General features: G+C 29.1%; 1 protein-coding gene across 1 annotated transcript; it reads right to left on the reverse strand.

The window, feature by feature from the left end:
* Nucleotides 1-518: 518 nt before the first annotated feature.
* LOC126760600 (uncharacterized) lies at nucleotides 519-44,322 on the reverse strand. The gene is made up of 9 exons (XM_050476354.1): nucleotides 44,310-44,322; nucleotides 38,661-38,677; nucleotides 16,880-16,937; nucleotides 4,747-5,878; nucleotides 4,365-4,540; nucleotides 3,598-3,871; nucleotides 3,208-3,505; nucleotides 3,018-3,136; nucleotides 519-2,832 (listed from the first exon to the last, which is right to left on the reverse strand). Exons 4-9 carry the CDS (start codon nucleotides 5,876-5,878, stop codon nucleotides 2,681-2,683), a joined length of 2,151 nt encoding a protein of 716 aa, XP_050332311.1. The 5' UTR covers nucleotides 16,880-16,937; nucleotides 38,661-38,677; nucleotides 44,310-44,322; the 3' UTR covers nucleotides 519-2,680.
* Nucleotides 44,323-72,089: the final 27,767 nt, after the last annotated feature.

The raw sequence follows: 72,089 nt of genomic DNA on the forward strand, positions 1-72,089 counted from the left end.
TTTCATATAATGCTAAAAAATTTCAGAAAATCCTAAAAAATCCTCTTAAAAGCTTTTGAGATGAAAAGCTGCTTTTCAGGTTTCGGAACGCTTCTCAAGATGTAAAAAAACCTTATGGTGATTTTAAATTAAGCTCAAAAAAGTTCAGAAAAGCTGAATACGTTCAAAAGCTTTTGAATTGAAGACCTGCTTTTACGTTTGAAGACAGCCTTTGAAAGCTTTTTTATGAAAAAATGCCTATACAGCTTTTATATATTTTTAAAGCTTTTTCTACATTGAAAGAAATATGTTAGGGTACTTCAAAGCTTTACTTAAGAAAAAGCTTTTTAAGAAACTAATGTAAATAAAAAATATTAAGTGGTTTTAAATTAAGCTCAAAAAGTTCAAAAAATCTGCAACATATTCTTAAAAGCTTTTGAGTTGATGAGCTACTTTTCGGGTTTCAGGCTGCCTCTGAGAGCTTTTTACGTTATACATATATTTTCTTATATATTAAAATAAAAGACATTTCCTTAAAATATTTTTTATAAAGTTTCGCTTTATTTATTTTTCGAAATTATTTTTAAGTATTAGCTTCACCTATTACAGTTTCATCTACGCTTTATAAAATTTAAGTAATCTCTACTATTTTTTGTATATGTATGTCTAGAAGGCAGCTTCATGCCTGTGTGAGTGCGCATGTATTTTTCGTTGTTTGCTTTTTTCATTAAAAATTAAAAAAATTATTGCCTGTTTCTGTTTTCAAACAAAAAATATTTAATCGATTTAAATTTGATGTTTGTTGTTGTTTCTTTTATTAAACTTATTTACAAACTTATAAAAAAGGTTTAAGCAATGCACAAAGAATAATTATTAAGTGATATTGACACCTTCTGAATATATTGTAATTTAAGCTTTTATAGGTTAGGTTTTAAAATTTGCTAAAATTCTTAAAAAAAGTTTTTTTCGACTTTTTTTGCTTGATAAATGCAATATAAATAAGCACAGTTTTTTTATTGTGTAGTTTTTATTTATTTATTTTAGTCATTAAACATAAATTAGTTAAATATTAAATACAATTAAATAAATAAACGCGAGAGTAAAAGTACAAAGTCTGCATAAACATTAAAAATTAAATATTTTTTGTTATTTTTTAGTCAAAGCTGCAATCTCTATAAGTAGGTTCCGAAAAATGTGTATATTTTGATTTTCGGAACCTCATAGAAAGTGCGCCTTGTTGCTAAATAGTTAAGCTTTAGATAAATACTAAAAAAATATTAAAGATAAAGAGATACGCTTTCGTTGGTAGTGTTGAAATATTGCTAACGTGTAAAAAGAAACTGATCTTGGCTGCAAAAAGTACAGCCAAAGCTTTCGTAAAAGCTTTGGCTTACAGAAAAGCTGAGATTTCAAAGAGCTTTCATTGGCATGAATGTTGAAAGTGACATGCGTAATTGAAAATATTTGCCTGGTTTGGAGTATTGCTTGGTACAACTTTTGCTAATAAGAAGCAGAAGCTTTTCACTCCGATGATCATATATAATTAAAAGTTGTATTCTTCAAAGCATTAGATAAACAAATGCAATTGGTCATACATTCAGGGCTTTACTTTATTTTTTTTAATAAAAATTCGAAATTTTAGATAACTTTTGAGCTTTAGAGCTTTCAGAAGCTTTTGTTGATATTTTTATTAACTAAGTCAGGGATAATCAATACTAAAGTTTTTATTAAAAATTTATAGCTCTACTTAATCTCAGTTCAGCTGAGTGCTTTTCAAAGCTCAAATTTTAGTTAGCTTTTTTCGAAAGGGTGTTTATACCTTATACATATATACATTGCGGTAAATGCATATAGTAGAATAAATAATATTTTCGTATTTAAAAAGCTCATCTATTAATTAGCGCAAATAGTTCACACTGCAGCTTAAAAAGCTCAAATAAGCATCATAAGTTCTTCAAAGCATTTAAGAATATATTGCAGTTTTCGAATTTTCGTTGTATAAGTAGCGCATTGCGGTATTTGAAAGCTCCATTCACTTTTTAAGGCTTCTAAAGCACGTTCAATCTTTCAGTTACTCAATCGATAGCTTAAATTTCGTGAAACATATAAAATGAGAGTGCAGTGTATATAAATATGTATGTATGTAGGAATGGAGTATTATAATTAAGACTAACATTTTAAATAAAAGCTCTATTCCACTGAGCTTTTATGCATAAGTACTTCTATATGTTAAAACTAAAACTATGATACGCATATAGTTTATTACTTATTATTGCATAATTCCTTGCGTGCCATTAGGCCTATTCTACCCCTCTAGAGAAGTTGTGAAGCTTATGTAAACTTTCAAGCTTTCCCGCTACCACCAAATTCGGGGAAAAGTGGCTTGCCAGCTTTTCGTTTTAGACTCTTGTTAAGCTTAATATTATGAAATGCATTATTCTTTGTTTAATTTTAAACTTAAATTACTAGCTTGAAACTTTTTTCCAAAAAGCTTTTTGCGAGCTTTTTTTCTAAAAACTTATTTTTCGTAAATTTTTTGTTGTAATATCATTTCTTGCATAACATAAAATTACTTTTTAGATTTAGTCCGATACCCCTGTGTTCCATTTAATTTTTCTTGCTTACTTTAGAGTTTCTTCTGTAAATTTTTTTTCGTAAATTTATGTGTGTGAGTGTGTTTTTGTGTTGCTTAAGATTTTGTTTATGCTACAATCTTATGAGGTTGCATCCATTTTTTCATATAATAACAGAACAACGTCGAAATGTAGAGCAGAATCATCAGCGCACATGTGACGGCCAGCGCCAAAACGGAGGTCTTCGTGGGGCAGGGCTCAATGATGGTGACAGTCTTATCTGTGGTGGAGAAAAGAGAGAGAGCGGCACAAAAAAAGGGGTGCGAGAGGTAGAAAAGCGGGTGAGAGAGTTGAGAGGTAAGGAGAAAACGAGCGGAAAAAGAAATCGCAAATAGGGTGAAAGTGAGGAAGAGAGAAAAATCAGTGTCACATAAAACTTCGCAAGTTTGTGAAAGCACAAATTACCTTTGGCAAAGTCTGTGCTGGGATCTGCCTTGAAGAATTCACGTTTCTCATCGCCAAAGTCCAGGACTAGAATCTCTTGCGAGATATTCATATCATCATCAGCCTCCTTAGTCTCGTTGCTAACGAAAGAGATATAGAACACACAAATAACCTAAAGGGCCCAAAAGAGAAGAAAGCCCGACGCACTCACCCCTCGACAGCGCGACGACGACGTCTTCTACCCAACGATTCGAAGGATTCCATATTCCATTCGCACACAGCCGGTTCGCAAGGACCCAAACAATATTTAACATTGCATTGGAAGATAACACCGTAGCTCTCGGTGAAACGGAAGGCCTCATAGGTCGATTGCAATGCATTGCCGTCAGCGGTGAAACCAGGGAAGATGGTTGGGTCAGTGGGACAGCCATCATCATCAATGATTTTGAAGCTAGTGCGTGCATCCTTAGCCATCGCGACGCAAGAACGCGCAAAGATACCATAGGGAGCTTGAGCAAAATCAAATGGGAGTAAATGGCAAAAATAAACCAATTATTAGTTGACATTCGGCGCGCTTTGCCAAGCAAGTCGTTTCGCTTACTGTCTTCGGGTATTTCAATGCGGAAGTTAAGACGATCACCGATGCGTACGGTCTCCACTTCACGTTGACGTGTGTCCAGTATGCGAATCCTTGGTGGTGGCGCCTCAGGCGATGAGTTGATATGGATCATTTCTGGATCGCGTATGGGCATCATGCCGAAGGTGATGTTCTTCGAACTCATATCATAGGTGCATTTAACTTTGTAGATCTTATCGGCCTTGGTCATGACAACGCTGTGATGCTGGAGTACGACAGTATTCGAATAGACGCCGGTCTAAAATAGAGAAATGATGTGGTCTTGGGGGTTAGATAGGGTTTGAGTAAAACGGGTGGAACAAATTCACAAAAAAATGTTGTTAAGGGTTTAAAAAAATAAAAAAATATACAAAAGTTTTTTTAACACCGAACGATGGAAGACGGAGCGGGCTCACCAACACAAAGCGAAGGTAGAATCAAAACAGATTGAAACTCGCTACACCAACGGGAAACGACGGTAGAATCGAGGCAGAGACATAGGATGGACCTTCAGTCATATGTAGTTACGATGGTCTTATCGAGCAGTCGGCGTGGCGTATTTTCAGAGGACATCACACCAGGAACGGGTCTACCAAGCCGAAGCGAAGATCTGTATGTCGCAAGGCTACGAAAAAATCAATGTCCAGAGCTGGCTTTTGAAACCAGTCTTTCACAAAGACACTTTCTGGATACCGCTTTCACATTATGAGAATTGAATGCATAATAATAAGAAAAGTCTTTATTTAACTTACCACACTTTGCGTATTACAGTCTTGTCCAGCCATGGTCAGATCCAAACGGAACGCATCCGAGTTGATGACGTCGATATTACAAGTCTCCGAACGTCCCAGAGCATAAATACGACCATTAAATGGTTTGTTGGTGCGGACCTGTACAGCGATGCGGGTGTCTTTGCAGTGTACAGAGACTGTGGAGAGCAAAAAAGGAAAAAAACGTGGGAAATGGGTTTAGTAAAACGAGGTTTTGGTAGACTGTGCTTCATATGAGCTCACTAAATCCTCGATGGCAAGAAAGTAAAATCAGATATGATACATTTTCATGAATAGAGGGTTTTGTGGGATCCAAGATTTCGAAACCCGATTCGGAGAACCCTTTATTTGTATTTTTACTCACCATCATAGCAGGTGCCAGTCTTATCGCAGTTGACATCATTTCTGGTGATGTTGGTCAAGTTGGGATCTTCGGTGGTGTCTAGACTGACAGGCAGTGTGTCCAACTTGTCCAAAGTGCCGGGCGGTGAGGTGGTCTTCTCGCAAGCATTTTCAAAGTATTGGCCAATGGGTTCGCCGTGATCGATCAGTGGACGCTCATGGTTCAGATAGGTTGAGGGACCATCGGGCAGTGTCTTATGGTCCAAGTGGAACAAACGGCAGTTGTACTGTGAACCCTGTGGCTGACCGAGATACAAGAATGAGCGACACAGGAACTCTGTTTCGATTTCACAGGCCAAACGGCAAGCAGATTCCGAAGTCACTTGCAATTCCTTGTCGGTATAGTAATGCAGACCAACATATTGAGCCACCTTCTCCTCAGACACACCCACGCGCGCCACGGCAAACGAACGATTATTCTTACAGGCCTGCGCCGGCTTCAAACACAAGTTCTCAAAGTAATCGGTGCCTTGCGCATCGACCAGCTGCACAAATTGACCCGAGCTACGTCTATCCGAATCGCTCAAGACACATTTCATATTATTGTAATCATATTCGACCGAGCGACAAACGAAACGTTTCTCATTTAAGCAAGCCGACAAGCAGGCCTCCTTGGTGCTGGTGTAGATGAGCGCATTATCGAGACCGCGTATAATCTTATTGGGTACACGCTCGAACGCCCACGGCCGATGGCAGACATTCTCGCTGCGCAGCTGCAATTTCACCATGTAATACATGTTGGCGGAGCGCTGTGGCGCCGCAGAGGGATTGTGTGCCGACGAATCGTTCTGCAGTTGACAGTGTGTCTCCTGCGAGGGCGACAATGGATTGACGACAAAACTGAATGCGGCCGCCTGACAATCGGCCTCCTCACGACACCAGCCCTGACACTCGTACAGCGAAAGATTCTTCACGCTGTAGTATGTGGTGCCGGCGAAATCGAAGTCTGTGAGCTTCTCGAAGGCCATGCGCGCCGCACCGGGACTGGGCAGCAGCGCGACGGCTAGGCAGAGGGCGAGCACAAAGCGCAGATTAGCGGACGGCGTTGTCCAGCCGGACATGATTGCTGCGTTTTGACGGTGTATTAATCGCATCTGCAAAGACAAGAAGAATGGGTGTAAGTGTAAATGTGATGCAGTGCGGCGCTGACGTAATATTTATTAATAGAAAAACTAATCTAAAAAATAGGAATTTATGGTAAGGCTCCCCGCTTGTAGCCTTCTTTCAGCTTCAGTGGTGCTGTGATCGTGTAACGTTATGTGAAATTAATTTAGCGGCAATAAAATGTAAATTTGCACTTTGAGAAAATTAGCTGAGACAGCATTGATCTTTTAATATGGTCGCCGTATAAATTTTAAACTTGAATGCACATCGGTCGCGTTGTTATGCTTCAAAGAATACCTATGTTCATTATGCGGTGAGAGTGTGAGGAACTGTTGTAATAAGAAAAAGGCAATGAACTCGTGAAAAAAATAATAAAACGCTAAATTCAATCTCGCAGTTGGTGGGAAATGAAAATACTATAAAAACTAAAAATTCAAGAAAAAAAAATTAATTCAAAAAATTAAATTAAGAAAAATTGGAAAATAAAATCTGTCAATATTTAAATTTATTTTTTTTTATAAAGTTGAAATAAAAATTATATTTCGAAAAAAAATTAATTAAAAAATTAAATTAAGAAAATAAAATCTGTTAATATTTAAATTTAGTTTTTTTTATAAAGTTGGAATAAAAATAAAAATTATATTTGGAAAAAAATTAATTGAAAAATTGGAAATTATAAAATTTTTTAATTCTTTAAGTATAAATAATAAAATTAATTTAAAAATTAGGAAATTAAACATTTTTAATATAATTAATATATTTAATTATTTTATAATTAATTTTTTTTTAATTATAATTACAATTAAGCTTTGGAAATTTTAACAAAAACAGTTTTTTTAGTTTTTGTTTTTTAGTTTTTATATTTCGCTTTTTTTATAACCAAAAAAAATTTTAAAATTTTCTTAACTTTTTTTCTAGTTCTCTTTGTAACGGTTTTTTTTAAATACCTATAATAAAAAATTCTATACCTTACCCTCCTCACTAACATAGCCTTTCTTGCAAATTAATGTCTTTATTTTCTAGCATCGTTTTTTTGCCTGCCTGCTCATCATCATTGTCTTAGACAACGCAGAAGTGGAAAAAAGTCAACGAAAAAGAGCTACAAAATCACAGCCAAGAAATTATCACTGGTGGTCGCTTTTTGTTTCTACGCTTTTATTACGTTTCAGGTCCGTTTGATTGCCAACTTGATTTAGATTTTCCAAACACTGTGCAACTGCGCCTGCTCGCCACGCCACACGCTTTCCGCATTCAATGACAATGTTGCGGTAAAGTCATGCCAAATAACGGCACAAAGAACTCAAAGAACCGCAAACGAAACGGCAAGAAAGTGAGGCCACGACACAACGATGCTTCTCGATTGCCACTGAGGCTGAGGTTATGCACACACACACTCACGCGTACATGTGTGGAAAGAGCTGCTGATTGAGCAGCGGTATAAAGTAACATAGCCAATTGGCTGCAGAGTCTGCAACATTATGTGGCATATTGTAACAATTTGTTTCGGAATTGATGCGAACAGCGAGTGAAACATGAAGCCAGTGTGGTAAATGGGTATGGAATGTGGCTGCCTACGGCAAATTGTACCAACAGTGCGAAGTAATGTCAAGCAGATGCTATATAATCACCGAATGAGGGCGGTTTAGTGCTATACTTGTACAATTGGAAATTAGATACATTTTCGTTAGGCCATTTCCACATTATGGCACGGTTTAAAAGCACAAATTTAAGCTCACAGCTTCGTTAAAAGCTTCAGATTTTTTTCAAAGTACTATGAAATTGTAAGCAAATTGTGATTGATCTTAAGAAAAATAGTTCAGTCAAATTTGCGTACTTCAAAGCTCCGAGCTTTGCAAATCTAAATGGTAAAAAGCTATATAAAAGCTTTGAATGCTTTTTGTATAATCTTTCATAAATTTTCCAGAACTATAGTTGTTCTGTCTCTATTTCTTTCCAAATTTTATAAACCTATGCTATACGACTTTTAGAGCTTTCGAAAAAGTTTTAAAGTGTATGTAGTAATAATAATCCAGCATTAAATTTTAGAGCTTTTTAGTAAAGCTAGAGATAGTTTGTGCTTAAAAAAACTGAGTACGATTCTAGATTTTATTAATATATCCTATAAAAGCTTTCATTCAGAGCTTTCCAAAAATGTTTAAACAGTATAAGGAACTGATCATCTAACAATAAAATTTACAGCTTTTGAGTGAAATTTCGAGTTTAAAGCTTCAAAAACCAAAAGAGTAAGAGAGCTTTTGTATATTATATAACCTTCTGATTGATGTTAAGGTCAACGTAATTTTTGTTTTTAAATGTTGTATAAAAAATTTTTTTACTAAAGATTAAAAACTCGATTTGAAAAGCTCGTTAAAGCACTTTTAAAGAATTACTATTTAATTATGCAATTTTTAAGTGTTTCTTGCACGAAATCATTTCAAAAGCATGAAAGCTCAAATATAAAAGCTTTTGAAAGCTCTTTTTCACACTTTTTTGTAGTGTAGATAATTTTCGAAAATTATATATGTTGGTATTTTTTTATTAATTTCGTTTTGAATAAAATAATAAGAAAGTTTTCGGGAAACAAAATTATAACATTCATTTAAAATTACTTTTAAAAGCTTTTATAGCAAACACACGCAAAGCTTTTACTTATACAATTTCGGTATTTTATTATTCTTAGTTATAATAAATTCCTTTCAATTTTTGAGACCGCTTACAATCACCTTTCCATCGCAAATTCACTGGCATTTTTCCACTTAAATCTTGCTGCCAGGCAAATACCACCGTTAGATTTGGCCTTTACAACGCCCACTCAAGTCATAAACCAGCTATAAAACTACAACGCATAAAAATGCTGCCAGGAAAACGGCAATAGGTGCAATGCTGAGGAAAATCACAAGAAAACCAACGACAACAACAAACGAATTGTAGATTTTATATCTGCAGAAACATCACAGGCTCCATTGCCATCGTAAATTCCAGCTTTAATGACCAAAGTGCAGTGGTAACCCGCAAAGGTGCGTGGGCATGGAAGGACAAGCTGCCAAGTTGGGTGTGTAGTGGTCGCTTAGCAAGAGTGTAGAGTGGTCGTAGAGAGGAAAAGCGGTGAAGAGACAAAAGGAGTAATAAAAATTATTGTGGGTGAGTTCAGCAACGATTTGGAAAGGTCATTTAATTTGCATGTTATATAATATAAGCTCAGAATCGTTTAATTTAATAATTCTTTTTGTGGAAGTAAAATGACTATAAAAATGGTGGTAAGACTTAAAAGTTTGAAAAAGGTACAAAAGAACTTTGTAAGGCTTATTTGCCAATAAAAAATATTCAGAGAGAGTTAGAAAAAATATGTATTATTAGAGCGAAACCGTAAAAAATATTTTTTTTTTTAATTTTTATAAATTTTTTTTTGTCTATTTTATAATTTTTTAACTTTAAAAGTATGTTCAAAACAATTATTGTATTTTATTTATGTTGATAAAAAAATTATATTAATTTGAATTTAAATAAAATTTTTTGCAATACATTTTTTTATATTTTTTTTAATTTACTACTTAAAACTATTTAATAAATATGAATTCGGAAATTTTTTGTGTGCATTTTTTTCTAATTTTATTAATTATGTTATTAATTTGGTTAATTTTTTGAAATTAGTTTTATTTTAATTAATTAGTTTAATATTGTTTAGCTCATGAATTTAAAGAATTTATTATCATTTTTAATTTGTAAGTTGTTTGGAATTAATTTTTTTCTAATTATGTTAATTATATATATTTTTTTGTGCAAATTTTTTTAATTTTATTATTTATTTTAATTTTTTTCGTATGTTTTAAATTTTTAGAAATAATTTTTTTTATTTTTTTTAAGTATTTAAAATTTCTTTGAAATTTTTTTTTAATTTTAATTTAAAAACTATTTTGTTTTTATAATGTTTGACTTCATTAATTTTAATTTATTTTTTTTTATTTTATTTTAATTAATTTTATTTAACTCATGAAGCATTTTTTTAATTTTAATTGGGAAGTTTTTTGGAATAGAAATTTTTTATAATTATGTTAATTAATTTTCTTTTTTTGGATATTTTAAAATTTGGTTTAAAATTAATTTTTTAATGTTTATACATTTCTTATTTAATTTTAATTAATTTGGTATTTTTTTTTATTAACAACATTAAAGTGATCATTTCATAGATTCTGATTCGGATTTTATTAAAATACATTTTTTCTTGTTTTTTATTAGTAGTTTAAAAATTTTTTATATTTCAAATTTTTTGTTAATTTATTTTTATACTTAATTTTAAGTTTTTTAATTATTATTTTTCCTTATAAATTTATTTATTTTATTTTTTTAATTTATTGCTTTAAATTATTACTTTTTTATTGTTTTTTTTTGCAATTTAATTAATTTTTTTATTTGTTTTGTGAAATTTAATTTATAAATAAAATTTAAATATAGTAGTATTTCAATACAATAAATATCATAATTTTTTGGAATAATATTTAATAATTTTAAAATTTTTTAATTTTATTAAGCGTTTTGTAATTTTCTGGGAAATTTTAAATTTTATTTGCTAATTTCTTTCATTTTGTTCCACATCTAAAATTTTAATTTTTCCATTGCATCCACAAATTGCCTCAATGCCGACTGAAGGCCACCACTACAACAATAATAACAAACAAATTTGAATATATAAACTCTGACTTCCTGCCCATCAATCCTTCTTGCCACGGTGAGGTGTTGGCGAATCGCTGTTGCAACACCCGAACTTGCAGAAACAAATGCAATGGCCAGCGACAAATGCGAAATTACTTTAATTCGAGCGTGAAAATGCATGCGGCAGGCAGCATAGCAACGGCTGACCGTTGCCACATGCAGCGTACTGTCGCTTCAGCGCTTCCAAGCACAGCATTTGGCTTGCAAGCAACTGCCGCACGCTTTCATACTGCTACTGCCCCCCACTTAGCTGCTCCTGCTGTGGCCACCTACAAATGCCACATCGCATATTCGTTGCAACCGTGTCACAAGCGTTCATGCCACAGCAATTTGCATTGAATTGTAATTTTCATTAATAACTTTTTTTTTGCTGTTGGCAACAACAACTACAAGACTGTAGTGCATTGCCACTGCTATTAAGCATCATTTATTGTTGTTGTTGCTTCCTTTATAATGTGGTATTGCTGCGCTTTGGAGGCATTTATGTGGCTCGTCCTGTCCGCTTGCTTATTTTTGCCCCTATAATTGTTGGTGTGGCAAGACCAGTTGTTGGTAGAGAAAAAATAATTGCATGTCATAAAAATAGAATTCGAAGGCATTGCAAAATATTGAATTGAATTGCTAGTGCTGCATTATTTTGCACGCAAAGCAAGGCAGCGTAATTTGTTGGGCGGAGCCATAGGAGGCGTTGAAAAGTAAGAAGACCGAATGATAGTAGTTTGTTGAATGCAGAATGGTTGTTTTTGGGAAATATTGCGTTCAAAAAATTTTTTAAGCAACATAATATAAAAGAGTATAATGAAAAAAGCGAAAAAAATTAATAAAAAAAATTAAATTTTTTGGACTAAATTAAAAAAAAAATAATATTACAATAAATTTATTCTAAAATATTTTTAAAAAAATTTTTTTAATTCATAAATATTTTTATTCACTTTTTATATACTATTTATTTTCTATTTTAAATTTCTAACAAAATTTAAATATATTTTTAAACTAAAATAAAATTTAAGATTAATTTTTAGGTGCTTCAGGAAAAGAAAATTTCTAAAAAAGTTAAAGGTAATTTTCTTTTGAGTATTTAAATTGGAGTAGGATTATTAAGATACATATATGTACATACATATGTTTGCCTTCAAAAATAAAGTTTCTATGAAAATTATAATTTTTAACTTTTTTAAATCAAATAATTTTTTAAATTTTGAATTAAAGAAAAATATAGTATTATTTGTAAACTTTTTAAGCGCAAATACTTTTAATAAAATTTTATGTAATACATATTTTTTATTAAATTTTTGGGTAAATTTTTTAAATTAATTTTTTTGTTTTTAATTAAAAAAAATGTTTTATATAAATATTTTTTAGCTGAAATATTTTTTAATTTCTTAAAAAAAATTTAATATTAAATTTAATATTAATTATTAAATTTATTTTTAATTTAATATTAAATTTTTTTTTTACTTAAAATTTTCTTAATTTTTAATTGGCATATGTATTTTTCGTAATTTTTTAGTGCAAATACCTTAAAGATAATTTTTTAAAATTTTAAAAAATAATTATTTTGTTAAATTTTTATTTAATTTTTTTAAATTAATTTTTTTAATATTTTTAAAGTAATTTTGGGTTTCTCAAATATTTCTTTATACATTTGTTTATTTTAAAAATTATTAATATCCATATTTTTTAATTAATTAAATATTTAATTTTCTTAATTTATTTTATAAATAAACATAATTTTATTGTAAATAACAAAATTGTGACAAATGTATGTATGTATACGATTTTTTGTAAAATTTTTCAGTGCAAATAATTAAAAAAATAATGTTTATAAATTTTTAAAAATATTCATTTTTTTTAATTTATATTTAAATTTTTTTAAATTTTTAATTTTTAATACTTAATAAAAAAAAATATTTTTAAAGGATTTTTGGGTTTCTCAAATATTTTTTTTTTGTAAAATTTTTTATTTTGAAAATAATTAACGTTCTTAATTTTTTAATTAAGTAAATATTTAATTTTCTAAATTTATTTTATAAACATAATTTCACTACAATTCCATCATTTCATTAAACTTTTATTCGCTTCCACCCAACTCTATCTCTGCTAATTGCCGCTGCTTGCCGCTCATTAATCAGCCGGCGCAGAAAAGCATAAATGATTGATGGGTCTCAAAGCTAATTGGTGGCACATTGTATGCGGCATGGAAGCCATTTTGTGGTGCCACCAACAGCTGCAGCCGACTGCAGGCTTATATTAATAGCTGTAACAGCAGGAAGTTGCTCGTTTTGTGCAACAAAATGTGATTAATTGCAGCAGAATAAATGAAGCAAGAAAGCGGCGGCATATGAAAACTAAAATTTTCCTAATTAATGATGCTTTTGCGCTTCGAATTTCTAGAACTAGGAGAAAATAGTCGTGGCCTTTAATGATGGCCTGAAATGCAGTTTAATTGCTGTCAAAATTTTATTAAACTGGCGGTGGCCGACGTGTGAGCAATGGCTGAAGGCAAAAGAAATAAACTTTGCCTGCAACTAAGTAAAAAAGTAAAAATTTTTTCTATTTTTTTTTAATTCTTTGAAAATTTTTTTCTCAAGTTTTTCAACTTTTTTCATTCCTTTTTTTTTTAATTTCAGCTGTTATTAATTATTATTACACAAAACGCTTTGGCTGCAAGCATTTTCCTGAGGCAATTCATCAAAAACTCAGCCGCGTTTAGAATCACGCTGCAGCTTCAAAAAGCTTTTAGCACAACTATTAAATAGCAGTTGCTATAAAAGTAAGTAAGAATCTAGTAGAGACCGCAAAGTAGCACCTCTGGGCGCAGAAGTTGCTGCAGCAGCCACTTAAAGACGTGATACTTGCTTTCTGCGCCGAAAGCCGCCAGCTGACGAGTTACAACCTCTCAGTTGCTGCTCAACATTGTCTGCAATGCGTGTGGCTGTATGTGTGTGTGGTGCCAGTGTGCATGTTGCAGGCTTCGTAACTGCATCGGCAGGCCGTTATGCGGCCTTATTATGCGTAAATGGCTGTGAGAATGCCAGCTAGTGATTGTCGGACTGTTGAAGTGTGGATCTTTACTGTCTGTAGCAGCAAAAGCAACAATGACTTTATATGCAACATGAAACTCTTCCAGAAAAATGTTGTTGTTGGCATGCAATGTGAGAACTATCTTACGATGACGGAAACTGGTGGAAGTGTTGAGTTGAAATTTGAGTAAAAATTTACAAAAAATATAATTTGTAAGAAAAAGGTTCAGGAAATCATAAAACTTTGATAATTTATAAAATTATTGCATACTTTTGGGTGCTTGATACTCGTTTTTTCCAGACTAACAATTTGTATACATATTTGAAATTTAGTTTTAACTCTTTTACTAAAACAGTTTCCTAAAAATTACTATTATTTGTTTTTTGGAAAAAATTGTTAAAAAGAAGGTAGCGCCTAAAGCCATGCTTTGTTATTTATGCTCGTGAATGAGCCTCGATGCTGAGTTTTAAAAAGTTGAAAGCGTTTTTCGGTCTAAAAATATTTTTAAAGATTTTAAAATTTTCGGGATTTTGAAAAAGAGTTTTCGGGACCCCGAAATTTTTTCCGAAATTTCACACTTTTTACAATTATACTACTATACTTGTAAGAAATTATAAGCGGTTTAGTTTTTAAATTGCAACGCAAGAAGTTAGGTAGATTTTGTCCCACTAATAAAAAGCGCAAAAATCTTTAGTAACATATTCTATAATATGAATATGGTATTTTCGGGTTTTTTAAAAAATGTGTTTATTAAAATTTTTTTTACTATTTTTGACTTTGTTTTTTAGAGATTTTTCAGCACAAATGCTTATTTGAGGTAAAATATTACATATAGATTACGGGATTTTCAGTATTCAGTTTTCGGGATTCGGGATTTATTGTTTATTTTTTCTTTGTAAACATTTGTAGATTGCTGGAAGACATTTTTAAAATTCATATTCACAAAATTTTTTTCGGGATTTAAAATTTCGGGTTTTTGGGATTCGGGATTTATGGTATATTGCTTGTACGCGTTTATAGATCGCTGTGAGCCATTTTAAAAACATTTTTACTCATATTTGACGTAATTGACAGTTTCGGGATCCCGAATCCCGAACACTAATATTTTGTTCAAATGTCCTACAACTGCCACATAAGGGTACTCACTATTTAAAAACTTTCGTGGCATTTTCCTTTCATTTCTAGCGCATTTCACTTCACTTGGGGTATGCGGAATTCGAAAGACTGAAGCGACGAACTCACTTAAGCAAAAATTCATTACAGTTTACTTATCAGCCGCTGTCACTGTATATATTTCTGCAATTTCGATATTTTACGTTAAACAATTATACGCAATTACTTGCTACATTCGCTTAGCGACTAGCCACACTTCTTACCACCTCTCACTCCAGTGCCATGCTTCAGTAAAAATGCACCTTTCACATGTGCAACATTTTTGCACTCGCACAATTTCAGTTAGAATTTACTTGCAATGCAATTGCAAAATTTCTCTATGCATCAGCGCTCACCTGTCACAACGCCATAATGACCAAAACAATGGCACAAAAACAACAACACTATAATTTCTTACATACAATTTACATCCTCTTGACCCACTTTTACGCATAGCTGCATTTGCAACGGCTGTCACCAGCCTTCAGCGCTTGTGTAAGGCAAGCAGCTGTGACTTATCACTCAACACACTCACACGCACAAATACACATATGCACTTATACATCGGAAAATTTGCATAAGTTCCCCACTGGACGCACGTGCCGGCCGCAGCTCATGAGTGCTGGAGTGATGTGCCACTGCTAATGACACTTGTGACACTTGTATGCAACACAACTACCGTGCGTAACAACAATAACAACAAAAGAAATAAATTGCGAACAGAGTGCGCTTGCCGCCACGCTGACATATGGCCACATTAGTTGATGGTCATGCCGCAATGGGCGCTGCAGGCAGGCAGTTAAATATGGCGCATCGTGCCACATGCAACACACGGCTTTTGTCTATGACCAGCGGTTGCGCTTAGCCTATTTTGCACGTCTTTAGCTTGCGCAGCTGTCACTCAAAGCTGCCAGAAATAGCTACAAACTATAGGCGTCCAAAAGAAAATAACAATCTAAGTTGCAATAACAACAAGTTTTAGTCGTAACAACAGTACGCTTAAGTTACAACAACAACTACCACATAAATAGTGGCGTACAAGTGACCCAGTGTGCGCTTTTGGTGCGTCACCACCGCGTTGCAGGCTTCAATTGTCAGCTGCTGGCTATGCCACTAAGCCTACTTGGGTGTTTTTGTTGTAGTGATAGCAAAAATGCCGCTATGCTCGGTTTGCGAGACATTTTTGTCGCATTTTCCATAAGTTTTGGTGTGACTTCTTTTAAATAGTATTCAAACAAGCCGACTGTTGTGGAAATTTTGCGGTCAGGTGATGTGCTGGAATTTTTGGGCAATGTTGCCACATCGTTTGAATAATTAAGTGTGATGCGTATTAATTTCAAGCTGATCAATGAAATCTGAGTGGTATTTGTGTACAGAAAAAAAACTGAAGCCCACTATAATACAGATATTTAACAATCCCGATGTTTCGGGATTCAAAAAACGGTATCCCCAATTATTAGTCTTTTTAACCTTTTTATTTTTTGCACTGATACCGAAATTTGGTAATCCCGATTTTTCGGAATTCGAAAACGGGATCCCGAATTTAATATTTTCAAATACTTTTCAATTATGAAAAATAAAGCTGAGTGGGAGGTTTTGGAATTCGAGTGGTAGTTTCAATTTTATTTTTTGCTACCATTTAATTTTCTTTGCATATTCCATGCCACACTGCCACACTTCCAAAAATTTTAATTATTTTAATTAATTTTTTCTTGTTTTTTTTAGTTTTGCGCCTTTTAATTATACTTTTTTTAACTCTCCAAACTAAATTCAAAACAACTTCTTTCTCTACTTACTAAGTCAAAGCAATCAAGCCTCATTTCATGCTCTAATAAATACAAATACAATTGTAATGCTAATAATTCTTAATGCAATTCAAGTCATGCATGATGGTATGCTTTTTAAGTGGCCAGAGATAAGATCCGAAACGCTTTCTCTCTCGCTCAAATAGTATTAAGTGCATTTGTAATTTGGTAGTAAATTAAATAAAGGCAATTTTGTTTGAAATTTTGTTTTTGTTTTTAATTCTAAGTGACAGCGAGAGTAAAAAAACTTTAACAAAAAGTTGGACTGAAAATTCGTATAACGGTGTATATTTTGCTTACCTTTATTTTATTTTTTAGCGGAGTTGTCACAATGCTGCTGTGACTTTCGGCTTAAGAGCTGCAATGAAAGGAAGAAAAAAATATTTATTAATAAATTATTTAAACAAGAATTATTTATTATTCAATACCGTTAAAAAAATAAAAAAACTGGAAAAAAATACAATACGCTTAAAAAAATATATTTATACAAAAATCATGATTTAAATTTATTAAAAAATATTATATCAAAATTTTTTTAGCAACATTTTTTTGTAACAATTTTTTTTTCAAAAAAAATTTTTTTTAATTTCAGTAAACATATACTATATATAATATTTATATAAATTATGGAAGAACCTTTCAATTGTATTGTAAATCGAAATTATGAGTATACAAATTTGTGATAAAAAATATTTCTTTAAAAAAATTTAAATCGATAATTAAAACTGTTGATTAAAATTTTTCAAAATTTTTCTTCTAAAAAAAATAAAATTTTCTGTTTCAAGTACATTAAAAAATGGTTGATATTTTTTAACGTTTTTCAACTTTTTTTTTGCAATTTTAAAGATTTTGATTAATCTGAATTCTGAAAAAACCACTAAATTAAATAGCTAATTGGTATCAGTACTGGCAATTTATTGGTATTTTTGGTAATTTGAAAAAAATTTAAAAATAAAAAAAATTAAAGTTTTTGGATTTTGAAATACTTATTTCTAAATTTTTTTCTTATAATTTTTTAATTAAAAATTAATTAATTAAAATTTGTGAATTTTAAAATAATTATTTCTTATATTTTATAAATATTTTTTCACTTTAAATTTGTTACTAAAATTTTTTTAAATAAAAAGTTATGAAAAAATTAAGAAATAAGTAATTTGGGATCCAAAAATTTTAATGGAAATTACAAAAACATATTCATATTTAATTTAAAATATTTAGTATAACTCTTCATTATTTTTATGTCTTTGAAATTTTAAATATTTTGCAAAATTAAAAAAAAAACTATTTTCTTTAAATTGTTTCGAAAAGTATAAAAATTAATATTTCAAATATTTCAACAATGTTTACATATACATATGTAATTTTAAATATTTTTTTAATTTAAATTTTAAATTGTTTCGAAAAGTAAAAAGAATTATATTTCAAACATTTTAACAATGTTTATATGTAATTTAAATATCTTTTTGATTTTCAATCTTTTTAACATAGTGAAATAAAAAAAAATACAAACAAAATATTTTCTCAATATTTTTATGTTTTCGAAGTTTGAATATTTTCCAAAATTTAAAAAACACTATTTTGGTTTGGAAAAAGAAATAAATTTTTAAAATAATTTTTAATCAAATCGTCAAAATTTTTCCAACAATATTTATATTTAGTTTAGTTTAGTTATTATAAATTTCAAAATTAAGTTTTAGAAATTTAAATATTTTACAAAATAATAAAAAATAGCTCTTTTCAAAAATTTAATTTTTTTACAAAATAATAAAAAAAATCTCTTTTCAAAAAATATGTTTTTTTTTTTAATTAATAATAAAAAATTAAAATTTTGCTTTAATAAGTTTTTCCAAGAATTTTTTTCATTTAATTTTAAATATTTTTTATAATTTATCATTTATTTTTTTAAAATTGTTTTGATAAATAAAAAAAATAAATTTTTCAAATAATTTTTAATCAAATTATTACACTTTTTCCAGGAATATTCATATTATTAATTTAAAATATTCGTTATAAATATCAAAATTTCTATGTTTTCGAAATTTAAATATTTTACAGAATCAAAAAAAAATATATTTTTTTAAGTTCTATCTTTTTAAATAATAATAGTTTGGAAAGTGAAAACTTAAAATTTTGTTGTAATAATTTTTTCCAAGAATATTTATATTTAATTTCAAATATATTTTAAAATTAAATTTTCATTGCCGTAAGGTGTCCAAAATATAATTGCTTTTATGTTTTCGAAAATAAATATTTAAGTTAAGAAATTTTTTGAAATTGGCTGTTGAGTTGCAAAACAACATTATTTTGAAAAATTTAAATTCTTTATCTTTAAAATTAAAATTTTTTTATTTACTAAATGGTTGTTAAAATTCAAAAACTGTCAACAATATCTCTGGTAAATTTAACTCAAATTGTAAAATTCAAATTAAAATTTAAAAAAATTTCAAAAATAAATAAAAAAAACATATTTCTTTTATTTCATTTAATATTTTCCTCAAGGTGAAATTTTGTGTTTTTTTGTCATAAATATATGTATACGTTTGTAAGCAGAAATATTTTTAATCCTCTCAAATAGTGAATCTGCACTTTGGTTAACTTAAATGTGGCCATGGCAATGTTTCCGCTGACCCCAGGCTGATCTCGCAACAATTCTAGGAGCCGCTTACTTCAGTGCTGCATGAAACTGCACGTAGTACTTGTGCACATAGCTATGCATGCAGCGCTGCCGGCTTTCAACTCCTTGCGCATCTGCGTTGATTTGTGAGTTTATAGCATAGCATTGCTTTTATACGCGCGGCGGTTCATTGAACGCTGGCTTAGAATAAAGGCAGCAACAAATGCCGAAGGTATCACTTGTAACTGCGCAGTTGTTGTAGTGGCATTTGCTGGCAGTTTGTGGCATAAAAAAGGTACTATAAAAATAGAAAAAATTAAAAAAAGAGAAAAAGGTCGCGGCAGCATGGCAAACTGCTGCAAACAGCAGCTAAATATTTTATATTTATTTTTCGCGCTTTTTTTGCAACGCGCGCCTTGCAATTTTATCTGTTTTTCCAAGGAATTTCGTGCGCGGCGAAGGCATAGACACTTCTAGTATATGTGTGTGTGTGTGTGTGTGTGTGGGCAGTGAGCGAGGCCTCACCCACCAACACTGCCATGGCCAGCACTACCCGGAACAATAACAACAACAAAAGTGAAATAGCAACAACAGCGTCTATTTGCGCGCATGCAGCGGTGGCGCGCTTGTGAGGGCCCCTGAATTGCTGCACTCGCCAGCAGCCAAAGTCGACAATGCAACGTCCATTTGCCTGGTATTAGATGAAAATCTGCAGTTGCAAAGGAAAAGCGTTGAGAATGGCAAATATAGTGAACAGAAAAAAAAATCAAACACGCCCTAACACTGCGAGGCCGAGGAAAAAAAAGATAAAAAATATAAAAATAAAATAAAAAAAGAAATTGCTGTTGTTGTCGGTCAGCTGGGTAGCGATTTCTACTAAATTGTTAAGTTTATGGCATTGTTGGGCCGCGCGCTTGCTGTTGGTGGCGGCTGGCAGCGGCCGATAAGATTTGGGGCGTGTTGGCGATGCGCGGTTTTATGGTGAAAATTTTCCACGAAAAAATGCCAAAGTCAAAAGCAACATGGAAAGTGTAGCTGCAGACACAAAGAAGCAAACAAACACATCGACATGTGTATGCACTCGTTTGAGTCAAATAAAAGTGTGATTTAGAACAGGTGAGTTGGCAAGTTCGTTGCTTAAGTCTTTTGTCTTCGGTTGAAGGGGCAATATTTTGACTAGTCACCAGCCAGCGCATAAGAGTATGCAAATATGCGGGAGTGATACGTAATGCGACAGCGTTAGATGATGTGTGATTTGTTTATGTGATGTGGACTACAGTCACAAAGATAGTATAGAAGACGGAGATTACTCGTAGAGAGCATATGTGGTGCCTCTGAAAAATGTTTTTCAAACATTCGGAATGTTTGTTTTGAGATAATTGTTGTAAGTGCAGGAAAAATAAAATATAATAATAATAAGAAAAATAAAATAAATAAGAGTTGCCAATTAATTTCAATCTGAAATATGTAATTAAATCGCAAATTTCAGCTTTTGAATAAAAAATAATGAAAATATCGGAAATATTTAATAAAATATAGAAAAGAAAAATTCCAAGGTTGCCATATGTTTTTACATATTCGAAAAATTTTAAATTTAAAATAAAAATAAAAATCAAAACGAAAGGATTATTGTTGACACTTTCTTTTTTAAATTGGAATAAATATCAAGGTTGCCAATTCTTTCTTTATGAAAAATTAAAAAATAGCATCAAGGTTATGTAAAAAATAAGTACTTAAATCGCAAATTTCAGCTTTTGAATAAAAAATAATGAATATATTGGAAATAGTTATTAAAATTTAGAAAAAAAATTCAAGGTTGCCACATTTTTTTTAAATATACGAAAAACCTTAAATTTAAATAAAAAATATATATAAAAAAAGAAAGTAGCGGGGTTGTTGCCTGTTTTTTTATATTAGAATAAATATCAAGGTTGCCAACTCTTTCTTTATGAAAAATTATATAAAAATTAAAAAAAAAAATAACATCAAGGTGGTCATCTCTTTTATTATTATTGGAAAAGTATCAAATTATAGAAATAGTTATTGTGTATTGGAACAAAATTATAATTAAAAAATAACAATGTGGCAATCTCTTTTTATATTACCTGAAAAATTTACCCTAAACACGAGTTATTAAAATTGTAGCTCGTCATTTTTTTGATTTTAGGTAAAAAATAAAATTTATGCTTGTATAGAGTTGCCAAATATTTTAATTTAGAATTGTTAAATTTCAGAAACTATTTCTTGTACATAGCATGCAAACGATATATTCAAGCAGTACAACACTAAAAATATAAATTTTTGAAACAGGGTTGCCAAACAATTTTGATAAAAAAGTTTTTTATTAAAGTTAATATTCAAGGCATTTTGGGCTACATACAAGTTTCTCGAGCAAAGTAATAATATTTAAAAATTATTGCTCAAGAAATTGTTTAGAAATAAAAATAAAATATAAACATTTTCAATAAAATATAATTTTTTTTTTATTTAAAATTTATTTTTTTAATTTTTCAAAATATTATTTATTGTTATATTATAAAAATCAAAACTTTTGAACAAAAAGTTTAGTTTTTAGAAATTTAATTTAAAAAGTTTAAGTTTGAAATTTTGAAATAAAAATCAGGTAAATAAATTAAAGAATTTGTTTTAAATTTTATAAAAATAAGCAGTTTTTATTTTTGATGTTTTAATTAGTTTTTTTACTTTTTCAAAAGCTTTTTAAAAATATAAATTTTCATATAAAAAATTTTAATTTAAAGAAGAATATTATAAAAATTGTTGACGTTATTCTAAGAAAAGTTTATTTTTCTACTAAAAATGCAATTTTTAAAATTTTGCTAAAAAAATAAAATATTTTCTTTCCACTTCACCAACATGCCTCGGCCGACAGTCGTTCAACTCCTGCTACAATTGCTGCAACCATAAATTTTATTTATGCGCTCGCCGACTCGACTACTTTATGCTTCATTGGTGTCATAAACAACGCTGTGGCTTGTTAAAATATTTCTAACAACAACGGAAACAACAATACAACAACTGCACAAACACAGCAACAGCACATAATGGTAACAATGCTTCCAAATGGAATACTTGCAACAAAAACAAAAAAAAAACAACAACCTCCACAATAATAGTAAATACGCTGTCTAACTGCATTGCTGAGCGCTAGCAAGCCGCTGGGCGAAGAGTCGTCGATACTCTCATATATACATATATATGTATATATGTACATATGTATATACACATACACGTGGGTATATATATAATATGCTATGTGTATTTGTGTATATTGATGCTTAGTTGGGTTTCGTTCGTTGTAAGTTTGCTACATTTATCGCTTTGCAACACCGCATGCGGTTGGTTAGTTATTGCCGCCACAGCGGCGCAGAACAGCACAGCTTCGTTGTTGACCATTGTTTGGGAACTCTAATGCCAGTTTTCCTATTTTTCTCACTTTATTGCAGTGCATTTATTTTTTTGTTGTTGTTTTCGTCTACGTGCGCTAATGTGAGGGCATCTAGCTTTTAAGTTTTTCACTTCTTTAGTGCACGCTTTGCTGCAACATGCCAAAAAAAAGCAAAATAATTAAGGAAACTATTGGAAATCGCTTTCTGTTGACTATAATTTTATAAAACGTTGAAAAAAATTTTAATATTTTTTTAATAATTTTTTATTTAAATTTTTTTTAAATACTTTTTTATTATTATATATATTTTTTTCACAAAATATTTTTAATTAAAATATTTTAAGCTTAAATTATTTTTTATTATTTTTAAAATTATTTTTTTATAAAATTGTTTTTATTACAGTTTTTTTATTAAAATATTTTGAGCCAAAAATGTTTAAATTTTCAATATTTTTAAGTTTTTTAAATTCCAAAATTACTTTTAAAAATAAGAATAAATAAAACAACAATTTTTTTATTAAAAAAAGTTAAAAATAAATTTTTCCTTTAAGAAATTTAAACAGTTTAACTTTCTCAATAGAAAAAAAAAACGATTTTTTCAACCAGACATTATTTTTTTGATGTTATTACTATGATTTTTTTTATATATAACAATAAATTTTGAAAAAAAAAATTAATTACGAAATTAAAATTTCTAAAAAAAAATGTTATACTTTTTTATAATTTCATACAATTTTTTTATGAAAAAAATAAAATATTTAGAAAAAAATATAAAAAAAATATTGAAAACAAAATTTAACAAATATAATAATTAAACAAAAAAAAATAAATTACGAAATGAAAATTTCTAAAAAGAAATGTTAAACTTTTTTATAATTTCATACAATCCTTTTATTAAAAAAATTACATATTTAGAAGAAAAAATATAAAAAAATATTAAAAAAAAACATTGAAAAAAACACATTTAACAAATATAATAATTAAATATTTTATTTAGAACAATTTGTCATAATTTTTTATATTTGTTTAACACGCCACAATTTTTTTCATTAATTTTTGAAACAAAACTATTTTAATTTTTCCAAATTTTTTTATTTTTCTTTAATTAAAAACATATTTTCAAGTCTAAGCTCATGAAAGCAACAAAAAGTTCACTTTTCTATGCCAGCGCAGTAGCTTTTCTCTTGTTAGATATGTATTCCTAACACAACGCTAACTACTAGAGTTGTTGTTGATTTTTTTGTTGTTGTCACTGTGTTGCCTTGTTTCACTTGTGCTATTTGCCACTAAGTCACATCGTGCAGCAAAACACTTTTACCCAACTACGCTTGACATTGTTTATAGTTGCATTGGCGCTACAGACATACAGTGGCAAAAGTACAAGCGATCGAGTTCGGTGCTTAAGTCTTTTGTTTCACATTGTCGGGCAATGTATAAGTGACAAGCTGGGCGTATTGGTGTACAGGACGCCTTTTAGTGGCAATAAATGCAAACTAAACAGTCGCGATAAAACATGTATGGCACGACCAAAGGGCAACAACAACTACAAAACTACCACAATAAGTAGTACCTGCGGTACTTGTTTGGCGGTGGTTTTTTCCTTTTTCAACAACATTTGTGGCTGGCAGATAACAGCACTGCTAGTAGTAGTAGTTGAGGTGTGCAGTTGTTATTGTTAGTGTCATTATTGTTGTTTCGGCGGTGTTTCTGCTGGCGTTGCTGGTAACATGCGCGGGCGTGAAATGCAAATTTTTGCAAACATGCAGGTAGTTGATGGGGTTTGGGTGGCGTATTTTGTGCTTTTTGGCGCATTTGAATTTTTATTGCAGAAAAAGTGTAGATAAAAAGTTACAAAAAAATTACAAAAAAAAAATTAAATTAAAAATTTTTGGTGGCGTTTTTATGCTTTTTGCTTTTGAATTTTTGTTGCAGGAAAAAAATTCGAATTAAATAAATTTTAAAAATTTAAAATAAATTTAAAAAACTTAAAAAATAAATTTAATTATAATTAAATTATAAAATTGATGGCATTTTTGTGCTTTTTACATTTCTGTTTTTATTGCAGAAAAAAATTTTATTAAATAAATTTAAAAAAATTAAAAATTTAAATTAAATTAAAATAATCAATTTGAATAAATTTAAAAAAATTAAAAAGTTGAATTTGAATTAAACTAAAAATTAAAAAGATTTTTTTTTAACAGTAAATTATTGAGTTCACTACTTTGCAAGTCAAGACATATTTTAAAATTTCAATAATTTTCTGAAAAACTTAATTTTTTTAAAGTGAAAAGAAATTTTTCAAAAAAAGAGAAAATGTGAAAAACTATATGAAATTTAAAAATTTGATTTTTTGTTTCGCTATTTTTATATTGATATTTTTTTATGTAAATATTTTTTTTTTAATTTTGGATTTTTTTTGCTTATATATTGCTTAGCAATTTGTAAAATATTATTTTTTCATATTTTATATATGTTTATTTTGTTTAGTAATTTATATGAAATTGTTTAAATTTTTTTATTTATATATCTAAAATTTTCCAATACAAATCGTTCTAAACCAAGAATTAAAGAAAAAAAAACAATATATGTCAGTCCAACATATCAGCAACTAATCTTCCACTTAACGCTTAAGTAATGCTTATCCGGCAGAACGCGCTTTAAAAAGTGGGTTAATACTGACCGGTTTACAATGAGGCGGTGACAGCTGACAAGCGGAAAAGAAGTAAGCGATAAGCAGGTGATGAGCTAAAGCGAAGACAAAACAGCAAACAAGTTGGAAAATATAAGTAGCGCGGGATTAAGTTGCTAAACAAACTTTACTGTGAACGAAAATCAGTCAAGCGAAAGAGTGGAAGAAGAAAAAATAATAAAAATGATTTCTAGGATGCACCTCGGTAAAAAAAAGTGAGGAAGGGAGGAGAAATGATTTAGTTATCGAAAATTTTGAAGTAAAGTGCTACAAATATTGTATTATTTATGAAATAAAAAAAAAATTAAAAAAGAAAAAAATTAAGAAAATTAAAAAGATTAAAATTAAAAAATTAAAAAAAAAAAATATTTTTTTTTTAAGATTTAAAAAGCGAAACCCACAACCGCTTTTAATTTTTAAAATTTCATATAGTTTTTCACATTTTTTTTTTGGCAAATTTGTCTTTACTTCAGTTGAAAAAAAATAAATTTTTCAGAAAATTATTAGAATTTTCAAATATGTCTTGCCTTGCATAGTTGCGAAAAAATTTCAATAATTTACTGTAAAAAAATTAAATAAAATTTATTATTATTATTTTCATTTAATTCAATTTTTTTTAAGATTTTTTTTTTTAATATAAGTAAATTTAATTTTTTTAATTATAAATACTTTTATCATTTTACAGAAACATTAAAATTTTTTTCCAAAATCATATAAGTTTTATATGAAATATTTTTTTTTTCTTATTTAAATGAGTGAAATTTACAATATTTTAATATCTAATGAAGAAGTCAATAAGTCTAAGTCATTAAGCTGCCGTTAATCAATTTTAACGAATATACCATACACACATGCATACATATGTGCCATAAATAATTAAAGCCACAGCAAAACATTTGTTATCATCTGCTTAAAATCTGAAATGAAAGCTTTAAGCTTTGCCACTTTCATTTCCTGTCTCTCAATAAATTAAGCTGCATGCGTCGACGGTTGGAACGGTGTTACCGTTAATGATTTGATTATGTCTGTCTTCTATGCAATCACTCATTCAATCAGTCTAATGAAGCGCTGTTGCTATTGCTTTATTGTTGTTGTTGTCTTTTTTATTTGTTTTCTATTTTTATAGCTTATTTGCCTTAGTTTTCGGTGTCTTATCTTTGCTTCATTTGTATAACATTTCAATGGGTTTTACGTGATTTTGTTTAAGTTATTTGCTGTCGATTTCACAGCAATTTCGAATATTTACTGTTGTTGCTTTTTTTGTGATTTTTTTCATTAATCGCATTAAAGCACTTTAATAATTTTCAGCATATTTTTTCATTTTAATTTTTATATTACAAATGAAAATTATAAAATTATATTAAAAATTAAAATTAAAAAATAAATTAAAATAATTAATTAATTAAAAATTAAAACTTTTATATTAGTTTTTATATTAAAGACAAAAATTTAAAATTAAAAAAAAATTAATTAAATGAAAATTAAAAAAATATTTTTATGTATAAAAAATATATAAAACCTTTTCATATTAAAAACAAAAATTAAATTTAAAATAATTAACTAAACTAATTAATTAAATTAAAATTAAAATAAATATTTTTATGTATAAAAAACATATAAAAGCTTTTCATATTGAAAACAAAAATTAAAATTGAAAAAAAAAAAAATTAATTAATTAATTAAAAATTAAAAAAGTATTTTTAATACAAAACTAATAAAAATTAAAACTAAATAAATAAATTTATTTATTAATTAAAAATTAAAAAATTTAAAATAAAACCTTTTTTATTTAAAAATATGTTAACATATTTTTGTTTTTCATTTTAAATTTTTTAATTAATTTGTTTTTTAAAATTTTTAAATAATTTTTATTTGTTTATATATATTATAATTCTCAAAGTTCAAGCAATAAAAATTATAAAAGTATAATTTTTTCAGATATTTTAAAATTATAAATATTTCTTAAATTTTCTGTTAGAAAATATATGTACATATGTAAATTTAAAAAATTATTTTTAAATATATGTAAGTAAATTTTTTTTGTTTAGGTTCATGTTGTATCTGCTTGCACCGTTATCTGATTAATTATGTGACATCCATATGTAAGTAACTTTTAATTTCTTTTCTAATTTTTGTTTACGTTTACGTTGCTGCACGTGCATAATGCACTAAAAGCTGTGTGGGTAATTACTTAACACTGGAGAAAGTTTTTTTAGAAAATTTTCCTATGAAATATTTTTGAGTAATTAAATGTTGCTTCTTTTTAAACTGCTCAAAATTCAGTTTTTAAATTGAGAAAATACTAAACAATTCAAAGGGAAAGAAATACAAAGGATTTATCGTAAACTATATTTAGTTTTTTTGAATAATTTTTCTAAATTTTCTAAAAATTTTGTTGTTTTTATATTATTTCGGAATTTCCTAAACATTTTTTTTAACTATATATTTTTCTAAAACTACAATTTTTTTATTATAGCAAAATTTTCTTAAAATAATATTTTTAAATTTTATTTAAACTTTTTTTTGAAATTTTTTCAGTAATTAAATGTTATTTTCTTTCTAAATTGCTTTGAATTCAGTTAAAAAATACTAATAAATTAGAAAAATAATGCAATAATAATAATAATTTGTTGTAAATTATATTAAATTTTTTTAAATAGTTTTTTAGAGAGTTTTTCTAAAATTTTAAAAATTATGTTGGATTAATATTATTTCAAAATTTTCTAAACATTTCTGTTTTTTTTTTCTATTTTTAAATTTACCTAAAACAATTATTTTTTACTTTGGTTATAAAAAAAATTTCTTAAAATAATATTTACATTTTTTTTTTAAATTATGTGTTTTTGCATAATTTTTTTAATTTTGTTTTAAAATTTACTATGTTTTTTAATATTATTTCTATTTTTTTATATATTTTTTTTAATTTTTGAAACATAAAATTTTTTAAAAATATTTTAAATTTGAAAACTTGAAGGAAAATATGCCACGTTGTTGAAACAACTCTCTTTCTTAATATATCTACCACACTATCTTTTTTAAAACAGTTGAAATAAAATCGTTGCCTACATTTAGGGTTCCAGTGATTTAAGACTAACATGAGACTGTTTATATTTTCATGTTCATTAATTCTATTTATTGTTCTAAAGGTTTCTCTTGTGTTTAGTTTATGTGCCACTATTTTTGTATTATCTTTGATTATAAATATACAGTGATTGGAGTTTGAAAAAAATAAATCATATAGATAATGCTCCATTCCAATCATATTTCAATCACGGTATATTCCTAATCAAAGAGAATAAGTTATATTTGAAATTTCTGAAACATATCGACGAAGCACGTATAAAAAAAATGCTTGTTAATATACTCCATATTCTTAAACAAAATAAAATTCCCCTTAATGTAGGCAACGTTTTATAGGTTGCAGGAATTTTGTAGGAAAACGTAGCCCACATTTAGGGGTTTTATAAAAAAATATACTGTAAGCCTAAAATGTGATATCTTCATACTACTTGTACTAAAGTATTTTCAATTTTAGACCTCATGCCATAAGAGAAGTTAACTTTTCTCCAAATATTTCATAGTTGTTTTCTGCTTTAGGTTTCTACAAGTGCCGTCATATATCTACCATAGCAAATATTGTATGAAAAATACAACTTCGCGGTAAAAAAACAAAAACACATTCACACATATAAATATATGTGCAGTAATAGGCGTTCTTCCGGTGTTGCTGCCGATGCCAGCAAGAAGCTTCGGCTGGTCACTCAGCGGTGAACAGTTAGAAAATGCTTGCTGGCAATGGGAATAAATAAAGCAGAAGACAGAGGGGGGGTTTAACACCACTACATGGTATCAGAAACTAGAACTGAACGCTCAGAGATTGAATGCTGGTGACAAAGAGGCAAAATAGAAAATAAAAATTGACAGGAAAAGTGGAGAAAATGTAAAAAATTAAAAAAAAAATATTGATTTCATGATTTTTTGTCGTCAATTCTTATTTTTAGCGACACCAGTGCTCATTTCTTTCCATCTCACATACACACATACACACACACACAAGCATTAACAAATAGAACACAACAAACGAGTTAAGAAAAACTGCACGGCAACTTGCTAGTTGGTGTTGACCACTAGTTTTACCACTTTGCCGCTTCACTGGCCACAATGGCCATTGCGAGTCGACAACAAGAACAAAGCGCGCTGCCACAATGCGACTCCATGCCAACTGTGCAATGCCGGACATTGTGAGTGTGTGCAGCTTCTAGTTCCACTTAAGTTGCTGCTAGCTAACTACTTTTCCTTTGTTTCGGCTACTGATTGCATGTGCCACAAACGTTGCAAGTTCACTGCAAACGAGTTGGTATGTGGCAAGTGGGACGGTGGCGTGGTTGTGGGTTTGTCAGAGTGCTTGCAATTGGGTTGCGAATCGATGTACACATACAATTGTACAAGAAAAATTTGAGTTTTCATTGGAAACAAAATTAAGAAAAATTAAAAAAAAAATTGGATAGATATTAAAAAAATTATAAAGATAAAAAATTTATTTGGCGTGAGTGATAAAAGCTCCTGAAATATTGAAAAACAGAAAACAAAGGTTTGAAGTAAAAAAAAATTAAACACACGAATAGAGTTGCCACTTAATATAATTTTTAAAGTTTAATTTTTTTAACGTAAATAGAAAAAAAAGTGGGACGTATAAAAAAAAATAAAATCACGAACAGAGTTGCCACTTAATATTTTTAATATTTATTACAGAATATTTCCGAAAATAGTTGCTATTCCAAAATCAAACATTAAATATATATTCAAAATTGCGAAAAAAATCGGCATAGAGTTGCCAATGACTTTTAAATTTTTTTAAAGTGCTTTTCAACTGAAACGTAAATTAAGTTAGAAAGCTATATAGTGTGGTACATTTAGAAGTATATTTTTGGGTTAAATAAAGATGGAAAGAAAAATAGTGTTGCCATATTGAGCAAATACAAATTATTTTGCATTTAAGCACAATTTTTAACGAAAATATAATATTATAGTAAAAAAGTTTGCGAATGATTAAACGAGAAATAGGGTTGCCATATAAATTTAAAATTTTTTTATTTAAAACAATTTTAGCTTCGATTTCGAAGCTGAATGGTGTAGCACGGGCAAAATATTTAAAACTTTGAATTTGAAGGGAAATTTGCGTACAGGGTGACCATATAAATTTTGAAAAAAAAAATAATATTTGCAAAACAGGGTTATCGCAAACATATGAAAATGTTTAATTTTAAAACAATTTGTAATGAAAAAATAAATTAAATTAAAATACGTTTCCCCTCACTATCTGAGGAATAGGGTTACCAAACAAATTTTTATTTTTTGTTTTTTATTTAGAACAATTTTATAAATCGAAACTGAACAGCGTAGCACAGTGCAATATATTAAAAAAATTTTCAATTTAATTTAAAAAATTTGTGAACAGGGTTGCCATGTATAATATTTGAAAAAAAAATAGCAAAATAAGGTTACCACAAATATCAATTAACAAAACAAGGTTACCATAAAAAGTTAAAAATATTTTATTTTAACATAAAATCAACCAGTAGGGTTGCCATACAAATTTTAAACATAAATCATTAATATAACAATTTTTGATAATTTACAAAAAAAATTTTCAAACAGGATTGCCATATACATTTCGGAAAAAATTTATACATTTTTAATATGACAGCCAGAAATATTTAAAAATACTTAATTAAAAATTAAATTTACGAATAGGGTTGCCATGCATTTTTTTAAAATAAATTAATTTTTTAAGCAAAAATGTGTTGGTACAAATATTTTTTTTATGTCTTAAAATTTGCTAATATTCAAAGGTTTGTATTTTTTAAGCATAATATGATTGCCACAAATATTTTTGATGTGTTTTAGAGCTGAAAAGCTGCATTCCTTGAAAGAAATGAAGTAATATAAAAAAGATTTTTTAAAATTTTTTTTACTGTCATGTAATCTAGAAAACATTATTTTCCCTTTTCTATTTACCATCTTCACTGCCACATCATTAGAATTTATTTTGCGAGTCGCGCTCATGTACCCAACTACCATAAAAGTGTCGGTTAGTGGACACTACAACTGCCAAACTTAATTGTCGGTCGCAACAAGCTACAACAAACAACAACAACGCCACATTATGATATCTCTTACACATATAAATGTCTAAGTGTGCAAACATGGCAACTTGCCGCATGAATTTTATGGCGAATTCGTGACTTTAATATGGCAACTTTTATCAAATAAGCGCACAGCATTTAATTATACACACATATACAAACATACTAACGTGGGATATTGGCAGGAGTGTTGTACAACTACAGAGACAGCTACTAATGGTAGCAAATGTTGCACGAAAAAACGAATGCAAAAATGTTGCACAGCATCTGCTTTGATATATGGCGTTTGCATTATACGTTGTTGTTGTTGCCTTGGTTATTTTATTGCCGCTTGTTGTTGGCAATAAAAAGGGCTTTTTGGCCCTAACGAGCGCACTTTATGTGGCACGCATAAATTTTCTAGCAACACGCTGCTGGGCACACAATTAGACACATAGAGTCAAAAAGACTATTGAACGGGTAGAGGGGCTAGGGACGCGGTGTTAAATGCTGTCGTGTAGTGCCACAAAGGGTAGGGAGACCACGCACGAGCGTGTGCTAGCTAATCGTGCGCTGGCGCCTTTTTATTAATGCCAAATGGCGCACAACAACACAAAGCATAAGTATATACATATGTATGTGTGTGTGTGTGTGCCTCCTTTGTTCGCAAATAAACTATTTAAGCTTCACAGCTGCATGTGCAACAAGTCTCGACTCTTTATTGCGCTGATATATGTGCGTAAATATGGTATGTTGCATGTGGCATAAATGCTATTGGTTGATGCATCATTAGTTAAACTGCTTGTGGCAGTTGTGGCCGTGTGGCTGACGTCCAATGCTGGCAATTAGTGTTTGCTATGCGAGAATTTTACTATTATTATACTGATTATTGGTATTTTTGCTTGCCCCAACATGTGGCATGCAGCGGAAATAATGCAATTTCAGACGCTTGTCGGCTTGGAAATGTCTCGCAAGTGTTGCTGCAATAGCTTATGCTATTTTAAGGTGCTTTTGCTGCCATTTTGCTGCATATTTGTTTGATTTTTTGCTTCTTGAGCTTTTTTATTTAATTCTTTTGAGTTCCCTTCAAATGCCTGCTTGTGGTAAATAGCGCTCTCAATCAATGTCAGCTATTATGCGTGACAAAATCTGCCAGGCCAGTGCAATGGTGTGGCAAATCGATTGGTATTGCATATGCTATTATTGTTGTTGGTGGAAAAAATCATAAAAAAAATGTTAAAGTCTTTTGGCATGCGAATCTATGAGTCAAATGAGTAAGGAACATCGATCTTCAGCATGATAAATCAATGTTGGTTCGTATATGTGAGCTTCTGTTTCACAAGTTCATATCCTCAGCTGCCTTTCTAAGATTAAGAGCTTTTTTGAGCTTTTAACTTCAGTTATTCAGTTCGAGTTCTCTTACTTCCATCCTTAATTTCAATATTCCAGTCAAAGTTGGAAACTTTTAAATGCATGAAAGTTAGCTATTCTCCTTCAGAGCTTTTTTGCTTCTAAAGACTGTTTTTTTCGGTTTTTTTTGCTTCTAAAAAAGTTTTTTTAGTACTTTAGCTTTTATTCTTTGCAACCGGCCGTTAAACTTATTTGAGCTTTATGAAGCTTTTTTGGAGTTTAAGCCATTGTAAATAAAGCTTTTTATACTCACAGCTTTTTCCATAGGTTTTTTAATATTAAACTTCTAATTCGAACCTTGTATTTCAGTAGACTAGCTTTTAAACTTTGACTTAAGCTTTTAAGCTACCAGAGCTTTTATAACAGATCTCTGATTTTGAATATCTAGGCTCACATTATAGCCTCTTCATTTTCAAATCTTCAGCTTCAGTGTGGCGATGACTGAAGCTCAAACGAGCTTTGGAGTCCCTGTCATACGTATATTTTATTTCACACTAATCTACTTTTAGGCGCTTAGCCAGCGGGATCAACTAATATAAGCTTAATTTCTTCAGTTTTGGAACTTTTTTTCAGTTTCTGAGCTCTTTTGTCTCCCCAACGCACCTCTACTAAGATTTTTAGCTACAGTTTCGTTGCTCTTCGGTCATCAGATCTTCTGCGTTCGTTTTTTAGTCGGCTTAATATGACTAGAATGTCCCATACATCTTCTTCATAGATCAAGCTATGTATGGCAGTTAGCATTTGTTTATTTGCCAAGAAGAGGAAGAAGAACAACTAAAATCAGCCAGCGAAACAAGCAACTAAGCAAACAGCAACATTCCGATGTCTTCAGCAGCAAATATTTGCTTAGCAACATTTTGCATTTGCATGCAGAAATTTACATTTTACATTTTTTTGCGGCTGTTATTGTTGTTGTTACTGGTTTTAGAAGCTAGAACAGCATGCACGCTGGTTTTTGTTGTATTATATTGAGGCTTGTTGTTGTTGTCGTTCGCTGGCTACATGTCACAGTGGCAGATAAGTTTGTCATTGCTTGAATGTTGGCAAAACAAGCAACAACAATAACCACAAGAAACAAAAATAACAACAACAAAATTACATCAAAATCAGCACAAAAACAACAATAACAGCTGCAACAACAAAAGTAGCAACAAACAACAACTACTTTTCACATATAACACTAACAGCTGCAACAACAACAATAACAAAAGCATTTTAGCTGTTGCATTTCGAAACGCTGTTGCTCGCTGCATGTTGCAGATGCCTGTAAATGACAGCTGCCACACAGGCACACACTCACATGCGGACGCCTGTATGCATTGAGTGCCAGCGCACTCCTACGTATTGTTGCCACACAGATGATTCATTACCATGCAACAGCGCTTATTTAAATATTTGCTACCTGCCACAGCAGCATGCGTGTGCAACATACAACAGCCACACTACCGGCTACAGCCACAGCCACATATCGCTATGCGCTGAGGTATGCGGAGCCGTTGTTTGCGCAGCTGAGATGCTTGTTGTGATTTTGCATACACACATACACACGTTCGATGTATGCTATTATTTCGATCTACCTCTTTGCATACGCAACTCGCTTTAATTTGCCAATTCCTCCTGTCTGACTTTGTTTTAGTTGTTGTTGCTGTGTTTTGCTTTATTTCTTATGCCTTATGGCGCAGCATTGTCATTAGCTGCAAATTGAGGTGTTAAAGCAGCAATTGTGCGTGTTGCAAGCAACACATGAATGTAAAAATGAAAAATTTCGAACAAGCATGCCTACAGTAGGGAGCATGAACAACAATAGCAATAATAATAGCCTACAAAATTAACAAGCAGCGAGACAGAAAATATCAGCAATTGAAGTGCAATGTTGCAACAAGCTTGAAAGCGTAAAAAATTGCAAGCAACTACAACAATAAGAGTGCAGAGCATAGTTGGTAATTTGTTTTCGATGCGCAGTGCTTAGTACAGAAACTGGTGTATTGCGCAGTGTGTCAAAACGCAGACATCTTGGCTTGAATAGTATAAAAGGCATCATGTGATTGTCAAATGATGTTTAAAAAGAAGAAATATTGGTTTATAAAAGCATTACTAATCGAATATTAGTATTGTAAGCTGACAGGTCTGTGCTAGTGATGTGCTGATGTGATATTTGAATGCAAAAAAACAAGTCGGTAGATCATATGATCATCACGTGATATTAATTTCATAAGAAAAAACATTAAAAAAAGCAATACTTGAGCGTACAATACATTTTAAGTGCGTTTGAGGCGCTAATATGACATTTTAGTACCGAAAAGTAAACCACAAGATCATGTGATGTTCACGTGATATTTAAAACAAATGTACAGTAACATTTAAAAGCTTTAAAAGCACCATATTTAAATATTTTCACAACCTATATTAATAGGATATTCAGATGTGATGTTTCAGCACAAGCAATTAAGCTCGTTGCGATTATCACGTGAGTTTAAAAACAAATTTACAGCAATATTTATAAGTTTTAAAACGCTTTATTTTAATACATTACAAGGAAAATGTAAATATGACGAGCTGCTGTTGCGTTTCAGCTCCAGAAGCTTACTCCGAAGATCATATGATTATCACATGATAGACAACGTAACACAAATGCGCGCTAAATATTATTATTAAAGCAAAATTTTATCATAATAAAATATAAGCGTGCATTTGAGGTGCTGAATGTGAGATTTTAATACGAAATACTATATAAAGCTTGCAGATCATGAGATTATCACATGCTATTAATTGAACTTAAATAACTAAAAAATTGTATTTACAATGTATATTTCAGCTTATTTTGCACAAATCACAACAGTTTCGCTTAGTTTTGGGCGCATTTTCGTAAGGAAAAATATCATATGATGAAACATCAAGTGATCGAAAAATATCACATATGCGAAAAATATAAAAAAATACATGGAAACTGCAATGGTGAATTGATTTTAAGAAATATTTTTATACATGATTTTTAACACACATTGTATAACCTCATGAAACACTGTCAAGACAACGAGTTCGTTGCTTAAGTCTTTTGTTAACTGTGGAACATATTTGCTTGTTGTCATTATTGTTGTTTTTTGTCATTTTCAAGTTGCTACGTCAATTTATTACAATTGTCCTTGTTGCTCGTTAGGCCCATTTACTTTGCTACCGTTTTTACTAGAACTTAAATGCATATGCGCCAAGACAGGCAATCAATCGATGTGCGTTTGACTAGAGAAAATTCAAATTTATGCGCATCTATTGAGGACTGCTGATGCAGTGCAATAAATAGCGAGCAAAAAGACTAAAAAAGTTTTGGAAAGTGCTTCAAGTTCATAATATTTTATAAAATAATAAAAAAATAAAAAAAGTTTAATTAAAAAAATTTTAAAAAATTTTAAATTTACCAAAAATTAAAAAAAAGGTATTGTAAAATATACTCTTATACTGCAAGCCAGATCATTACTTTTAAAGTGAAAAGTGCTTCAAATTCGTGATATATGATTGTAAAAATTGAAGGAATTTTTTTTTCAAATTAAAAAAATAATTTTTTTTTAAATTAATTTTTAATTTAAAAAAATTTTAATTTAGACAAAATATTATAAATATTAAAAACTATTAAAAAATTAAAAAAAAATTATTTTTAAATTTTAGAAAAATTTTAGTTTAAAAAAATTAAGAAACTATTTTTAAATAATTAACAAAATATTTTTTAAAATTTAGAAAAAATATTATAAATATTAAAATATACTCAAATCATTTTTTTTATTTAATTTTTAAAATTTAGTTTTTTTTTGATTTGGATTTGTAAAAATATTATGTCTTAAATTTCAAGTCAAATCATTAATTTAAGATGCGAAAGTGATAAAATTAAAAATATTATTAGCATAAGCAATAAAATGTGGCAAGGGATGGCAGAAGACTTACTCATAAATTGAAGTGCGAGAGAGAGCGGGAAGCAGAAGCAATATTTATAGTTGAAATGACAGCAAACTGTTTCCTCAGTGCTGCAAAATGTAAAATTTCTAAACAAAAAACTACAAAAAAAGTGTTGCAAGTTCGTTCTTGCCACAAAATGTGCGCTTTTCTAATATGCAGATCGCTATCGAACCGCACAATGCATCAATACTGCTGGCGTGCCACCGCTAAGCAACTTGCTGCTCCTCCAGAACAGTCCACTGGACAAGGCCACAGCTTAGCATGCAACTGAGGGCTATGTGGCTGGCAGCAAAAACGTGCAACATGCACATGTCATCAATTGTTACGGCGTGCTGACGAGCTTGGCATGTTACCTGCCAAACCGACTGTCAGACAGTCAGTCAAGCGGACTGCTGTAGCGAACAGTAGCAAAAAACAAAAACAAAAAAGTACACAACAAAAAAAACTAGCGCTTGTGTCATCAATCGATGGCTATGCTGATTAATGTATGACCGCGGAAGTCGCATTCAATCAGCCGCGGACTGGCAGGCATACATAAATAAATTACAACAAACACACATACATACACTTATACAGTTGCAGTTAAATACATGCAAGCGTGTGCGCTGGTAAGCAGTGCCAACTAAGCCACTGCATGCGATTTGTGGTGTTTTTGTGCATTTTTTGGGCTGCCTCATGACACTCATTGTCAAGCAGTCGCAATCTGCTCGTATGACATTTGATTGGTGGCCAACTGCACAAGTGGTAGCAGAAACAGCAGCAGCGGCAGAGCAGCAAGAGCAATAGATCAGCTGTGTCAGAATCGAATTCTCTTGCCGAAGCTTGCTTGTAAATAAGTCACGAACATGAGTGCGAGCGACGGAAGTGATTGGCTGTTCTGACTCTGGCTGCAAGTTCTTGTAAGGGAAAATTATATTTGTTGTTGTGAGCATTATAAAATATATGTTGATTCTCGTTACAAAAAAAAACAAAAATTGAGGTTTAATTTATGAAACCATTTTTATTATTTTTTACATAATTTTTTTTTGACACATTTCTAAAAAAAAATTAAAATCAGTATGGAATTTAAAATATTATAAATTAAAAAAAAAATTGAGATATAATTTATAAAAAAATTTTTATTTTACTTTTGTAACACATTCTTTTTTGACAGACATTTTACAAAAAAATAAAAATAAAATTTTGAGACTTTTGTTTGAAAAACAAGAAAAACTAATTGAAAAATTTAAATTTTCATTTCAAAATTTTAGTTTTTATTTCAAAACCATTTCAAAAATTAATTCAAATTATTTTTTTCTAATTTTCATTTCAAAACCAATTCAAATAAATTTTAAAAATTTTAAATTTTTGTTATTTTTTTTCAGTTTTAAATTTATAAAATTGTAATATTTTCATTGCAAAAATATATATTATTATTCTCATTATTCAAATAAATAACATTTGGAAAATATAAATTTAATTTTTTTTTTAATGGAATTCAAAAAATTAAAGGAAGGTTTAAAATTTGCATTAATTTTTCCGGTATTTGAAAGTTTGAAATATTATTTTAATCATTTAAAGCTTTTAACAAAAATGTTAAGCGTTCAACCCTAAAAAAATTAAAAAATTAGACCGGATTTATTTCAATATAAAAATTGGAAGTTTAAGTTTATTTTCTTTTTAATTTATTCAATATTCATTGGAATAAAAAAATAATTTTTGGCTTATTACAAAAAAAAATTAATTTTAATTAAATATTTTTTTTTTTTAATTTTTAAATTAATTTAAATTAACTAAATTTAATTAATTTTATTTTTGAAAATTGTTTAGAATTCGTAATATTTACCAAAATTTGCAGTTCTTATTACGAAAACATTAAAAATATATATTTTCAAATAGTTATTTAAACTTACTTTGATTTGCAAAGTGCCTGAAAGAAAAAAAAGAAAAAGAAAATATTGTTAAATTAATTATTATTATTTTTTTAGGCTAAATTATGTAAATTAAATTTTCAAAGTAATTTTGTAGTTCGAGATCAAAATTAAAAAAAAAGATGCATAGAGGGTGCCCGCAGCTTTTCGAAACCACATATTGAGCTTACAGAGCTTTAAAAGCTCGAAAGCTTCATGGATTTACGTCAGCATGTGTAGCCAATATTAACTTTTTGCTCTATTATAACATTCCCAAACCAACCAACTCTCATAGAAAAGACCCCGTCATTTGAACTTGGTACAATGACTTTTTGAACGCGTTTGTGCATTAAGGAAACAATGTAAGCCTCAGTTAGATCCTAACAAAGGTGCCATTCATTAGACTTATGGACACGCTGGGTTAACCTGATTAATTATCAGAGTTTTTTGAGAATAATTTCACACATTTTGCGGAAGTAATAACAGAGAACTGGTAAATGTGATAATTTTTCAAGGTCAAACAAGATTATGTACATGAAAGAGTTTATTTGTGTTTAGGGTCAACTTGATGTCAATAAGAGCTCTAGCAGGAAGTAAATGTTCGTTTTGATAACAACAGAAGTTTCATTTGTTTACAGAACTGATTCAGTAAGAAACTTAGTTCGTTTTTTAACCGATTGAAGTACAGAGTTTAATATATCTAATTTGGTATTGACTTGCATTAAGTCTCTAAGAAATACGCTGGTTATTTGTTAATCGTTCTTCCATATTGGCCTTATCATGGAATCAAACCCTACTTAGCCATGTTCACAACCATTTTTACAGCGAAATTCTGTATAAAATAATTAACATCGCTGGACTGATGTTGGCTTCACGAAGTATGAAGATCAGACAGTAAAAGTATAGTAGTCCTTTTTTTAATCTGGGAAAACTCAAAAAAGTGGGTACCAAAGGGTGTGATCTGACGATAATCTGAAGAAGTGAAGAAAGATTTAGGCTCTGGGCTCTAAGAAAATAATAATATTGGAAGAAGAGAATCATACATAAGATCGTATTAGTTTACAAGCAGCGATCTATCCGCTTCTGTTTTCATCTTTAATAGACCAGAATACAAAATGAGTATAAAAGAGCTAAAGTCTAAGAAAAATGGAGTCAAGCTTTTATAAGGTTTGGAACCTAATGAAAGATATGTTAAAAATAACAACATTTCAGCGTGAATTTCTAATGGAGAATGTATAAAAGAGGAAGAATAATCCAAAATCAATGAAAAATCAACTTTGAAGTAAGGAGAACGGATATTTTTGGATTAAAGTAAGAAAAATTTTTATTTTTCGGAGCCGAAAAAGAGTGTTTGATGTTTTGAGGAGACCGCTAAGCCATCTGAATTTCACAATATCTGTTGTACGTACTCGAGGGATCGCGCTGATTAGACACCATACCAGCGCTATTCAATATTCAGGAAGCCAAAAGTCATTTCAAGCAATGTTAAGCGCGGAGAGCGACAAAGCCACTGCCCGCCGCGCATCACAATGCAGCTGTCACTTTAATTATCAAGCAAAGGGACCAAGTTCAGCTCCAGCAAAAAGAGCCGCGCTATCATTGACGCTACGCGGTCGCCTGCAGCTGAGCTGGGTGACTTTAGTAAAATAGTAAATCAAGCTGACTTTGATGGTAGCGGCAAGTTGGAGTGAAATTAAAAGCATATTTCGAATGCGAGCGGGGGCAGAGATGGCGGTAGGCGGCTAGAGGGTACTGCGTGGTCATTTAAAAATAGCAAGCGCGCAATACAAATGCTCCTAACATAATAAATAAAGAGACAGCAAGCGCATGCCGACAGCTTTTGTTGGTAGACACATTTGTATGTATATATGAGTGTGTGTGTGTTTGTGCCACATGTAATCATATGAAGCTTGCAACAAACCAAATATTGCAGCCTGGCTAAGAATTGCTGCTTAGTTATTGTAATAAATGTGCGCAAATTTATTGTGTGCTCGAGGAGCTGTCGCTTAGTTGCTGCAACAATGCGGCATGCTGCTGCTGCTTCTTTTAAGCGAACTTCTGCTTTTGCTGCTTCATAAGTACAGGTATTTGCCGCACTTTAATAGCTTTGCATTTGCTTTCTAGTTTTTTACTTTATTGCTAGCCCTAGAGTGCTTTTAGTAATATTTATTTTCTTTATTGGTATTTGCTTTTATTGTACTCCGCTGCTTTGAAAGACCTTTGAGCCACTGGCCATTATTGAAGGTGGAATTCCTTTGAGTCTGCAAATAATAGGCAGCTGAACAGTGCCAGAGGCGTTGCATATCAACCATGATTTATAGAAAATCATTTGGATTGAGACATCGAGTGCTTTATTATAGTAAATATACTGAGGTATTAGCGGTAATGAAAGTTTATAAGTGGACTTCGAGGAGCCTTACACTCAAGCGCAAAAGTGTGCTTTCAAAATAATTTAGAAAAAATTTAAAAACTTTGAATTTTTCTTAAATATAAAAATTTTGTAAATTGTTTTATTTTTATTTTAATTTTTAACCCTTGGACTACCATTTTATTTAATTTAAAAAAATATGATGAAAAGAAGGCCAAAATAAATTTTTTTATTTTTTTAACCCTTATATTACCAGTTTGTTTAATATTTATACAAAAAATTAAAAAGACACAAGGAATTTATTTTAAAATTTTGTCAAAATATAGAAAGTTTCGAAATTTCAAAAATTTCATAAATTGGTTAACCTTTAGACTACGAGTTTGTTTAGTTTTAATCAAAAATGTTCTGAAGAGAAATGTGTTAAAAACTTTAAAAATTTTGTAATTTGTTTTTTAATTCAAATTTTTAACCCTTAAACTACCATTGTAATTAATTTTTATAAAAATATGCTGAAAAGAATGCATAAAAGGTTTAAAAGTACGGATATTACTTAAGTTGTTTTCTAAAAATAGCAACTTTCTAAAATTACAAAATTTAATTTTTTAACCCTTATATTATTAGCTTATTTAATATTTATAAAAATAATACTAAAAGGCACAAGGTATTTATTTTAAAATTTTGTCAAATTACAGAAATTTTCGAAATTTGAAAAACGTAATAAATTGTTTAACCCTGAGACTACCATTTTATTTAATTTTTATAAGAAATAAGCAGAATATAATGCCAAAAAAGTGTAAATGCACGTATGTTACATAAATTTTTTTCAAAAAATAGCAATTTTCTAAATTTAAAAAATTTAATTTTTTAACCCTTACTTTAGCAGTTTATTTAATATTTATAAAAAATATTGAAAGGCGCAAAGAATTTATTTTAAATTTTTGTTTAAATATAAAAATTTTCGAAATTTCAAAAATTTTGTAAATTGTTTAACCCTTAGACGAGCATTTTAATGCATTTTTATAAAAATTTGTTGTAAGGAATGACAAAAAGGTTTACATTAACATTTTTAACCCTTAAGCTACCATTTTATTTCAAATTTTTTTATTTTTAAATTTTATTAAAAATATTGTTTCAAAATTTTATATTTAAGGAAGTTACTAAAAACTTAGTCTAAAAACATAAATTTTCTAATTAATAAACTTTTATTATTTTTTAATAACCCTTATACTACCTATTTATGTCATAAACAAATATTGTGAAAATAATGTCAAACAAGTTTAAGCAGTTATTATACAATTTTCTAATTTTTATAAAATTTTGTTAATTTATTTAACCTTTAGACTGCCATGTTACAAAAATTTTGTAAAAAATATTGTGAAAGCAATGTATAAAAAAAATTAACTAATTATAGGACTTTCAAAACCCCTAACTTTTGCACAGATTTCTAAATATGAAATATATTTTTCAAGATGTGGTAAACATCAGTGCATTTAAGGGTTAAAATATATACAAAAATGCTATATCAGGTATTAGGTCATTTTACCGAAGTACCAGAAGAGTGAACCAGAGTTCTAGAGATCGATAACCAATATACTTTCAAAGAAAATGTCTATTATATTCTCTGTAAAAATTAGACGTTTGCTATGAGTTTGGACTGCAGTACTGTGCAAATTCTAAAGTGAAAATCCATAAAAGTAGGTTTCTAATATTAAAACTTCGCTAATTTTACACGAAAAATTGAGTGTTTCAAGCGCCGTATATATCAATGAATGGCAGAGTAATAAAGATAAGGTGTAAATTTGGGATGATAATGAAAGAGCATGGAGCTATAGATTCTACATCTCCGAAATTGTTTGGCGGATCAACCCCAAATTTTCGTATAATATTTTTAAATATATTTGTATTCGATATATAGGCGATTAATGCTTTGAAATTCATAAGTGGCTATAGCCCCTTAAGTACTTTGCATAACAAGTATTTGAGACCTATCAATCCAAGCACCGCTGGGCTGTAAAAGCCGTCACAATCATAACTTCTTTGGAGAAAGATGAACAGAAGACCGTCAAATTCCATTCTAATGTAATTATTATGTTTTCTAATACTTCCTACAAGCACCTAAATGCATAATTTTCCTTATTTTATTATAATAACTCCGCTGCTGCCACACTTTAGCACGAATTGCTGCGACTTTCCTGCATTTTGCGCTCACAAATTAGAACTTAATAATAATATTAAATTGCCACTTAAGAAAAACACTTCCCTGATTGATAAAGGCCAGGCATGTATACGTTTAAATATACATATATGTTTGAGTAAGTGTGTGTATGTGTGAAGCGCGTTTGAGAAAATCACTTGGTTAGATAAAATAATTGAATGTTGGAAAAATTGAAAATGAAAATGATTTCGTGATTACAAACAATGGCAATTATGTGCAGTAAGAAAAAACAAATCACGCACACACACACACAAGCGGTTAAAAAAGCGATAAGTGAAGAATGTGCGACGCAAATGTGTGTGTGTGTTTAATAATTGTAATTAAAAGCTGTTGTTGGCGCGATAAATGAAGACGCTGAAGACTCTCTATTTGCTTGAGACAAACACACACACGCTGAGAGCAGCATAAATGCATATACATACATATATATAAATATTTCAGTTCACCACGCATGCGGCTGCATGCTACAGCAGTAATCATCTAAGCAATGTGCAACTTCCGCCTTTTGTTGCAACTAGCAACTGTCTGAAACAACAGCCACCTGCCGAGATCAGAGGCAAAGTGACCGCATAAAATGCCTGAATAGTTGGCTGGCGTGCGCATGGAGTGGGCAGCAGAGCAAAGTTTGTGGCAAGCACAGCTGGCAGCTGGTATGAGCTTTGATGCGCCAATATATTAAGTGCTTTGTGTAAAAAAGCAAAAACAAAATAGACGTAGATGAGCTGCTGGCCAGCTGCAATGCGTTCACATGTATTACCGCGAGCGCCGACACACACACACACACTCTTAAAATGCTTTATTTTGTGTGAAAAAGAATGAAAATAAATAATTAGATTTCTATCAATCGAACGTGTGAGGCATCAACACCTGCTGCGCGCCACACTGAAGGTTGCAACAACCTTTTCAAGTTTTCTTTTCGATATTTTCCTGGCAACGTGCGTTGCACCAGCCGCCCAGTTGGGTTGCAGGTAGTGCGCATGCGCGTAATTACATATACACATGCATGTGCGTGTGTGTGTTAATTATTTGTAATTTTTCTCTTGACTATATAAGTACGTTTACTACTCACCTTTTTGCGGCCAATGAGCCTTATTTGATGCTGCAACAACAAGAATTGATTGCTTGGGCAGCGTGTAGCAGCGCTGAAAGTAAAGAAGAAAAGAAAGAAATGATTAAAATGAAATGTTATGGGAAAATCAAATAAAATTATAGTGCGTGTGGGTAATTTGAAAAAAAAGAAAGGAGGAAAAGGTAGAAAAAATTTCACAAAATTATAAACTAGAACAAATGAAAAAATAAAATATTTTTAAGAAGTATGTAAACATTAAACAAAAATTATTAAACGAATTTGAGTTAAAAATATTTCAATTTATTTTATAATGCAATATAAACAAAATAACTTAAAATTATAAAAAAAGAAAAAAACAAAATTAAAATAAAATAAAGTTGAAAAATTTTTCCAAAAAAAAAGAAACAAAAATTCAAATAAAAATGTGCCAAAAAGAAATTTTACAGAAAACAATTTTCCAAAAACAAAATCCAAAACTGTTTTTTCGAAAGTTTCCAAAAAAAAATTTTAAAAATTTTCCAAAATTTATTTGTTCAATTTATTCATTTAAAAATTAACAAAAATGAAAAAATTTAAGCGCATGCATGTATGTAAATCAAATCCGTCCATATCAAAAATTCCAAAAACAATTTTGGACAAAAAAAATTTCCAAAACTGGTTTTATCGAAAGTTTCTAAAATATATTTTTAAAAATTTTCCCAAATTCTTTTCAAAATTTTCCAAAATTTATTCGTCAATTTTTTTCCAAAATTTTTCCCGAAAAAGTTTTAAAGCGCAAAAATATTCAAATGCGTCTATATTAAAATGTGTTTTTTCAAAAAATTTCGAAAAATTTTGTTTTGAAAGTTTTTGAAGAAATATGTGTTGGTTTTTTTTGATTTTTAGATTTCTAAAACTAATTTTTTCGAAAGTTTGCAAAATAAAGATAAAAAATGCTTCCAAAAAATTCCAATACAAATTTTTTCAAAAATTTTCAAAACAAAATTTTTCGAAATTTCCCAAAATTTATTTTTCTAACGTTTTTTTTTTAATCTTTCCCAAAAAATTTTTTTGAAGCGAAAGAAAATTTTATATGAATTTAAATGCGTCCATATAAAATACTTTTTTTTTTTTAATAATTGAAAATAGAGAAAAAAGTACATAAAATAAATAATGCTACAATTTTTGCAAAAAAACAAAAATTTAGGAGTAAAATTATGGAAAATAAATTAAAAAGCGCGAATATAAAAAAAAAATTAAATGAGAAATACAACTAGAAATAAAAAAGTTATTAGAAAAATTATAATTTTTTTATTTTAATAAAAAACATTTTATTAAATAATTTTTTTTAAATGACAACTAATATTATTGTTCATATTGGAATCGCAGAAAGCATCATAGCATTTCTTAAACATTTAAAGAAACTTATATAAAAACTGCAGTGGCATGCCACAAACGACACTCAATGTCTTTAAAAATTCCAACACAATATAAAGACAATAACAATAATAAAGCAACAAATCCATGCATGTGCAACAACTAAAAATAAAAAATAAAGTATTTGTGCAGCTTGTGGCGCCACAGGCGGCACTTGTACACAGTATAATAAGCGCCTGTCATGCGACAAAGCGACGTTTTAATTTGTTTGCATGTTTCCACACGTTTTTTCCCAACAAATTTTTATTGGTATTTTCCCTTACATTATTATTATATTATTACATGCGTATGCACATGTGTGTGTGTGTATGTGCGTAATGTAATTTTTCATGTTAAACAATTTTCTTCTATGTTCACTTAAATGCACGATGTCGTCTGCGGCAAGCACTGCCGTTGCTCATTTCAATGCATTTAAGTGGCCATTAAAGACATAAAAAGCAAAAATGCGCATTGCATTTGGTGAAAAATTCACATAAAAAAAGAAGAAATAAAAGTGCGCTTAGTAATAATAAAATTATTTTTACAACATGTTTGCTGCCAACAATCAAATCAGTTGGCAATGAGTGTGCGTGTTGCACAAACACACAGTGTGGCAAGCAATTATTATTGCTGCCAGTACGTGCGGCATTTGAAAAGCTAAGTGCATGTGGATATGTGTCCGTCATTGTTTGCACATAAATGTGGGCGTGTGCGGAAGCAGCCAAGTGCTTCTAGCGGATTTGGCTTTGACGGTGTAATTAAATGTTTTTATAGCTTATGAATATTTGTATGGCAACATAACTGTGTTTTTTATGACAATCAATTATGGGGATAAATTAAAAATTAATTAAATTGTAATTATATAATTTTTTTTATTTAAAAATTTAATTTTAATTAATTTTTGCAGAAATATTTTTCTGAAGAAGTTTTAAAAAGTTACTTTAAAAACTGTCGTCATATAAAAAATTAAATTTTTAATAAAAAAAAATTGATATTTAAATTTAATTAAAGTAAAATTTTAAATTTATTAAATTAATTTTTAAATTAAATTAAAAAAAATTTTAAATTTATTTTTTTAGTTATAACTTTATATACATTTTTTTAGTTAATTAATTTATTAAATTAATTTTTAAATTTTAAAAAAAATATTTTTTTAGTTATTTTTTATATACATTTTTTTTGTTAAATTTTATTTTAATTAATTTTAAAAATTATTATTTTTTATTTGAAAATTTAATTTTTCATGACGATTTTTTCGTATAAAAAATTAAAATATAAATTTTATTAGTTAATTAATTTAGAAAATTAAATTAAAAAAATTAATTAATTTCAAAATTAATTTTCGCATAAGAACTTAAATTTAAAATTTTTATGAATTAATTAATTTAAAAAATTTAATTCAAAAATTAATTTTGAAATTAATTAAATTTCCTGAAAAAAATAATTTTGCGAATAATATGTTTTTGTAAGAATTAATCGAAATTTTGATTTAAAAAAAGTATCGAAAAAAAAGTATTTTTGCTCGAAAACGGTTAAATAATATTATTAAAAACAAAAACCATTGCCAATAAATATTTGATCAATGTAATTAATTTGGATTTTTTATTTAATTTATTTTTTCTTAATTCTTCATTTTAAAAAATTTATGAAATTTCCATCAATATATTAAATTCTTAAATTAATTTAATTTTTTTTTGTTTTTTAATATTTTGGAACGGCGAGTGTTTTGAATTTTTGAAATATTATTTAAATTTTTTCAACAAATGTTTCATTTAAAATTTTTTTGAACATTCATCAATATATTAAGAGTTTAAAATAATTCATATTTTGCTATTTTTTCTTTGGAAACTTCAAGCTTTTTTCAAATTCTATGAAATTATCGAACTTTTCCCAAAATTTTAATTTTAAAAAATATACACAATTCTGATATATTACTGAATTTTAAAGTTTTTTAACAAATTTTAAAAAATTCTGCGTTACTTGTGTGACTTATGTTTTTATATATTATGTAATATTCTCAAAAAGTAGATTTGATCATATAAGTCGCCCCTAGCACAAAAATTTAAGCTTTTCTCAAATTATTTGCCAACAATCTATCTAAATTCGAAACACTTAATCAACAAACTTTAGCATTACTAATATTTTTCCCAGTCCCTTGTCGAAATTATGTAGACTTAAGCAGCAAATTTGATCGCTTTTAATATTTTCTAGTTTCTTGCCGAAGGTCTAAGGAATTAAGTAACAAATATCTGTACCGGATGAACATTTTCTTTACTTTCTCACCAGAAATCAGAAGACTAAAGCAATGAACTCGACCATTGCCACCATATAACACACTTATCTTTCAAAACCTAAAGATTTAAGCAACAAACTTGTCCTTTATCAACATGTTCCGCTTGAAATCAAAAGACTTAAGCAACAAACTTGTCCTTTCCGCTATATTCTCAAAGTTTCTTTTTAAATGCTAAAATTCAAAAGACTCAAGCTACGAACTTGCCACCTCGCGTCCATCACTGTCCATCATATTCAAATTAAGGTATATAAAACTATTTTTATCCGAGTTCTATAAACCTTTCTTTTTATTTTTATGGGTTCACACACACTCAGAGCAGCACATTAGCACAATGCTGGTTGGCTGACAGCCATAAAAATAGGTTCATTCGCCAACTCCATTAGGCTGCAACACCTAAATTGCTCAGCAATTTCGTGCTATTAACTTTACACGCGTGGAAACTGTTAAGTAATTGTTTATTGCACGCGATGCTGTGGCAGTGCATAGAGGCTGTGATATGTTGTGGCAACAATTGCACTCGTATTGCAACGTTTGAAAACTTATTTATGGTAAATGCAGGGATTTGAGTTTTTATTATTTTGTTTCGGAATTTCAAATAATCTAAAAAAATTGCGAAATATTTTTTATTTTTTTTGTTTTTTTTATATATTTTGAAAATTTCTTCATACGTTTTTTTTTTTTTTTAAACATAACTAAAGAAACGAAATGCAAAAAAAAAATATTTTCATATTAAATTATTTAGTTTTTCATATTTTTGAGAAAAAAAATTTAAAATTAATTATAACTTTTAATTTTATAATTTTTAATTATTTTTAAGTTTTATGCAACATTTCCTTCGCGGCTCATCAAATATGTGATCTACCTTTGAAGCTTTTCCACCAGGTACATTAACCCAGATGAGCAGGTTCGTTGCTTAAGTCGTTCGTTCCTTCAATGGCTTACAAAGCGAACTAACTGGCTTACTTAGAGCCGAAAATGGACAGGCAGCAACAGAAAGAGGCAAGCAATCAATGTCAGCGTATCATAAAGGCAATAGGAAATTGCTAAGGTGAGCAAAGAATGGCAGCGTAGGAAGCTTGTGGGGCTGCAGACCAGCTGCAGAAGCGATCGTAGCGACAGCAGAAGCGCAACCATTCACTTCATTGTCGATGCGTTGGTGATGCTGCATCTTAATTTGGCGTTGAAGCAGCGAGCACCTGACACATGTTGCCACTTTAATGAAAATGCAACAACAACAAACACACAGAAGACACTCCGGGCGGCCACAAAAGCGCATAGCAATCAATGACTACTTTTTTCCACGTTTTCCAGCTTTTGTTATTTCTGTTGTTGGCCGCAAACCTGCTGCGTAATGATAGCCTCGCTGGCGAGATGGCGTTGGCAGCAGCTACTGTGACTTGCCACAGGCAGGCAACAAACGCGCGACCCGTTCTGCCAACCTGTTGGTGTCAAGAAAGTTGCAAGCCTTGATCGAGAATCGAAATCAGAACATAACGGCACAACTTTCTTGACAACACACATACACACACATGCTCAGAGGCGCCTATAAAGGCAGCAAGCGGCAACGTTGACCGTAATGAGCTGTTGATGCCACGAATTGCTCGCAGCTGCCGACAGCGTGCAACCAGTTTGCCCGGCAGATATTTTATTACACGCACACACACACACACCCAGTGAAGAAAGCATCATACACACACACTAACGCACGTATGCGCTTAATTAAAAAGCATTAGAAATGCCGCTCGGCTTCATCGACACTGGGACACTTGTGTGCCAAAGCAAAAATATTATGGCAGTACAGATCAGCTGCTGGTTTTATGCTGCAGTTATTGTTCTTATTGTTTTCTTTTCTTGTACCAGCAAGCATATCACAGCAGGGAAATCGCGCTGGAAAAGCTCGGAAAAATTTATGGCAATTATATTTAATGGCAAACTGATATTCTTGCAGCGCAACATGAAAAGCAAATACAACAAAAACACGCAGCGCAGCGTGTATGAGGCGTGGCAGTGACTGCTGTGCGCTTACATGGGTAATTATTGTGCTGTATGCACTTCCTGCATGCAACATGTTATTGGCGGCAGGAGAGCACACAACAAAAGAACAATAAAGCATACCAAAATCAAAGTCACTACGCCAACGGAAGACTCAAGCAACGAACTTGACGGCGGCAAGTTGGATGATTTTGAGGAAATGCACTTGTTCGTTGGAGAAAAGGTCGCGGTATTGTTGGGCAAGGAAAAAGTAGAAAAAAAACTCTAAAGATAAAATATTAGAGAAAGATTTTAAAAAGTATAATATTTATAGAGAAATTAAAAAAAACGAAAAGGTATAAAAAATATAAAAAATAAAAGAAAAAATGTATAAAAAATAAAAATAGTTATAAAAAATATATTACAAATGAAAAAATATATATTCAAAAGAAGTGGTTAAGTATATATGAAAAATAAAAAAACCAAAGACAAATTAAAAAAAAAAAAATAAAATTATTAAAAAATATTAAAAATATGGGAAAATTAAAAAAAAATAAAATAATTAAAAAATATTAAAAATATGAGAAAAAAAATAAAAGAACAAATATGCAAAAAAAAAATAAAAATAATTAAAAAATTAAAAAATTTATTAAAAATGAAAGCACTAGATTAAAAAGCGAATAAAAAAATGATATATTGCATATAGGCTATAAAAAAATTAAAGGAAAAATTAAAAAAAAATAAAGAGTAATTAAAAAAAATATAAAAATATTGGAAAACTATAGAAAATAGAAGAAAAAATACACAAAAAAATTAAGAATATATGGAAAATAAAAAATGAAAAGAAAATTTAAAAAAATATAAAAAAATTAATAGGAGATTTAAAAAAATAAAAAATAAAAAAATATTAGAATAAAATAAAAAAATAATAATATTGAAAAAAATTTAAAAAAATTCACAAATATTTTAAAAATATATTAAGAAGGGAATAATTTTTTTTTAATTGTTAGTATAGAAAGAAAAAATAAATACATTTTTTAATTACTCGTATTAAATAATTTAATTGAAAACTTTTCTTAAACAGAGAAATGAGAACTTGAGAAAAATATTTCTGCTACTTATAATACAAATTTTGAAAAAATTATTATGACATTTTTTCTCTTTTCCTTTCAAATGAAATTTTGTTTTTGTCAGTAACAAAATACGAAAAGAAAATGCATGCAAAAAATTTGCCAGAACACAGGGAAACAGTCAAACCCTGAAGAAAAAATCAAGAAATAAACAAAAAACAGCAAGCAATGTAAACAAGTTGCTGTCTTAAGTCGTTAGTTTATCGCGCAGGAATCGCATGCAAGATAACATACATACATATGAGTTTGTGCCGCTAAATGCAATTGGAAGTGGGTCAAATTTGCTGTTATATGAGCAGGCAAAAACAAAGAAAACACATACCTTCTTATAAGAAGATAAGCTTACAGACATACATACGTATATATTTTGAAACAAAAGTAATATATAAATATATGTATACACAAATTCATGTACAAAGGCAAATATATGCATTTCTATACATAAAATCTTAGACAAAACATAGTCACACTTCGCCAATTCGCCACACAACAGCCTTAGCCACGATTTTCATGCAACATGGCGTGCAACATAAAACTGCAATGATTTTGCGCCATAAATAAACTTAGAAGACTGCAAAGAAAATGGTCACAAGAAGCTTTGCTTACCTTACACCAACGTGCCACATTAATGTTGATGTCACGAGAAAGCTATGAAGGCTGTTGAAGTTTCTTATTTTACTTGCCGCACATGTAATAAAAGCAATTTGTCTTGGGAATATACTGGCAAAGAAGTCATAAACATTCGTTTGTATAGGAGGAAGTTAAATTAAACTATATGGCAGGTAAATTTTCGCGCGAAATTGCAAAAAACTTTTTAAGCAAGTTTTGAACCTATTAGAATTTTTGGTTTGAAACAATATGTAATGGCAATTACGGCACTTAAAGTGATTAATTTCTATATGTATAGCAGAATTTTTTTTACAAGAGAGCTGTTGTTGGTTGAGGAAAGACTGGTGTGCGTTGACCTTTAAACAGATCCGGGTTGGATTCTAAGTAAGAAAAAAGTTTCTTCAAATAAAGGAAACAAAACTTTTTTGATAATAAAAAAGATGAAAATTAACCAAATATGTTTACATACATACATATATTGTACGTATGTACATATGTATTAACATCAAGATTTTGCTTTTATTCTCAATAAATACGAACTGCTTTCTGGGTAAAACATCCTTTTTATGTTTGATTTTTTATTAATTTTTTAATTAGTTATTTTAATTTTTTTAATTAAAAAAATTTTAAATTTAATTTTTTTTAATTTAAAAAAATAAATTTAAATTTAATTAATTTTTTTAATATTAAAAATAATTTTTTAACTTAATATAATAATTAAAATTGTTTAAATAATTTTTTTTTTAAATTAAATTAAATTTAGTTATTTTATTAATTTAATTAAAAATAATTTTTTAACAGGATTTTTTGTTTTAATTTTTTTATTAAAATTGTTTAATTTTTTTTAATTAAAAGAAATTTTAAATTAAAAAAAAAAAAAAAATTAATTAAATTTAATTTACTTTTTTTAAATTTAATTAAAAGTACTTGTATATATAATTTTTTTATCTGTTTTAATATAAATGTTAAGTAAAAAATATTAACTTCCAAGATTTTCTTTTATTTTCACAACACACAAACTGTTTTATAGCAAAAAATTTCTTTTTCATCTCGCCTGTCACGAATTTCAGCGCCGAAACGCTGACAGACAGTGACGCATGCGCATGAAAGTGAGACGACATTTGACCTGGAAACGAACTGCGTGACACATACGCATAAAATATCAGCAACTATAAGTAAATGTATAAGAATATATGTATGTATGTATGCATTTGGCAGTCACAGTTGCTGCTTTCCTCGTCGGCCGCTTAAGATGTCGACTTTTGCAATTAAATAAAATTACTTGAAATACATTTACTTAATTGCCACATAAAATAAGCTACAGTTGTCGTTGACATTTCACTCAATAAATGGTAAGAGTGAAAAATATACATATCGACACGCGCATATATTTGTGTGTGTATGTGTTTCGTTTTATCGGCGCTGTAAATTATGGAAACTAGTCTCGTTGGCGCTGGTGAAATGAGAACACTTTCACAGCAGCAACGATTGCTGACTGCTGATTGCACGACATATTTATATACAGATGTATGTACAAGTGTATGTGTGTAAGTATGCAGATATATTTATGTAGATATGCACATAATTTTGTGTGTTTGTCGCGTAGCGCAACTTTAATGCCTCACGGCGACATTTGGCTACTTTCCTTGATTATAATTTTTTATTGTTATTGTTGCTGCTTATTTTATGGCTTACTCAGCGTACAGAAAAAGTTATTTGCGTTTTAAAATGGAAAAAAATTTAAAAACTATTGAATGAATTTAAAAAATATATCAAAAAAAGACAAAGAAAAGGAAAATAATAAATGAAAATAAAAAAATATTAAAAAAAAAACAAAAAAGATAGTAGCAATAAATCTTAAAATAAAAAACAAATAAAAAAACTTAAAATTAAAATAAATTTAACAATACTTGTATGAGAAAATATAAGTTTATTAGAAAATAAACAAATTTATTAATTAAAAAAAAATTAACCACATAAATGTACTAATAAAAAGTACAAAAATAAATACAAAAAATTAGAAAAAATATATATTAAATAAATGAAAATCGAAAAAACTCTAAAGATATAAAAATAGAAAAAAAAAACTAAACTAAGCTAAAAAAATATTATATTTAATATTTTTAAGGAAAGATTTATTTAAATTTATTATAAAGAAAAAATTTATAATTTTTTAAATTTATTATTGAATTTTTTTAAAGCCAAAATTTTTAATAAGAAGATGTTTTTAATTTTATTATAAGAAAAAAATTATATATTTAAATATATTCAAACAATTTTTTTTTTAGCTCTGTATTGAAATTAAGAAATGAAATCAAAAACAAACGAAATTATTATTAAAAATTCAAAACATAAGAAATTTATAAATGTTTTCATAATTTTAAAATAATTTAAAATAAACATTTATCATAAAAAAATAAATAAAATATATTAAATTAAAGAATACATTAAAAAAATATAAATTAAATATACTAAATATATACATTTTTAAAAACTAAAAATTAAAAAAAAAATTAATAAAAAAAATACAATAATTTTATTTTTGTAAAGTTAAATTTGTAGAGTAAAAATAAATTCTAAAATCTTGAAAATTTAAAGAAAAAATTATAAGACGATAAGATAAATTTTTAAAAAATGTTAAAGTAAAAATAAAATTAAACAAAAAATTTTATGAAAGTAATAAAAAAAATTTATCTTTTTTTAAAAACTGAAAATTAAAAAAATTTAATATAAAAAAAAGATAATTTTATTTTTGTAAATTTAAATGTTTTTTGCTCTATAAATTTAAAAAAATTTAAAATTAAAAAAAAAACTATAAAAAAAAAAATTATTTTTATAAATTTTAAAAACATTTTTACCTAAAAAAAAAATTTGTTGAAATTAAAAATAAAAGAAATCAAGTAAAATAAAAACATTATTAAAAATTTTGAAAATAAAAATTTTTTAAACAACTTGTAGTAAAAAAATTCAAAATTTTTTTCCACAAAATAACGCGGTTTTTTATGTTTGCTTTTCCCTCATTTGTATTTGTAGTGGCAATCTCTTTATTTGGTATTTAGTATGCAAACAATGGCGCCGTGATTGACGTGCTTGTCGAGCGTGCACGTTGGTCGGGACTTTCTTCGGCACTTCCCACTACAATCTGATTGCACTGGCAGCCGCAGCGGCGGTAGCAATTGTTCTTGTAAATCCATTAGAATACAATACAAAAAAATGTTGGAGAAAAACTCTGCAACATGTTCTCAATGGCTTGCAACATTGTCGAAATGCCGCATACTTCGGCGCAATTGTGGGTGTAAATGTGTTTGTATGTATGTGTGTGTGTGTGTGTGTGTAATGACTTGCTCATGACCTGAATAGCGTGCTGCTGTTGCATGCAATGTTGCATTAACTAACCAGTAATGCAAAGTCTGCAATTCAGGTCAGCAGAGGTCAGCTGCTTAGTACGGTGGTTGGTATTTCCTTCGAAGAAGAGTAAAAAATTGCTAAAATGTAAAATGGTAATGATGGAATTGTTAGTGTAAATCCCTTACACGGTGCGCGGAGATAAAAAAAAGAACCGTTAAAGCAAAGTACTTCGCATCTTTGAGATATAAAAATTTCGGTTGCGACCGAAGGCCGATAAATTTTGTATATTATAAAAAATTTCAAAAATTTTTCAAAAGTAAAATGTTTTGAAAAAAATAAAAAAAAATTGAAGTTTCTAAATAAAAAATTATATCGCTTTAAATTTTTCAAAAATAATTTTCTTTCCCAAAAATTTTTTTTAATAATTTTTCTTAAAAAAATTTGGGATTATTTTTCTCGAAAAAATATTTTCTTTTCTAAAATTTTCCCAAAAAATTATATTTTTCCTCCAAAAAAAGATATTTTTTCCGCAAATTTAATTTTCAACGAAGAGAAATCCAACCTTATGCCATATAACTCAAATTTTCGCCACAAAATCACACAATTAAACCAAATGACGGCATTGAGAAAAAATGAAAGCAGTACATGTGCTCTATAAAATTACTTGCCGCAAAAAATTGTTAATCATTTTTTGAAATCACCGTGCAAATGAGACTAAACCACACAAAAAGCAGCGAAAGAATGTCTCACGAATATGAGAAAATTAAATAAAATTGTTATAAAAAGTGGGTTATAAGGTTGATTGAAGAAGACTAGAGACAGCGACCGGCAGCATGGACAAATAAACAAAAAAAAGCAACAACAAAAGCTGACACATTTCAAATCAAGCAAAGAAGTGTGCTCAGTAGCCAACTGGCCTGCTCTAATGCCATCAATACGCCGCGGCATGAAGCCCGGCACAGAGCGCAAATCAAACAATGCAGATATATTGATGTGTGTGCAAGTGTATGTGAATTATGGTAGATGGTAAGGCACGGCGATGGAGTGACAAAAGGAATTAACAGTAAAGTGTGATGTGATTTTCGAGCATAGAAATTGATTTTATGCGGTTTTGCAGTGATTTTCTAGAGTGATGGAGAATTGAGAATGAAATTTGGGGAATCAAAATGAAAAAAAAAAAAAAATGGAAAGCAGGAAATATTAAAAAAAATATTGAAATAAATAATAAATATCAAAAATTTCTTAAAAATATTTACAAAAGATATTTACATATGGAAAAAATAGATTCATTGAAAAAAAAATATTTTGTAAGCTCGAAAAAAAATTCTGAGAAAAATTTCACCACTCTTGAGAGAAATCAATGAAAATAATTTTTTTGATTACAAAAGTTTTTTTCTATGAAGTCAGCGGCCAGTTTGGCAACGCGACACCGACATTAAACGCGGCTAAGCGGATTACATTAACAGAACAACAATGCATTTGACATAGAAAAACAGATTTAATGGCTAAAAGCGTGATTGTGACAAGTGTTGGGCGACTTGAGCGGTGTAAGAGATGAGGCAGATGAGGTCTGAGGTAATGTACGTGTAACTGTACTTGTTTTTATTAAATTTATTAGTACTTTATCATATGGAGCTATTAGAAAGTTTTTGAAGTCAACAAAAAGCAGCACTTTTCATAAAGAAAAATATTTTTTCAGCAAAAAGTCTCATCAAATACACAATTTCACAAAAAAAATAATGAAGTTTTGAGAAAACCAAAAAAAAACACAAAAATCTAAAATAATAGATTATATTACTGCTTTAGATAATAGCTCATGCCGAATATCATGAAGATATCTCGCCAAATCACAAAGTTTTCCATGCAAACACTTAACTCCGTTTGTTCAGTTTGTATGGCAGCTATATGCTATTGCGATGCGATGTCAGTTGTAGCGACAAATGAGCAGCTTCTTGGCAAGAAAAGAACCTATGAGAAATTTCACATCGCTATCTCAAAAACTGGGGGACTATTAAATATATTATTATATTAAAAATGTATCAAAAATTTCCGCCTAATGCATATAAAATTACCAAAAATAAAGCGATATTAGAAACCAAGTGAAAAAAAATAAAAATTTTAAAATAACACTAAATAAAAGAGGTTTGGCAACAGCGGAAAAGACCATAAAAAAAGCAAAAAAGTGCAAAAACAACACCAGCAGCGGAAGCAACAAAAACGACAAAAGCGTCAAATGCTCGTCGCTTGACCGCAAAGAAATGCCCATTAAGGTGTGAGCATTTAAGAACAGCAAGAAGCGGGGCATGGAGCAAGACAAGTGTGAAAAGTGTGGCGAATTTTGTGGTTACGCGGACATAAAGATTAAAAGAAGTGAGAAACATTAAGACCACAAACAATTATTATTATAAGAGTCTGAATAAAAGGGCGGCTTCAATTCGCAAGCGCCAACGAGAGCACTTGAGTGTTGCTCCAAATTTGGATGAGCTCAAATATGATATTCAATAAGTGGCAGCATCTTCAATTAAGTGCACTTGGAATGGTGGTTTTTAAAGTGGTGATCATATACAGGTGATTAAAGTACTTTTTTTTTAATTTTTGAGTCTAAAACTCAAAAAATTCAAAATACGATAATAAAAAAATGTTTAACTTAAAAAAAAAATATTAATTAATTAAACCAATTTTTTGAAATTTTTTTTGACATAAATTCTTTTTATTCAAACTCAATTAGCTTTCAATCAAAATTAAAAAAAAAATTTCTTGAAATTAAAAATAATGGAAGTTCTAAAAAATATTTAATTATTGAAAAAAATTAAAATTAACAAATTGGAAAATTTTTCGAAAAATTATTATAAAACCTAAAAAAATCGATATTAATAAATTTTGCAAAAAAAAAATTATTATTATCTTTTTTATGCAAACTTACTCTACTTTCCCTAAAAAATCGAACACTAAATACTGATTTAAAAGTAAAAATCAGAACAAGATATGCAAGAAAATTAATAATAAAGTCATGCAGACATGACAAGAAACCGTACAAATCCGCTTTTGAAATTAAAAGCAAAATTGAAACAACAACTTGCCTATCATCGTGCGAAAAATGTAAAAAAATGCGAAAAGTGAGCCTTAAAAATGCGCAAAATCATCACAAACCAATTTGGCGAACACTTTCGCTACGAACGGCGCTGAAGTTCAATGGCAGCAAAGCCGAAAAGCAAATTCGGCAAAACGGCCAAAAGAGCCAGAAGAGCCCGAACTTACGTACACTCATATAAATATTTATGTGTCTGCATGTAATAAAGTGAAAACGGCAATTAAACAAGCAAAAAATAAAGAGAAAAAAGTTGGAAGCAAACATGAAAATAAAAACAAAGCGAATTGCATAAATTAGAATAAATCAAGTGCGCAGCGGCTGTTGGTCAGTGGGGGAACTTTTTTGTTGTTTTAATGTTTTTGTGTGTGATTTTTGTAGCAAAAGCTATTTATAGGTGTTATTTTTGATTTTATAATCTTGCAACATGTTGTTATTAATTAAATTCTTTGAAAGTGATGCAAAGGAAGAAATTAGATACCTAAGCGAAATAAATTAGGTAAATGTAATAAAAAATTTTGAAATTAATTTTTTTTTATGAAAACGTTTTTAATTTATATTTCTCAAGTAAAAAAAGGGAAATTAAAAAAAAAATACCTTTTTAAATATTTATTTTTTAATGATGAAATACAAAGAATTTATTGATGAAATTAAAAATATTTTCTAACTTTCTAATGTCATGATTTAATTTTATTATATTAAAAAAATATATTTTCAAACTTTTTAATTTTTCTACTTTTTGTTTTATTAATTTTTGTTATATTGGTAAAAAATATTTTTAATTTATTTATTTTTTTCTAAATTATATTTTTCTATTTTATTAAATTTTATTTTATTATTCGTTTATTAATTTTTTCCATATTATATGTATGTTCTGGTTAAAAAAAAATATTTGCATAATTTTTAATTAATTAATTTTTTAAGTAACATTTTGTTTTTTTTTTAATAAAAATTTTTTTAGTAATTTTTATTTTAATAACTTTTTTTTAATTAAAAATTTAAAATTTTTCCATAAATATTTTTTTTATAAATTAAATTTTTTACTTGTTACAATACTTTTAAATTTATAATTATTTCATTTATTTTTATTATAAATATTTCTTTAAATTTTTTTTCAACAAAATTGGCAAAAATTTCTAATTTTTAATTTTATTTTTTTCAAAATAATTGAAACTAAGTATAAAGGAACCTCAAAAAAAATATATATTTTATACATAAAAGTCTTACACGCCTATTAAACCGCAAAACAGCGCTCATTGAATCTCTCCTTCCACTCGCTCCCTCTCTCTTCATCTCCTGCTTCACCCTTAAGCGCTTCGAAATTACCAATTTCATACAAAAGTAACCAAATTACAACTCGTTGACTGTCAACTCAAGTAAGCCAAACTAAATAAAATAAAAAAAACAACACAAGCGGTGTGCAACACGCTGATCAGCCTCATCAGCTCAAGCGCTCAAAAGCTGCATCAGCAACAGCAAATTAAGGTCATCGTGGCATCGAGTGCAAGCAGCAACGCCGCCAGCGTCGCATCGAAGACCAGTGGACAATGCGAGTAAGCATATGTGTATGTGTGCACATAGCGGTGCATTGGCTGCTGGCTGCCTTCACTTTCAACTTTTCAACTGCACTTTCGAACCACATTTTTAGTCTTTGGGGAAAAAATGTTTCCACCGTTTTTTTTTTAATGTTTTTGTTGTTTTTATAGCGCCTCAGGTGAATGTTGGCACTTATTTATAACTTATTTTTATTGGCTTATATATATTTTAGAGCTTTCCTGTGTGCACATGTGTATGTTTGTGGTGTATTGGCCAAGTATGGTCATTTGCCTTTGTTAGTCGCTGCTGATAATCAGAATTTTCTCTTCTCTTTCACTGTGTTGGACTTTTTTTCTGTGTGCTGCTTTTATTGCATTTTTCGTATTGTTAAAGTGTTGGGTGTTTTTTCGTTTTAAATTTAAACGATTTCTATACAAAAATTTCGCTACAGTAAAAGTGCAGTTGGGATAATTTGTATTTATTATTGTTGTAGTGGAGCGATAATATGATTTATGAGCTCTTTGATTGCCAGCGGTGATTTAATGCCTTTTTTACACACCCAGCCAGCGCTGGCAATGAATTCACTGGGGTGCTTAGATGCTTTATGGACACATGGGCAAAGAAATAAATATGTACAAATATATATGTATGTATGTATATGTGCACGTTGTTACATATACATATGTTTGTATACTTGTAAGAGACTATTTAAAATCTTGATATATGTATATAAATATGACGGGCACTTTCGTATTTTAATATTGTCATAATTAGATTTATGAGCAAGAGCAATAAAGAAGTTTGGTGTTAAAATTAAAAAAAAAAAACAAAAATTTCTCTAAATTTATTATTCTTATAAATATTTTATTTTTTTATAAAATATTTTTTAATTCTATCATTTAAATTTAATTTTTTATTGTATTCTTTCACTTTAAAAATATGTTTAAAATTAAATATTTCGAAAATGATTTTGAAAAGAATTTTTTTAACATTAAATCTTGATAGCTATTAAACGATTCTTTTCGAAAAATAAGAGAAACAATTTAAATTTTTTAAATTTATTTTTAGATTTTTTCCAAAAAAATATTTTTAATAATCTAATTTAATTTTACTTTATTTTTATTAAATTTTTCATTCTAAAAATATATTTTTACTAAAGGGTTAAGAGCTTTTTACCGAAAAAAGTGGAAAAATAATTTTTTTAAATACTTTTTTCTTCTCTTAATTTAATTAATTTTTTTAATTTTTTTGAAACTTATTTTCAGTTAATTTTTTTTTGGCGTATATTTCTTGCTGTTCTTTAAAAATATTCCTTAAACATTTTTCTAAAAATTGCTTACTTTTAACAAGCTTCATAAAAAAATATAATTTAAATTAAAATTTCTCTAACAGTTGCTAATTTTTAGGCGGTTTCTCTTAAAAGACATATTTTTCAGTTCTTGTTTTTTTAATTACTTTTTGTAAGTGAAGAAGATCATCAATAATTAAATTTGTTTCATTTTAAATATATATTTGAACTGGAATATCTCTAAAACTTGCTGAATTTGAAATATTTTATTCTAAAATTTTCAAATCAACGAAAATATTTAATATTTGGTTTTTTTTCAATATCTGAAAAATTAAAATTTTTAAAAAGTTATTAAAATAAAAATTATGAAATTAAAATTTTTTGTATAAAATTTTTTTTTGAAAATTAAATTTTTTTGTATTAATTGAAATTAAAAATTTCATCATTTTAATAATCATTTCAAAGTTCATAAAACTGATTTTTTGTTTTCGTAATTTAAAAATTTTTCAGTATTCGAAAAATTAAATTTTTATTAAATATATTTTTTTAATTGACTTCTTGAATTAACAATTTCAATGAAATCAAAAAGTTTCACATTGCATGAAACATATTTTTTGTTTTTATAATTTTAAAATTTTTTCAATATTTAAAAATTTAAATTTTTTGGAAAAATTGACTTTTTGAATTAACAATTTCAATGAAATAAAAAAAATTTCACATTATATGAAACTTATTTTTTTGTTATTTAAATTTTTTTTTGTTTTTGAAAATTAAAATTTTTTCAAGATAAATTTATTTTCGATTGAATTTTTGGCTTCTCAAAACAAAGAATTCAAAAAAAAATATTAAAATTTTAGAGAATTTTCAATTTTCCTATTTGTAAAAATTCTTTAGAAAATTTTAAATAAAAAGAAGAACAACAAAATATCACATTAATGCACCTACTTAAGCTCGGCATCGCTTTCTAAGTCATTTTAATGACATCAATTTTACTGTAATAAAACGTTAAGCTCCAAAGAAAATTTACTAAAATTTTCTAAAACATCCCAAAGTTACTTTGTTGTTGTCAGCATAGTATTAATTTAATGATGGCAGAGTGATATTGAGTAGAAAATGCGTGCGCGTAAAAGAAGAACTGATGCGACTAAAATGTCGAAGCTTTAAGCTGCAGCAACAATGCAAAGCTGCGTATAAAATTTGAGTTTCTAATGTTTTTTCTACAAATGTTTGTTTTTCTTATTTTTGTTTTTATTTTTCTACTTTTTTCACATTCTTATTTATTTTCTATTTTTTCCTTCCATTTTTTTCAATGTTTTTGTGAACTGTCACGCGGCAAACTGCCGTTGTGTGGAGAATCGCCTATCAAAGCGGCTGGCAAGTCAACCAAACCAGCAAGCTTAGCTAGTTATGCTACTAGCTGACCGGCATGCTGCGCTTAGCGACAAAAACAACAAGAAAGTTGAGTAGCATGCCGGGCCGTAGCGCATTACTCGGACTTTTGTGGCAATGCAGCTGGCAGACTAATGTTTTTTTTTCAATTCTTTAGATTTATTGTTGTTTTTGTTGCTGTTAGAATGCTCACAAATTTGTACATTGCGTTTGTTCTCGGCAGTTGTTGCTGCACCAAGAGCAACAACAGCAGCAGCACCAATGGCAGCTCGCCTTAATCGCTTAATGAATTAGGTGACCATTTAGTGCGGCTAACGGTTCATTGCTTTAATGACTTTTCGGAAATGACAAAGTCTAGCGAGACCGTCAGCCGAAGCATGCACACTCGCACTCGCTCAGCGGCATTGTAATTATGGCGGCAACAAACACACTCGCACATACGCGCGTGCACACATATGCAGCTGAAATGTGTGTGCTTGTTGTTGTTGCTACTTTTTACTGCGGCGCATACAACACTGCTGGTTCTTTCAATGATTCTTTTTTCGAAATTCTTTTCTTTTGCCTTTTCTTTATTACAATTCTTCGTGGTTTTATGGCCAGCCATTTAAAGTGTAGCATTTTTGGGTTAATTTGTTGTTGTTTTTTTTTAGTTTTTGTTTTTTATATTTCTGACGGCTGAGAATTGCAAATGTGCCAAAAAATTATGAAATTTTTACTTTACTTTTATTGTTTAGCCAAATTGTTTTAACGGTAAATAGAAAAAATAAATTGTTTTCAAATTACCGCAATTTTTAACGGTATATTGATGATGCCAAAAGCAGGTCACAAAAGATATTTTAACAAATTCTCTTGGGTGGCACATATAAAAATTTAAAAAACATTAAACACAAAATAATAAAAAAAATTAAAAATAAATATTAGTTAATTAGTCTGACATCTATTACACTGTTAGACAGTTTGAAAAGATTTATAAATATAAAAAATAAATAAATAAAATAAAAAAAATTTAAATATAAAAAAATTAGTAAAATAAATTAAATTGAAAAAAATGGAAAAAAATTATGATTTTCAAACTTTTTGAAATCTTTTTTACTATTTTTTTGAAATATTAGTAAATTAGTCTGATATTTATGACACTATTAGACTGTTTAAAAAGATTTAAAAATACGAAAAAATAGATTAATAAACAAAAATGAAAAAAAAAATAATTGAAATTTGAAAAAAATATTATTTCCAAAATTTTTAAAAAAATTTTACTATTTTTTTTTGCGTGATATTTATTACACTGTTAAATTCTTAAAACGATTTATAAATATAAAAAAAATTAATAAATAAAAATAATAAAAAAATGGATATTTAAAAACAATATAATTTTCAAAATTCCACCAAATTTTTTATTACTTTTTTTAATTTTAATAACATTTTTTTAGTTTATCAGAAATTTTTCGGTAGTCAGGCACTTATTGCTTCTAAAACGTAAGAGTTTCATTTCTAAGCCAAACAGTAAAGAATATCTAAGTTGAAAAGTATGTACGCATATGTGCCACACGCACACTAATACCAGCACAGCTACATGCTAGAATATGGAAAGAATAACACACAAAAGCACAGCAGTGTCACTCGCATAAAAAATGTCATAAAAATGCTACCGAAGCACCGTTGTGATTGCGGTGCTGCAACAAGTGATTTCCAGTTTTCAACGACAAATACAAATATATACATGCAAGTGTATGTAAGTAAGTATGTGTATGATTTTCTTGTTGCTAACAGTTTTCATTTTTCCTTTCTCCTAATTAACGCGCTGTGCGAGGAAAGGCGCTTGAGTGGAGCGGCGGCCATAAAAACGGTGGACACGAACAGGTTGGCAGCGAGTGTGACAGTTATCATTTCATAAGCGCGCATAGTACATACATATATAGTAAGTGACTAGAAAATGCATGAACATGTGCGTGTGTGTGTGTGGAAGTGTTTTGGTAGCACTTTTTGTCAGTTTTTTTCGACATTTCCGCGCAGTCAATGCACTGCGTAACTATTTTTGAAGTATTTTCAACCGCCACTACTTTGTTGTTGTTTTCGTTTTGCGTGGACAACAGTTAAAGGCAATGAAGTGACAAAAAGTGACTTAGAAATGTTGGATTTCATAATTAAATGGCAATAATTTTACCATCAATTTGCTTGTGGCGGATTTTTGGCGATATTTTGTGACGTAATCGCTTTGAGGGGCGTATATACATATGTATATGTATACACATATCATATAAAGTGTATATAGTAGTATATATAGTATGTATTTATATATTTTTGCATTCTTCAGTCTATATTACTACTTAAGAAATATTGGAGACCACCACTTTACTCAGAAAGGTTCAACACGTGAGCAAATACACACATACTAAAAAAAATCAAAAAACCAGCAGAAAAATCAAAACCCGCATAAATTTTCAATTACCAAAGCAAATTAGTGTGCAGGCAAACGTTTGAACGAACAAATTAACTAAGCAGAACAAAAGACTCAGGAAACGAACTCGCGCGCATGCGTGGCAAATTATTATGCGCGCACACAAACATACTTGCGCACATATATTAATGCATTTATAAGTGCAGCGCACACAAAATACAAGTGTTGTTTACATTTTTGTTGTTGTTGTAAATTTATAACATTATTAGCTTTGGCTGCGTCTCAAGTGACGCACAATAAATCGAGTTAATTGAGCCGGTTGCATGGATAGGGTTTGTTAATTTCCTAGATCAGTAACAGAGCTTGTGGGCACTTCAGAATGGTAAGTGGAGGAAATATAAGGATCTTTTTTGATTTTCTTTTCCTTCTAATTGTGGCTGCTGAGCTGCTGAGACCTGAGAGGCACTGAATGGCTTAATAATGCTTGAATAATGAAGGAAGTTACAGGTATGTATGTATGCATATCTTGAGAGTGGAAGACAAGTGTGAATGGGTGAGGAGTATACAATTTAATTACACACAATTTAATCGATAGTTTAAGTAAGTGATGGTATGTATGAAAAGCTTATCAATATGGAACTAAGAAGTATATGTAGTAGAAGCCAAAATGAAAAAAATAAATTAAAAATATATATTTAAATTAATTACAAAAATTATTTTAATTAAAAAAAATGTGAATTTTAATTTTAATTAATTTTAATTTTCTTTCTGTTTTCTTTTTCTTTTTAATTTGGCTTCTAATACACTCCTTAAAACTAAAATTATATTTATTTTTTAATTTTGTTTAGACACCACTGTATGTACATATATATAGTCCATTGCCTTCAGATACTATTTTTACTAAATATAAGAATTTTTTCAACGATTTTGGCATATCATGTCATCTAAAATTCATAAAAATTTTAAAACCATTGTTAACAAATTATTTAATTTATACTTAATTTTTTTTTTATATCTAAATTTAGGTCAAATCAGCTTTTCAAAAAATGTAAAAAAAATAATTAAAAAGAAAAGTTATAAAAATTATAAAAAAAAATTTCAAGAAATTAATAAATTTATACTTAAATATTTTTTATTTTAAATTAAATAAATTTTTTAAAAAAAAAAATTTTTCTAAAAATGTATAAAAAATTTAATTTATTTTAAATTTTAAATTAATAAATTTATATTTAAGTGTTTTTTAAAGACTTATTATAGAAAAATTATAAAAATTTTAAGACATTTTTTAACGAATTAATAAATTTATACTTTTATTAAATTAATTTTCAAAAAAAAATTTTTTAAATATGTAGAAGAATTTTGGGAAAATTGTTAATAAATTATTAACTGCATATTTAAATATTTACCAATACAAAAGTTTAGGTAACATTTCTTTTCGAAAAATTAAAAAAAAATATATAATAATTACGAAATTTTTTATAAATCTTAAGTGTTTAGCAAATATGTATATAAAATTGTGAAAAATTTCAAAAATTAGAAAATTTTAAATAAAAAATGCTATCTTAAATTATTACTATTTTTTGTAATTTCTTAGCTGCAATTATAACCAAAATATTTTTTTCTTTTACTTCCAATAAAAACTGAACAAAATAACTGTAAAACTGCTCAAAATATAAACTTTTTTTTTAATTTAATTTTTTTATTTTTCTAAAATGTTTTCCTTCAGTAGATTTTTCCATTTCTACACATCCATTCTTCACCCCAATTTTTCAAAGAATCACGCTGCTGGCGTCTCTAATTGTAGCTGACTGCACATATGTATATGAACATATGTTGTACGTTCATATTTTTAATTGCAGTTCTAACAACGGCCATAGTATTTATAAAAATGGAATGAATTTATACAAATGAAGGCATTATAATGAAATTAATTAGGGTTAAGCGCGTATTACAGCGCTTTCTAAGAAATGAGCGCCTGTAAACGCTTTGAAAATAAGCAAAGAAAAAATATTGCCGGCTTGATACATAATTGTTGTTGTAAATTAAACTCGCGTTTGCATGAAATACAAAGTAATTGGAATAAATGCCTCTAAGAAATGCACAAATAACGGTCCATGAGAGTTATTTTAATATGAGAAGAACTAATGAGTTGTTCTAAGTAGTTTGAGTAAAGACTGTTTACTGTCCAATCACTAACATTTTAATGAAAAAAATATGTTTTTTTTTCTATTTTCTAACAATTTTTTTTAACATTTAAAAATCGAAAATTATTTTAAAAAAGAAAATTATTTTAAAAATAAATCCATTAAGAAAAAATTTATATCAAAATTTTCTGACAGTTTATTTTATAAAATTTTAAATTTTATATTCCAAAAATTATCTTTGCTACAAGAAATATTAATTCACCAAAAATTAATTTCTAAATTCTGAAAAATTTCTATTTAACAAAAAAAAACGTTATTTCAAAATTTTCAAACCGTTTATTTTCTAAAAGTTTTAATTTTATTTTTCTATAAATTATTTTTATTAAAAAAAGCATTAATTCAGAATTATTTTTACTTTTCCAAAAATTATTTTTATTACAAAAAATATTAATTCAGCAAAAAATGCAATTTCTAAATATTGAACAAAAATACTTTTTTACACAAAAAAATATTTTCTCAAGCAAATGAAGCGAAAATAATTAATTTTAATACTATAAAAATATTATTTCTACAAAATTTCTTTTATTTTACTGAAAATTTAAGTAAATTAATATATAAAAGCAATACATTTATATTATTCTTATGCAAAATTTGTATAACTTTAATTAGTATTTTCATTAAAAATGCAGTTTTGATTTTGGCTCTTGAATTTTGAAATTTAGTTGAGAATATATTTGAAGAATGTATTTGTTAACTAATTCCTACCGCCTTTGCATTTGCTATAGCATTTTATAGATCTAATGAAAGTCTTCTAACAAAATTTTCCAATCTAAAAATTTTTAAAAATTAAATTTTATGTAAATTTTTTAAAATAAATCTTTAACATTTTTTGAAATAAATTTTTTAAACTTATTTTTCTAAACACTTTGAAATTTTTTTAAAAAATTTAATTTTTTTTAAATAATTTTTTAAAATAATTGTTTAAAAACACATTTTTGAAAGTTTTTTGAAATAAATTTTTAGAAAATAATCAAATTTTAATTTTCATGTAATTGTTGATTGGTTTCCCAAAATTATGAGCTTTAAATTTGCATATTTTTGTGGTGAAAAATTAAACTTTCAGCCAATATTTACACGAATAAACTGAAATACAAAATATATAAAATATTGGATTTTTAAAACATTTTTTATGTGTCTTTTATGTCTATATTTGCTGCAAATTTGCTTTTTTTTGATGTTGAAAAAATGTCAAAAAATGTATTGCATATTTTTTAAACTATATATGTACATATGTATATCTCAAAAAATATTTATTTTTATGCTTATTTTATTTATTTTATTATTCCGTTTCGAAAATATTAAGATTTTTGAAATTTTTTTTAATTTTCAAATTGTTTTTTTTTTTTTTAATTTATTCGCTACACAGCCTTCTTTATATCAAAATAATTAAAAACATTTTTTTTTAATATTTTATTCCCCACACAGCCTTCTTAATATCAACATTTTTATATAAAAGATTTTTGTTTTTATTTTAAAGCCTTCAAAATTGTCAAAATATTCAAAGTTGTTTTTTTTTTAATTATTTCAAGATTTCAGATTTTTTCAAATCTTTTATTTTCCACACAGCGTTCATAATTGTCCAAGAAAATATTGTTATAGTAAAAAATAGTTATTTCAAAAATAGATATTTTCGAATACTTTCCTTTCCACATAGCCTTCATAATTGTAAACATACCTTTTAGCACTGTTTTTAGAAACTGCAAATCCGCTAAGCGTATCCAAATGGCAAAAGTATCCAGTTGTTAGTGGTTTATGAAAGTTTTCTCAGCTTTTCAAATAACAAAAAGCAAATTGAATATATTTTAAAAAAAATTTTCAAAACACGTTTTCGTACTTTTCCAGCACTTTTTGTAGTTTGCAAAATTTCGCAATATTTTTTTGTAATTTTCAACGAAATTATATATATTTTTCTCTATTTTCTTGTTGCACAGCAAGGATGCGGCACTTATTTGCAGTTATTTTTTCATATATTGAGATTGCCCGTTTTTGCTTGAATTTTCGTTTTTGTTTTCTATTGCACTGCTTTTCGCATTATATACGGAACATATATTTATTTTTATATATATGTGTATATTTCGAAAACACTTCAAAGGAGTCTCGACACACAGCAGCCAGCAAATGGTGTGAGTATTTTCTTTTGTTGCACGTTAGTTTTGGCGTACCGTTACAATTTGCCACAAAAGCGCACTTTCACAACACAAATTTTTGGTTTTTATTGAGTTCTTATAGCAAACACTACGCAGGGATGCTTTTTCGGTAAATGATTTTTTGCACTTTTTCAAAAGTTTTGCTTTTTTCAGTTTGAAAAAACTGTGTGTGGACTTGCGACGAACGTTTCGAGCGTTGTTACCACATCAATTGCATCATGGGCAATGACTTTGAACCTGTAAATTTGTCTCTTTTATGCCTTCATCAAAGGTCTCCAACGCTGCGTTCATGCTACAGTCAGCCAGCCATTCAGCGCCCGCTGCCAGTGAGTTGGCCCCAAAATAGCTAGCCAAGCAAGCCAAATAGTAAGCTCAGCTAAGAAAATGCAACAACAAACACGCAGGTGAATAGAGAGAGCGCAGAGTCGCAATTAAAGAAGCAGCAGAGTGATGCTTTTCTTGCGCCTCCGCTGACAAGGAGAAAGCAATGGAGAGATAAGTTGGTAAAAGTGGCAGCGCGCAGCGCAAGAATGGCTGTAAGACGAAGTGGCAAGCGCAGAAGAACGCAAAAAGCAATGCGCTCAGTATGCGCTCTCAAAAACGCGCAGGGCTCCAGTCTGCAGTTCCGGTGAGAAAGTCAGCGATGGCGCTTTAGAGAAGTTTCTTTGGCAGCGAAGAAATTTCAGCGCCAGCGTAGAAGGCGCTTAGTGAAAAGTTTGGCAGAAAAGAGCGCAAAAGTCGCATAGAGCGCGCTTTGGACAGTAGTGTAGAGTTAAGAAATGAGTAGAGGATGCCTGGCGGGGCACTCAGGTGCTAACGGCAAGCATACTCAAACGCATGCGCGCCGCACTGCGCTTGGAGAGCTGTTAGAAAACAGTGCTTAAGCTAGAAATATAAAGCCAAAGTCGGTTTGGAGACTTTGACTGTCAAGCGCTGAGCGCAATGAGTGGCGTTGATGCTCAAAAATAAGCGCCGACTCTGCAATTAGCAGGAAAACTACGCGCTCATTATATGAGCGAACGTGCGATCGCGCGCTCTGGTTCTCCTGCACCATCGCGCTCCCAGCATTGAACTTGAACCGCAGAGCATAACACTGAACTCTAGCTGGTGCTCAACTTCGCGCATCTGGCGACTGCCGTGCGCTGCTGACAAGATCAAGGTTACTCCACAGCGTCCTCCAGCCAAACGTCAATGTTGCATGCCGCATATTTGCCTTGGTAGTGGCTTTAACAGCAGCTTAACAGCAAGTGTGTGCTGTGCAGAGCGCGCTTTACTGGGAAAAAAATATGCTAGCAGTGGCGAGCGCTCTTTGCTGTGTAGTTCGCTGTTTGTCATGGAGCGCGCTGACTGTTAAGCAAACCGGTTGTTGTTGTTTAAAGCATAGCGGGAGCAGCGTGGCTCCGGAGTGGCTCTACAGCAAATATTTCACTGGCAATATAGTTGTTTATAAATGCTTTGGTAGCAGCGCTGACACTGGCATTTGTTGCTGGCCATTATTGTGGGCAACATATGTGGTTGTTGGCTGACGTGTGTGACATCCACACAATCTTATGAATTTTAGTTATTTTTATGCTGAAAAATATTTACGCTGGTATTTTTTGCAAGTTAAAGCTTCTAAATCACTTGAAAACGAAAGACTTAAGCAACACACCTTCTTTTTCAAATATTTTTTGCATAAATTTAACTAAGATATTCTTTAGACCTCGAGTCCGAAATACCACGAACGAGTGCTGAAAAATATATTTAGAAGGTATGATAATGAAGAACGTCCATATTTTATGTTATATGCGGAGTCTTTATTTCTTCGAACTACCGAACTGGAAAAAAAGCTGAAAAGTCCCTTGAAGCTATTATGAACTCGACACCCTGCACTTGACCAATAGATGATAGAGAAAAGCAAAGTCCAAACTAAAATCAATTAAGGAAGGCAACAATGCGTATACCATATGGACCGAAAATGTCTACGAGATACATTGAAAAGCTCATGAAACGGAAGCCTCAAAAAACTTAAGGTGGGAATGGATGGCCTACAAGGCCACACATCGTTCTATAAAGTACTATTAAGTAACATTCCAAACTTCCTATTACGGAAGTTTCAGAAAAATAGAAAGCTATGACCGGAAAAGCGAAAAAATAGTAAGATCTCCAAGGGGATCAATAATCTCCGGAAAAAGAAATGAATACGACGCTCCGGCAAATAATTTACATAGCCAAAAGTGAGAACTTTTAATATGTTCCTAACATACACTTTCTGAAAACAAATTATAGACAAAAGGAAGGGAATCCACTGAAAAAACACAAATGCGCTTTAATTCACTGAGAAGAAGAGAAGAACTAGTCGGTTGGACGAAGTAGAAATAAAAAGATTAAATCTAAATAAACCGAGCAGCCAGAAACCTGGATAAGTGAACAGGTCGCGGTGCAATCCTCTTTTACTTATCTAGTCAGAAACCAATGAGCGCAGCCCGATAGCTAGCGATGAACACAATGCCGGTCAGGAATCTACTGATAAGTCAAGTATATTTCAGATCCAAAGCCTATATCATGGAATTGGCTGAAAAACAGAAAGTAAAGATCGGCAAAGAACAAAAATAGTATAATTCTCTGAAAGGGTCTTAAAACTCCGCAAAAAGAAATGAGGATAGACGTTCCGCAATTAGTTTACAAAGTGAAAACTTTTTTGGCCAGCCAAATTGGTTATACAGCAGAGGGATCCTATAGCAGTAAATAAATTCGACTCTCTGATAGACAAAAGGATGGAAATCTAGTGAAAAGACAGTGTTCTGATTCTCGGATGAAAAACGATCAACCAAACGACTAAAACGTAGCATACTTATAAAAAATATGTAACTAAACTGACCAGAAATATCTAAACTGACCGAGTTGCATGTAAAGTGCTCTTGCAGAATAAACATACAAGGTAAGAGATTTGATAGTCTGGTACTTATATGAAATATAATATTTAACAGAAAGATTAATACCAT

The sequence above is a fragment of the Bactrocera neohumeralis genome, chromosome 5 (assembly GCF_024586455.1).
Source record: "Bactrocera neohumeralis isolate Rockhampton chromosome 5, APGP_CSIRO_Bneo_wtdbg2-racon-allhic-juicebox.fasta_v2, whole genome shotgun sequence".
Classification (NCBI taxonomy): Eukaryota; Metazoa; Arthropoda; class Insecta; order Diptera; family Tephritidae; genus Bactrocera; species Bactrocera neohumeralis.

Excerpts from the sequence above, each read along its gene's own strand:
- LOC126760600 (XM_050476354.1), bottom strand. The coding sequence starts at position 5,878 with ATGCGATTAATACACCGTCAAAACGCAGCAATCATGTCCGGCTGGACA. Across the intron at positions 4,541-4,746 it reads GACTGGCACCTGCTATGATG|TCTCTGTACACTGCAAAGAC; the intron begins GTGAGTAAAAAT and ends TGCTCTCCACAG. Across the intron at positions 3,872-4,364 it reads ACTGTAATACGCAAAGTGTG|ACCGGCGTCTATTCGAATAC; the intron begins GTAAGTTAAATA and ends TCTCTATTTTAG.